The following is a 72,089-nucleotide window of genomic DNA, read 5'->3' on the forward strand; positions in this document are numbered from 1 at the left end:
TACGATAGAACATATCTTACTTAATCGGTCCTGGATATGACCTTAAACTATATTCAGTGATGAGGCCCCAGCTTGCGGGCTTTGGGAAGTGTGGAGCCACCCTTTAATTGCCATTGCTTCCAGGTCCACTCTGACCCGGAGTGGTAGTACCTGTTAGGGTCCCAACTATGGGTTAAATAGAAACCGATTTGAAAACAACAAATATATTCTATTAAATTTTTTTTCTTCCAAATCCTTGGATTCGGCATTAAATAACCTGAAAAGGGTTGATATGCCGTAAAACAAAAACAACCAACTTACTTATTCTCTTCATGGATCAGGTTTTTTTTACCTTGGCATTAAAGCCAACAGAATTTAGGCCATTGTTTAAAAAGGTTTTTCCCTGTTGGTTCATCTATGTCTCTGGTCAAGTGCAGTTCTAGAAGCGCTAACTTCCCAGCTGTTGGCCAGGGGTTAGTTTATTGCTAATCGCATGAGTCGCGTTTCCCGATAAATCTTGACCGTGCTGCTCAGGAATATTTTGGGGGCCAGAATGCTATTTTACTAGGGTGTTAGTTGATTTAAATCACACTTTTTGATCCTTGTGTCATATTTTGCCGACGTTAAAGAGAGAGAACTTCACAGCTTTGTCTTACTTTATTTAAATATTGTAAATATTGTTTTAATATAGTACTTGTTTAAAGGAAACATTTAAACAGAAAAACCACTAAAATAAAAAAAGAAACAACGACCTATCGTAACAATTTCTGTAAAGGTTACTTTACATAAGTTATAAAAATAAATACAAAAATACAAAACAAAAATACGTGCAAAGTACATAAAATAGTGATTTTTAAAACTTTTTTAAATATGAAAAAAAAACGTATTTGTTTATTTTTTTTAATTCAAAATTTGTTACAATAATAAAAAAAAACCGTCTTTGTTTCTTTTTTATTCTCGTTATATTTTTATCTGGTGATTTTATTCTATTTAAATGTTATCTTCAGTATTTCCCTTGCATAGCATTGTTACGATTTGATAATCGGCGACGCTTGGCGACGCTTGGCGGCGCTCGGCGAAAGCCAGCGGTTGAAGTCATGTTTTGAGCAAAGCCAAGCGGTCGGTTAATTACGTCTGGTTCAAATTCTGCACAAATACCCCTAATATTTATAATAGTTACCCGCCATTAAAACATCATCTTAAATATGTACACACAAAAATATACAGCGATATTTACATTTAAGTTTTTTTTCTACATTTAGTTTTTGAAATAGTTTTAAAATTATAATCTTACTCAAGATTATAATTTAAAACTATTTTTATCATTTGCTTTAAAATGTGTTGTTAATGTTTAACAGATTATGATTAAACAAATATATGAATAAAGTTTAATATGGTTCAATAAGTTATTCGATTGGGTTTTTTGTTTGGTTAATAAATGTATTTTAAAACTTTTCCCAGATCGTTTAATAATAACTAACTGAACATGCAATTACGATGGTCGTTTCGGAAATAAGTTGTTTTTCTAAAGTCAAAAGCTAAAAGCGTTGAAAAACCACGAAGATGGGAATGTTACAATTAAATGATCGAAATTTTGTCCTCCAGAATTTATTTTTTCACATAGTCACCACCATTCTCAATGCAGTAATTAAAATGATGATTAGGGCTGTGACAATAGATTATTCTTTTCATTCTTTTGACTCGCAAGTATATATCCGACACAGTAAGATACCGTCAATCAACCGAGGACCACATCAGCCTATATAAAAACATATAAGATATTAAGGATATATACTCAAGAGCCAAAATAATGGAAAGAATATGCTGTTGTCACAGCCTGCATGATAACACATGTAACGCTGAGGAATAATGCAGTTGTGACAAGAAAAATTAAAAATGAGCAGTAAATAAAAGTATTACAGATATACACAAAAATAATGTATTATGAAACGCAGGCAAAAAGATACTGGAGTCTTAGGAAATAGAAAAAAGACAATAGCAACTAAGAGCCGTATTTAGGACAAGAAAATAGGAACTTTGTTAAACTATTTTCTTTTCAAAGTACTTATTAGTTGGAAGATGAAAAAAAGAAAATGTTTGGGGAATTATTTGGTGATTTTATTGTTATTGCATTTGTCTTGTTTTTTCTTCTTATGATTACATGTCAATATTTGACATATTTCACCTTTTAATCTGCATTATCTACGAATTTTAGTCCGTTGGTAGCCATTCCTGACTTCACAGATTTTCATTTATGGTCGTCATTTGTGAGATGAACAATTAATTACTCACAATTCAAATGTTCTATTGGGAATATAGTCGAATTATAAACGTTACACCAAAAGATTAATTTAAACGTCTTCTGTGCCGCATTATATTTCCCATCATACAAAACCGCATGTGTAATTTACACACCAGAATTTATTTTTCCACTTAAAGCTGAGACGTAATTTTATGTTTTTGGATAGTTTGAAAATACTTGGTTCTAGTGCCTTATAACATTAGTAAGGATTAACGTGGTATTGTAGCACAATTTATGGAATGCTATAAAATATGATAATTTCTATGAGGAATAAAATATGATGATAATTTCTATAACAAATAAAATATGATAAATGCTATAAAATATGATAATTTCTATGATAAATAAAATATGATAAATGCTATAAAATATGATAATTTCTATGAGGATTAACTATGATGATAATTTCTATAACAAATAAAATATGATAAAGGCTATAAAATATGATAATTTCTATGAGGAATAAAATATGATGATAATTTCTATAACAAATAAAATATGATAAATGCTATAAAATATGATAATGTCTATGAGGAATAAAATATGATGATAATTTCTATAACAAATAAAATATGATAAAGGCTATAAAATATGATAATTTCTATGAGGAATAAAATATGATGATAATTTCTATAACAAATAAAATATGATAAATGCTATAAAATATGATAATTTCTATAACAAATAAAATATGATAAATGCTATAAAATATGATAATTTCTATGAGGATTAAATATGATGATAATTTCTATAACAAATAAAATATGATAAAGGCTATAAAATAGGATAATTTCTATGAGGAATAAAATATGATGATAATTTCTATAACAAATAAAATATGAAAAATGCTATAAAATATGATAATTTCTATAACAAATAAAATATGATAAATGCTATAAAATATGATAATTTCTATGAGGATTAACTATGATGATAATTTCTATAACAAATAAAATATGATAAAGGCTATAAAATATGATAATTTCTATGAGGAATAAAATATGATGATAATTTCTATAACAAATAAAATATGATAAATGCTATAAAATATGATAATGTCTATGAGGAATAAAATATGATGATAATTTCTATAACAAATAAAATATGATAAAGGCTATAAAATATGATAATTTCTATGAGGAATAAAATATGATGATAATCTCTATAACAAATAAAATATGATAAATGCTATAAAATATGATAATTTCTATGAGGAATAAAATATGATAAATGCTATAAAATATGATAATTTCTATGAGGAATAAAATATGATGATAATTTCAATAACAAATAAAATATGATAAATGCTATAAAATATGATAATTTCTATGAGGAATAAAATATGATGATAATTTCTATAACAAATAAAATATGATAAATGCTATAAAATATGATAATTTCTATGAGGAATAAAATATGATGATAATTTCTATAACAAATAAAATATGATAAATGCTATAAAATATGATAATTTCTATGAGGAATAAAATATGATGATAATTTCTATAACAAATAAAATATGATAAATGCTATAAAATATGATAATTTCTATGAGGAATAAAATATGATGATTATTTCTATAACAAATAAAATATGATAAAGGCTATAAAATATGATAATTTCTATGAGGAATAAAATATGATGATAATTTCTATAACAAATAAAATATGATAAATGCTATAAAATATGATAATTTCTATGAGGAATAAAATATGATGATAATTTCTATAACAAATAAAATATGATAAATGCTATAAAATATGATAATTTCTATGAGGAATAAAATATGATGATTATTTCTATAACAAATAAAATATGATAAAGGCTATAAAATATGATAATTTCTATGAGGAATAAAATATGATGATAATTTCTATAACAAATAAAATATGATAAATGCGTTAAAATATGATAATTTCTATGAGGAATAAAATATGATGATAATTTCTATAACAAATAAAATATGATAAATGCTATAAAATATGATAATTTCTATGAGGAATGAAATATGATGATTATTTCTATAACAAATAAAATATGATAAAGGCTATAAAATATGATAATTTCTATGAGGAATAAAATATGATGATAATTTCTATAACAAATAAAATATGATAAATGCTATAAAATATGATAATTTCTATGAGGAATAAAATATGATGATAATTTCTATAACAAATAAAATATGATAAAGGCTATAAAATATGATAATTTCTATGAGGAATAAAATATGATGATAATTTCTATAACAAATAAAATATGATAAAGGCTACAAAATATGATCATTTTTATGAGGAATAAAATATGATGATAATTTCTATAACAAATAAAATATGATAAATGCTATAAAATATGATAATTTCTATGAGGAATAAAATATGATGATAATTTCTATAACAAATAAAATATGATAAATGCTATAAAATATGAGAATGTCTATGAGGAATAAAATATGATGATAATTTCTATAATAAATAAATTGTGATACATGCTATAAAATATGATAATTTCTATGATAAATAAAATATGATAAAGGCTATAAAATATGATAATTTCTATGAGGAATAAAATATGATAATAATTTGTATTAGAAATATACTACGACAAAGACTATAAATATGATAATTTTTAGTAAAGAATCTATATTATGTCTCTCTTAGTTTGAATCTTTGACTGTTTGTCCTTTCTACTATTCATCACAAACTTATGATAAGTTATGGTAAGCTGAAGCGACCTAAATATTATGGTCTTTGAGGCAAGGTTAGGGATTAGTCACCACAATACCACCTTTACTTTAGATTTATCGAAAACAACTGCGTCGATCAGGCTTAAATTTTGTATGATCATTTATTATCCTATATATATATTACCATAAGGCGCAGCAGGTATTATTGTCTTCGTGATGCACGTTTAGGGATTAATAAGAATTGATATGTAATGCAAACATTGGAACACATTTAATTATATTAAATTTATAATTATATTTAACCACTAATTTAGCATAAATCATTCATTCTAAGTTAACAAGTTATAATGTCCAGTTACAGAAATATTTCCCAACTATTTTGTACTCAATTTGATATTTAAAGACGAATCATCTACAAAAACAAGATACACTCAAATGATTTATTATTATTATTATTTTGCTTTTTCTGTCTGTGTATATGTTTGGCGTGGTGCATATGAAATCACCAACTAACAACATTAAATGAGCTGCAAAGACTTGATGTGCCGTTAAACAGACAAACTAAACAAACTGAAACGTCGCCATGAAGAAAAATCACCGAAAATGATCTGAGTAAGTCTCGGCAAACTTCATACGTCTATTCTTCATCTTCCTTCTAAAAAGAAGAATATTCCTTTTTATATAATCCTAACACGTTTCTTTATATATTTGGATAATTGAAATAATTTCGTCTGACACAAATATAAACACTTGTCGCATCTTATTATTCCATCTTTATCTAATTCATAATTCTTATCTCTTTAAGGTTCATTTGCGTTCACTCATTTGGCGCTTAAGAATAGATAAAATATATCACGTACATTATAAGTTGAAAAAATAGGTTTATTATAGTATATGAATGAATAATGTGACGTAATTCAACATATTTAAGAGAAATTTTATTTTTTTATTAAAAATGTATCCAATATTCAGTTTTATCTGTCGCTAATGATGACAAAATCAATGCAAATCAATGACGGTGTAAATAGCAAAGATGCGTTTCCTGAATCATCTAACATATTTATTACTAACTAGCAGGACTCGTTAACCGGCGCTGCCCGGTGGAAGGCTGTCCTCCTCGCAAAAAAATTAAACTATGGTTGTTGTAGGTGGCAATTGGCGTCCCTGAACAATTGCGGACACTGGTGGCCATGGCCGAAATTAAATAATCTGGCTTTCACTGTATTTCGATTAATGCTGGTTTAGGGTGAGACCATGCAGATACTGTTTGAAAATTAAAAAAAACAGCAATTAATGGACTGCGTACATCAGCATGAATTAATAAAATTACGAAAAATTGTATATTAGAATAATAATGGAAAATAAAAATAGAAGTTTTTAAAAGTTAGGGATTCTCACTGTATACGAACTGTTTAGAGTAATCGAAATAAGTGTTAGCAGTCTTAACTGTTTCCGTTTGGTGTACAAGTCTTCCTCTTTTTTTCAACTCTCCTACCAACAGTATCAAATAAAATTCCAGTTTTGTGTCGTCATGTTAAGAACGGTGTTTGGAATAGACATCCCAAACTCCGCATGTAAAAACGGCATTCAGAATAGACACCAACAACTGCCCCATCTTAAGAACAGCGTTCGAAATAGGCACCCCTAACATCATGTAACACAATGTAAAGAATGGCTTTCGGAGTAGACAATTCCTTTTTAGAGGGGGATGGAAAAATAATTTCCTCAAATTTAACCGTGAAATCGTTGTCAGCAGGCCCACCTGCAAATGCTAAAAACATATTGGGACTGGCAGTGTCGATAGAAGAGAAGTAAATTTGCTTATTGCACGTGCGTACAAACCTGGCAGCAAAGGAATTCCAATGACAAAATACAGGTCAGTATTGTCTCCGAAAAATTAGAATGAGATTTTCTTAATCATCATTGTCGAAAACTTAGAAAATTCTTCACTCTAAAGAAAATTGTGGAGGTAAACCTCATGTACAAATTTACCCCCCCCCAAAAAAAAAGTTAACGTGTGCGGAATCTCGAGAATTAGTCCGGAAAAGAAAATTAAATAAACTACACGACAGAATTCAAAATTGGTGAAAACACACGTATATAACACATAATTGTTTCCTTATGTAATGAAGTTTACGTTCAAACTAGAGCGTAGGTAATCGGTGTCAAAAATCTGTAATTGTAGATAAAAAAAACCCTAATTTTCAAAAACGACGGCAAGTCTGTCAACTTAGGTATGGAAGCACACAATGGATCCAATACTTCAGCTATTCTTCCAGACTGCTTACTTATATATTTGGGTAAAATATTAAAAAAACATTTTTTTAATATATTTTTTCAAACATATTTACGATTTTTGTTGTTGTTTTCAGATATAGTTACATTTTTTTAAATGAATTTTATTTAAATATACTTTATTAAATCCTGCGAAATCTATTACGAGCGGCGCCGATTCAAAAGTAAATGTTTCAGCAAAATCATCTACAGGATTCGGCTTATTATATTGTTTGAATTTTATAGTTTTTAATATATATGTGAACATTTAACATTTAAAAAATGTAAAACTGTTTTCGGTTGTACATTAATTTTTGGGAAACTGCTAAAAACTGTAAAAGATGAGAAACATTCATCGTTTTTTGCTCATGTGTCTGTAAATAAATATATATTTTAAAATATCTAAACAGTTTAACAAGATATGTAACATATTATCTTAAATAAACATAGTTCTTTGACTAGATATGCGATTAAAAAATAAAAAAAATCAATTGATAAAAATGTTTACATAATTTTATATATTTTAATCTAAGGGAGGTGAATAAATAAACTTAAAATATAGTTAACTATGAAAATCGTTTAACAGTTGTAAAATGTGAATATTTTACATATGTTAAAAACAGTATATACAAAAAACAATAATTAAGAATCCAGTAGATGATATTGCCAAAACATTTATTTTTAAATCGCAGACCATCGTAATAGATTGCGTAGATTTAAATGAAGTATATTTAAATAAAGCATATTAAAAAAAGTGACTATGTTTGAAAATTATATATTAACAAAAATATCCTTATATTTTTCCCAAATATATAAGTAAGCAGTTTTTAAGAATAGCGGAAGTATTGTATCTATTTTGTGCTTCCATACCTCAATTACAGACCTTCCGGTATGTTTGAAAGTAAGAGTATGGTTTTATACAAGATTACCAAAAAATCTAATCGTCAACCGGAATAGTACACCCCAGAAAAAAGCAAAGGAACACTTTTTTTTCAGGTTAGGTTTTTATTTGTCGGTATTTTACACATCTATACATTCCCAAACCATTGCCGTGCTTACATTTTTTAGTGCCCCGGACGTGTAAGCAAAGACGTAGGAGAAGAATGTATGGATATAAAGATTTGTACTTGTGCACTTCGTTCCAGTAAGTAAGGTGATTCGTATTTAATTGTCTGTTTATAGGCGGTTAATATGTTTGTGTTTTTTTTAGATTCAGAAATCTGAAAGAATGTGTAATGTTTATTTATGTCAGCCAGTTACGGAGGGTCTAATCACGCTATAGTTGAAAAATGTAGAATTTTACCCGATGACAACAGGTAGCGGTGAGAGCACTTAATATTTAGAAAGAAAATGGGAGTTTCTTCCTCTGTCGATGTGGTGATAGTGATGATATTGCTCATTTGATGTATCACAAGTGAATGTGGTAGAAATCTTTGTACATACATAATGACTATCATGGAAGGTGTATTGTGTTTGTATGTGGCATCTTCTATAACAAACCTACGATACTTCGGTCTAGAAGAAAATTTCTGCGATCAAAATATTATATATGGATATATATATATATATATATATATATATATATATATATATATATATATATATATATATAAATTCTGCGGGACTGACAAGAACAAGACGGAACGTCGGACAAAGTTGAAAATTTAATTTATCTCAATTGTTTAATTTTCATCAATTTTTATTGTTTTTTTTTTTACAAAAAGCGGAGAACCGCTCGACCTACTAAAATTATAATAAGAATTATAATTTTACATTTTCTCCATAATTTGTTTGCCAAATAAAACAAGCTTCATTATTTTAGCCAATAAATGATATTTACGTAGGAAAAAAAGGTGAAACACGTGTTTATTGATACGAAGTAAAAATACTAATCACAATTATATATATAAGCAAACATTGTTAAAATACCACGAATCCTCTACTTAATCATATCATTTTTACTCTGTAATGATATTAGATGTTAAATATTCGCAAAAAATAAAAGGTAAAATTAAGTAAGACTTTTCTGTTATTTTAAACAATGTTTGCTCAAATTACAAAACTCTGCTTCAATGCAATATATATATATATATATATATACATTTATATATAAACGAATATATATATGTATGTGTGTGTATATATACATGTGTATAAACTGATAAAGAGCGCACAACTAATAAATGCCAGTATATGTACACACAAATAATTACCACACTACAGACACATATATTTGAGATCAGGCTATACGCACATAACATTGTAGCTGGATGAGCACATACTTTGGAAATATTAGGCTATGCCCAAAAAAGCAACTTCAGGGGAAGATCCTTAAATTTATTACCACGCTGTTCACTCATAAATGTAATACCAGCGTATGCACACAGATATATAATACCATGCTATCCATACATTAGTATAATACCGGATATGGTCATATAAATTAGTTACCAGTATTCTCATGGACTAAATACTAAGATATGCACAGTACTTTTTTAATCTCCAATTCAGTACCAAGCTATGCACGCGTTACTTTATATCTAGATATTCAAATATTATTGTGTTATCAGGCTATGCAAAACTACGCTTATGACATTTCCACACTAATTACGCAATAATTTTTCAACACTAGAATTTAATACCATGCTATACATGCATTAATTTGTTTCTAGCGTATGAATTCACATATTTTATATCAGAGTATATACACGTCAAATTTATACCAGACTATGAACGTTTAAACTTCCTACTAAGATATTCACGCCCTATTTTAATGCACATCTATTCACAAGCTGATTTATATTCTAGTATATTTATTCACTATTTTAATGCGGAACTATTCTCACGCTTATTGCATAACAGTATATTTACAACACAAGTTTATTCCAAGTTATTTATGTTCTAATTTCATACCAAAGTAATGACATGCTAAATTAATATTAGACTATTTTCACGGTTATTTCATACCAGGTAATACACCCACTAATTTAATATCTGCCTATTCACACATCTATGCGCTATTTTATATCAAGCCATTCACGCATTAAATACGGCGATATACGCAAGTTAACATGACATAATTCTATTTGTATCATAATTTATAGCACTATTGTTTTCATGTTAAGTGTGACTTTTACAACGTTTCGGTTGATATAATCTCCGACCTTCTTCAGATGTATCTTGTCGAACTAGGGAATGTTTCTGCCGAAATCGGGAATTTGGACGGAATTTCGAGCAGAACCCTTTACTTCACGAAGGTAGTGTGCTCTTGTTCCGTCAGCCATGACTGGATAGAGGTCCTGAGTAATTCGGAAATGTATTTTTTCGGTCGCCCACTCAAGATGAGAACAGTAGTCCGATGAGTTAATAATACAAATAACCAATCCTCATCTCCAAAATTCAGAAACGTAACGTCATTCTAATAATGCTAATTTCGTGTAAGCCAATATAGCATAGGATGTTACTAGCAAATGCAAATACTTATTAAATATCAGTCTAAGAGCACACTATCTAAATACCAGATCGTGTACATTCTAGTCAAATACCATTGAAACTAATGAGAGCCTCAGCTACAGAAAAACATATGTTTGATTAAGGAAACAATTCTATGATTGAAAAACACTTATTTATGCCATAGTTTGTTCGTGGGAATATAAAAGGACTTTAAGTTTATACTAGAAAACTAATACAGGGTGTTTGCTCGATGTATAACAAATAAGATTCTATGTCTTTATTTCTTTAGAATGTTTAGTGTCGTGGATGAAGAATATCAGGTCAAAGTTCGGATGTCGATTTACTGATGTGAGTTTGAAGCTAAATGTATTGTAAAGAACATAGGCTCTCTGACCAGTTTCTTATTTCTGATTATACTCATGTGACCTTGTGCAGCATTTGTGTTTGTATTCCAAGAAAACGTCGCATTCTCCCTTCATTTTTTACAACAGTTTTTATCATTATAGTTTCTATAATAGTTTCATAGTTTTCTAATTGTATATTTAAGTTTAGTGAGCAATAGCACATGGAAAAACTCAAACAGCAGCCTATTTTTAATGTGGATAGAAAATCAAAACAGTTTTTCATTTTTTTCATTAGGTTTATGTTTTAATCAGTTCTTGGATTGTCGTATTAGCAGGACAGTTTGGAAAACCATCGCTGACAATTGAGTTATAATATCCAAGCCAATTTACTTCATTATCCAACTAATGTCTACTATAGAAAGGCTTTTTTTCAGAATGCATAGATAAAAAAGGTATAATTTCCTTTATGCATAATCTTCTAAAGGAACATAAATGGTTTTATTAAATAATTGATTAATTATTTTATTGACATGTGGTCAAATAAAGACTTAACTATATTTGAATGTGAAAAGAAAATATTTTTTCACTCGTATTCATAATCTCTATTTACATAGAAGTCAGCACTTATCAAGGTTCGGAGCCCACTCGAGGATAAGGGTTATAGAGTGTACAGTAGTCAGTGGGATAATATTGTAGTAATTGTTAGTAATGTAAATTTGGTAAATTGGATTACTTAAGGGGGCGGTTCATTAGGAATTTGTTGATATTGGACTTGAAGACAACCAAGTTGTAGTTAGCTGAAAAGCAGGCAAATGGAAGAGAGTTCCACGGACGTGCAGTTCTAAGGAAGAAGCTTTGTTCATGGAGTCTACGTTTTGATTTAGACACAGATAGAGTGGAGAAAATTATTGACAGTAGTTTCTGCTATACGGGTGTTTTTCGTGAAAAAATGGCGAGGGAGGACCAGAGATTGCGGCCCAGACGAGCACTTGCTATGGAAATGACGATAAAACAAAGACAGGCTCGCAACGTCTCTTCTGTGGAAAAAGGTTGCAGGGAAGAGAAAAGGGTATCGCCCCCCCACTAAGCTACGAAGTCTATTATGAACTCTGCCAAAGAGATGCTATCATCTAGCAGCTCCTGCCCAGATGTGGCAACAGTACTCAATCCTTGGACGTACTTGGCTTTTATATAGATAGAGAATTGCATCAGCAGTGAGATAAAACTTGACAATACAAATTAATACTTAACTAATAACATTTTATTCAGTAAATTAATGAGCTTAAAATCTCTTAAAATATTATTCATCCTTTCATAGACAATCGGTGCATCGGATTTATCATATACCTTGAGTGGTTTCTTATCTTAATAATGAAGATACAATAGTTTTAGTATAACATGCTACTAATAGTTGTTAACGAATGATATTATGAAATTGATTTTGAAAAGGTATTTCAAGCAATAAATATTATAACAAAGATATTCGCATGCGAGATCTCAGGATATTTCTAAATAACAATAAAACTTGCGATATTTTGATAGGAGCACATTTTTAAAGGAATTACGCATGTGAATGCGACAGAGGAGAAAGATATGGAGAGAAAATATTTTTGTTGGAGACAATTACCTGTAAGCTATCTCATTTACCATAAGAAAATAATATTTCTTGAACCTCATAAATAAACTACGGACAGAATGATCAGAACGCAGGTGAATTTCACAGCTTCATAAAACAGTCTATTCTTATAAGTGTATAAAAGTGACAGAAGCGTCATTATTTGAATATATCTGAATGGCACCATTAGAGTTATCCTCATCGACAGCACCTGTAACATCACTACTCCTACTACTACTGCTACTACTACTACTACTACTACTTTAACGCGGCTCCTGCTATCACCATTAATAATATTGTTACACAACGACAATTTATTACGTTTTATATAAAGTCGCATGGTTATCATAAAATTACACAAAAATATCGCAATTTCTTGACAAAATTATATGGAGTGGCAACTCTTAAAAAGTGTTTAATCTATAGAAAATCCTTTTTAAACATAGTATTATATCAACTTAATAAAATACTATATATATATATATATATATGTGTGTGTGTGTGTGTGTGTGTGCGTGTGTGTGCGTGTTGTTATAGGAGTGAGCTCATTAATACTTCATTTATTTGCCTATACATTACATGCGATAAAATTGAATTTGGCGAATGTAGTAGAACATCTTCCTTAGAAACTAAATTTAAAAAATAATTGGTTAAGTGAGTGAAATACGGTGCACTTCTTTACTATATAGCCAATAAGATCAGACCCCCGGGACTTATCCATCGACGGATATATTGCTTACCGAAAGTATGCCGACCTGTTCCATAAATCCCAAAACCTCAACATGAATTATGTCCAGAAAAAAAAACTCGAATAAACCTAGAACCCCATCTTCCAACGTAGACCCCTACTACCAGGTCTCCTTCTCCAACATCAGGGGTCTACGTTCCAACCTTCCAGAGGTTGAAACCCAATTACAGGAGCCGAAACCGGACATATTCTTTCTAAGTGAAACTGGAATAGGGCCGACCACTTCCCTAGATGAGTTCATAATTAATGGATACTCTAACTTAACAGGTAAATCTGACCTCAAGATCGCCATGGGCATGGAATATGTGCCTGCATTAAGGATGGCTTCCCAAGTGGCAGAGATATCTCTAGAGAAGGTCCTAATTTACCTTATATGTGCTTCCGGGTTGCACTTGCTTACACCACTGCATTTATATTTGCACTCTATCGGCCCCATAACAGCGGAGTTACTATCTTTAAGAGTATATCTGAGAAAATAGACCACATCCTGTCTGCACATCCCTGTGCTAACTCCACATCTGTGGTGACTTCAACGTCCATAACATGAAATGGCTGACCCATTCAAATAAGACAGACGATAAGGGGAGGTTTTGTCATGATTTTGCTATTGCTTATGACCTCACTCAGATTGTTTGCGAATCCACCCGTGTGCCCGATACACCCGGTCAATATGCAAGCCTCTTAGACCTTTTTCTCTCAACTTCCCCTGAGCTATGTTCATGTTCCGTTCATTCTCCTCTAGGATCCTCCGACCACTCCGTCGTATCAGTTAAGATAAAAATGAAATATAATAAGTCCCCAGACGTGACGTACCCCTCCACCGTACTGTATACCGATACTCTATGGCTAACTGGGACAGCTTCCGTACATTCATATCTGATTTACTTCTGCATCCCATGTATAAAAAGGACGTCCTCTATAGTATCAGATCTGACCGAATGGTTAATTGTAGACATAGACCAATTCATGCCATCTAAAAAATTCCAACAAAAACCTAACAGCCAGCCATGGTTCTCCCCAGAATGTGCTGCTGCTTTCACGCACAGAAATCACTTTTTCCATAGCTACCAACGTAATAGATGCTCTGAGACTAAAGCTGCTTTCAGGAACGCCAGCAACCACTGTAAAAGAGTAATAAAAGAATGCAAGAGAGCTATTTGCCCAGTCTGTTAAATCCAAAGTAGCTGATCAGCGGCTTGGATACCACCAGTTTTGGCAAATAACAAATAGGATCCTGAACAGAGTGTACGTTCTATCCCACCATTATCAATGGACCAGAGGTCATCTCGTCACCATCAGACAAGGCCAAACTATTGGCCAAGAACTTTGCAGCTAATTCTACCCTATGCGACGAAGGCCATCAACTCCCCATATTTCCTCCTATAACACAGAAGACGCTAGGTAACATAAAAATATCTGTGCATGAGGTCGCCAAGCTAATCAAGAACTTTGATTCCAGTAAAACAACTGGCCCTGATAGCATCCCAATTATAGTGTTAAAAAAAGCTTCAACCAGAACTTGCTTCCATACTTACGAAACTGTTTAAGCGTTGCCTTAAGGAGAAGTGCTTTCCGACTCCCTGGAAAACCTCATCATTATGCCCTGTATTTAAGAATTCTGGTGATAAGACCTCTCCCTCTCAGTACAGACCAATAAGTCTCCTATGTGTTATGAGTAAGTTGCTGGTATCCATATTAAATAGAGAAATAGTAAACCACCTCAGCAGAAACAATCTTCTTAGTGACACACAATATGGTTTCCGTTCTGCAAGATCTACCGCAGATGTGCTAACGGTTATATCTCACAGGATTAGTGAATCTCTTGACAAAGGCTTCCTTTCTAGGACAATTGCTCTTGACATATCAAAGGCCTTCGACAAGGTATGGCATAAGGGTCTACTTCACAAGATTTCCAGCTACGATATAACTGGAAATGTTTTCTCAATCATAAAATCATTTCTCTCTTATAGGCTCATAAGAGTAGTGGTCGATGGACAAAAATCAGAGGCCTGCAGTATTAATGCTGGAGTCCCTCAGGGGTCAATTCTGGGCCCAACTCTCTTCCTGATCTACATCAATGACCTCCCTAAACACATACTTAAATCATTCGTTGACATCTATGCTGATGACACGACCATCTACGGCAACACATCAAAGGCTGTAAATGACAAAGTTCTCTCTGATTCTCTCTCCTTTGATCTCGAGCGCGTGCTTCAGTGGGGGAAGTCGTGGCTGGTTACCTTTAATGCATCTAAAACCAAACTTCTATCTTTACATCATCAACACTCTGATCCCCATCTGGCATCAGTTGAAATGGATGGTTCTCGTCTGGGAGAAGCCCCGTGTTTTGACAAGCTTCTTGTCTGATCTCCTGATCTGAAATGGAACACGTACATCAAGTCTGTTGCCAAGGTCGCTGGAAAGATGGTGGGATCCTTCTACCGCCCCAGAAGATATCTCACTACTGATGCAATTCTCTATCTATATAAAAGCCAAGTACGTCCAAGGATGGAATACTGCTGCCATATCTTGGAAGGAGCTGCTAAAAACAGCCTATCCTGCCTTGACAGAGTACAAAATAGACTTCGTGGCTTGGTGGGGGATGCCCTGTTCTCTACACTGCAACCTCTCTCTCACAGAAGAGACGTTGCGAGCCTATCCTTGTTTTATCGTTATTTCCATGGCAGGTGCTTGTCTGAACTCCAATCTCTGGTCCCCCTTCGCCAATCTCTCACGAAAAACACCCGTCTAGCTGAATCCACTGTGAAAGATTTCCCCCACTCTTTATCCGTGCCTAAATCAAAACGTGGATTCCATGAACAAAGCTTCTTTCTTAGAACTGCACGCCTGTGGAACTCTGTTCCGTCTGCCTGCTTCCCACCGGAGTACAACTTGGATGTCTTCAAGTCCAATGTTAACAAATTCCTAATGAACCGCCCCTTAAGTAAACACTTCATCAAATCTCCTCACTAATGTACTGTACTTGCAATAACCCTTATCTCTGAGTGGCTTCTGGGCCTTGATAAGTGGTGACCACCGTGTAAAAAAACAAACAAAAAGAAACGCAATAATATCCCATTAAAGCCCATTAACTTTGTGATGAAGTCATTATCACACACGGTTGCAAAATGCATTAATAATATCTTACAGCCAATATTAGACAATTGTACTAAAGTATTGATTTCATTTTGTTAATTCTGTTAAAAAATTTAAGGTTAATAAACTTATGTGTTCCTACGATATCAGTGACCGATTTATTTGTTTCCCTATTCTGAAAACACTATATATCTGGGCCGTATATTTTACGAAATAATGATCACATATTTTATAACAATGAATGATGAATGGGTGATTTGTAAATGTAAATGTCTTATTGTTGTGGTCCTGTTTAGAGTGTCACAATATTAAGGTGAAAGAGTCCTGCTATTTACTGCGAGCGGGTAAACTACGCGTGTGTTCTCTGCCCAACAGCAGAAATGTTTGGTTTACATAGTGCCAGAAGAACCCATGCTATCATAGATATAAGGGTGTTAACTACCCTAGAACACCCCCTCAGAAGCTTTATTTATTTGGGTTGACCTTCTAGGTGTTCGTCAGTTTCCTGTTCCTGTCGGAATGACGTATTTCGGAACTAGTTTGAGAGGGGTTCCAGGTCAAATACAGCATACAGTAGATCTAATGTCTCCTCCTCTGGCGGAGTTTCACTTAACTCGTTCGAAAAGCATTTTTGTATCTGGTTCAAGTGTTTCTTATGAGTGGAATGTCGTCCTTCCACCATGTAGACCATACGGCCGATTCTGTTCTTGGTTTTTCAAGGATTTACAATCAATCCTGAATACGTTACCAAATCTAAAAAAAATAGACTTCAAAAGTCCATTTCTCTTCAGGACGATTGTAAAATGTTTTTAATGCTGACCAGATCGCGGTTTGGGAAAATATGCTTGCCTGATTCGTTGCTGTTTTTGTTCGTTATTACTTTAATTATAATTTCAATTTTTTCTTTGTCTGTGTCTTCATTTCAAGCATTTTTTTACTGAATTGCTTTCTTTCTTCTTTTAATTTTCTTTTTTCGCTTCTTTTTCTGCTTCTCTTTCTCTTTTTGCTTCTCTTTCTCTTTTTGCTTCTTTTCTTTCTCTTTCTTTTCTTTCTTCTTCTTCTCGTAGTTTCTGTAATTCAGATGTCTGACTCTGCTATAAACATATCATTTTAACTAGTTGACTTGAAAGCTTTTAAATTTTCAAAAATAAATAGACTCAAGATAAATTTGGATCTAAGAAATGATAAACAGAAAAACCACGACTTTATGGAGAAGATATTCCAAATTAACATTCACGAAGGAAAAATGTCACGTACACGAGGTTTTAACAGAAAAAAATCTTCAATTTTTCACAGAGAATAAAAGGCAATTGAGAATTCATTGGAACTCTCTCGGGGAGAAAAAAATACGAAGAATTTTGAGTCCAGATCAATTTGGAATAATAAAAATGAATTAAAATCCCTTTTCGTAGCAAAAATCCAGTCGGGTATTTAACGTTGTTGAATTCTCGTAATCGAGTGAATGCGGTTTCAATCCTTCCTAGAGTTTATATACTTTTTACTCAACGATGGAAAAGGATTTATCCATGGAAATGCAAAACCTTTTATACCGAAAACCTTACTTTCCTGTGAGAAAGTATTGAAATATTGTTAAGGGTTGATCGAGTTAGGAAACCATTAGAAGTACCGTACTCGGGTCCTTATAAAGTTTTGACTCGATCAGATAAACACTTTCAGATCGATATGAACAATAGTACTCATGCACATCTAACAATCGATAGGTTAAAACCGTTTACAGAGCCAAATAACATTAATAGAACTAGAGTGACCGAGAAAGCACAGATAGGTACTACTAATGATAAGGATGTCAAAACAGATGATATCTATAAAGTAGAAAGTAAAATTTCTGGTGGAATGTATAAATCTAGATCAGGAAGAAAAGTGACATGGAAAAAGAAAAATGAATAGTTTTATTTTTAAATAGAAATAGGCATAATAATAATTCTAAGGATATTAACTAACTCCGTTACTGGATGGGGACTCGTGTACTTCTCCATTACATTTCTCTTTCTCTCTACTTTTCCCTTTCCCTTCCTTCCTTCTTTTCTCTCTATGTGATCAGAGATTGTAGCCAATTAGGACAGAGAACAGTTCTGGTGGGAATGAAGGAGATACAAAAAGTTTTGGAAGCAAAAAGACGGAGAGACGAGTTGTTCCAGCGTCAGGGCACAAATGAAAATACCGAACTTTCTATGACCCGATACAACTTGTACGCTGAAATGTATATAAAACCGTTTCGTTTTGAAATGCCTTTTTTCTTGATTATTATTCCCAGGTCGGTTTCTAGACCGTTCCAATACCCCCGTCTTCTTATTAATTTTGACGACTCCTCAAAAGGGGGACCCGCCGAAATGGTGACCTACCCAACAAGAATTACATTATGGTAACAGCCATAGATGCTGTCTTCCAAAAGGTCTGGTGTTTCTTGTTAGCGGAGAATACGACTTTATCTTTTCTCCAAGAAAATTATCTAACGATGTAAAATCGCACAAACAAGTTAGCAAGTTAACAAATCCATTTAGTGAAATTATTCCTTCATCAAATGTTTCTCTCAGTAAATTGATCGTAGCATCGTGGCGTGTGGCTCTGTCCTGCTGAAACCACATGATGCATTGTCATACCTAACCGAACCTAAAATAACTAATAGTTGCCTTATTTGCATCTAATGAAAATAGAGTTGTAAATTTAAATCCCACTGCTTCTAAAAATAACTCTATATTAGAAGTTGCGTACGAAAATTTGAGTAAAAGAATCACGCAAATAGGTAATAATGTAAATAGCAAACAATACTACATACATAAAATAATGCGCACTTCACCAGTGTTTACAGAACAAGTCAATGACTGTCTAACTTTATTGGAAACAAAAGCAATTTAATTTTATAACGTTATTAATTAGAGATTTTTTTATAGTTGTAAAATTTGTAGACTACTGAAATATTTCAACGTTTTTTTTTTATTTTGCGAACTTTGTCATTGATTTATGTACAATAAGAAATATTTCAAATTCACATTTTTATGATAACTTATTACTAATTCAATCATTGAAGCTATCGAGATCAGAACGACTCATAATATATACAGAAATGAATGTTAGAAACAAATTTTTATAATAAGTTAATATATGTATATCGATTCAGTAAGCAGTGTGCTCATTGTTTTATGCATTATTAACAATTGTAGGAGAAGCCGTATAGAATCTTAATGTATGTGTCTTAATTAGATATAAATTTATAAGGTTTGTGAAGCTTTCTAAGTTTTAATTGTGGTAATTATTAAAACCTTCAGCATTTGCTTAATAAGCCTTCAGAATTTCGAGTAATTACTGGCAATTTAAAATTATATTTAATTAACTTCGAATAAACACATGCAGCATGATCTCTTTATGAATCAAGCAATTTACAAAGTAGCCGTATGTGTGTTTTTATCACATTTAATTAGCCTTGATATTGCACATTGATTTATTTCATTTTCACTAAAATCAAGTTGTTTAGCACATTAAATAGTTTAATATTATTATAAACTCGATAACTACGTTTCACACTATATATCTTAACATAAATTTTCATTTTACTAACTGTTGGAAGATGAGTACGGATCAATTCATTTTCCATTACATCCGGGTGCATCTACACTTGAATGTTTGTATTACATAGACTACATCAAAATGCGTTACGTCAATCAAAAATTCATCTTCATAAGTAACATTTAATTGGCATAAAAGAATGCCGATTTAATGTTACCTAGACGTGTAAAGTGATGAAATAGAATGGAGTGTAAAGAGGTGTCCTCTAACGAAACAATCAACCGCGGTTTAAGTCGTTATCCATAACTGTATTCACATAGGATAAGCCTCATCATAAGAGCAGAACGTAAATCAACTCAGAATTTTCAATAAAGAAAGTCGTAATACATATATATATATATATGTATATATATATATATATGTATATATATATATATATATATATATATATATATATATATATATACAGTGCGGTGTATTGAATATTAATCAGGCTATAACGTAAGCCAATTTGGAATGGAATTACGTAAATAATAAAAAGCACTAACATTAAGATTTAAATTTAAAAACGTCCTACAATCTAAATTACGCAGTTTTCTGTTTTAACGGATTTATGCTTAATTTATGAAGTTAATAACCTCATCTTTCTTGCTTGATTCCCTGCAAGCACATAGTCAATGAACTGTAGAATGCTCAATATGTCAGAAGTGACATGTGTGAGAATAAAGAAACGGTACATGACGCGATGAATAAATATAATTGCAATTATTTGTCAACTCTAACATGGAAGGGCAATAGGAAGATTCCGCTAGAAATATGGCAGTAGATAATAATATGTATTCATCCTCCCTTCTTGTGAACTATACTAGCTCCTTCGAGTGACTACTTCATTCCAGATGCATGTATTGTGGTTCTACTTTTACATCTTCTTATTGGTCATGTCGGATTCTAATGTTAGCCAAGCAACAGTTACACGCAACTGTTGAATACAGGTATGTGGTTTGCCTGAGATTTATCGTGTAACACTGTAAAGCGTCTGAGGTAAATGATTGGAAAGTGCGGAACGAGAAATCGAACTATCTTACTGATACTAATTGGTAAAATAAATAAGAGAGTTAAACAGAAAAAAAGAGAAAATGTTAAATTTTGTAAACAGAAAATCATCGCTAAAAATAGATCGGAGAAAACAATAGAAAAGTTGAACGGGTCGACATTTGATAGGTATGGTATGGTATTGAATGTCGGGCGAGGGACCCTATAATTGACCTGTTGAAACACTTGATACGTATGAATGGAAGATTAACATCTAACTCAATGCGACGGGCTGGCCAAAGATATATAAAACACGGGTTTTCTGGGCAAGGAAGTCAAGGGAGAGTCAGCCAGAGAGAGAAAGAGAGAGAGAGAGACGTGCCGATCGAGTAGGCCGCCCCACAGCTGCAGCGCTGCATCTACCCCCGCATCTACCACCACCACCACCACCACGATCACAAACACGGATCGCACTAAAACGACTTTGATGTAACAAGGAATTGGTGTTTTATTTCATCTTTTTTGTTATATACTTAGACTTATTATTTATAATAAGTCGTCTGTTTTGTTTTTCCCTTATATATTTATAATAAGTCGTCTGTTTTGTTTTTCCCCTTCGTTTCCTCTCCCTCGTCCTGTGACGTCATACTCGGGGCCCGTAACTTAAGATAGACCTGTCATGAAACCATCCTAATTGAATGCGTCTAAATCTGAGATAAACATCGCACCTCTCAAATTCAAGAGTCTGTTTAAGACTGACTCTGGCGTCTTACGTAGAGCTCGACCGGAGTTTTTACATTGAAACAGTCAGTGTCCCCGGAAATACATTTACTTTTCTTCGGTTGTTTTCATTTTTTTCTATCAGAATCTAGATACATCTTTCAGAACTATCTCTATTTACCCTACACAGAAGACTGTTAGCAGTTAACTGCTTATGGCGGAACTTCGTTGGCCTATCTCCATGGATCCATAGCTTTTCAATATATATATATATATATATATATATATATACTGTTATTCATTTACAAGCTAATGGCTACCAGTGTTCACGGTTGTGGAAGTGTAGAGCAAACCATACTATCACTTTTTCCTGCTTGAGTGATCTTTGAATCAGTAATTAAAGAACTAGTCGTCTGTGCACATTTACTGTCATCAAAGTCGATGTAATCAAATGAACAGCCTTAAAAGAATTCACCTCAAATTCCGCGTAGAACAGAAAGAACGGTCGGAACAAGATGGTTATCTCTCATATTATATTAATTTTCATCTTATATGTTCTTCCACAAGTAAAAACTTCATCACTGACATATGCAACAGGTGGACAAAACCAACTTGGAAAGATACCTAGTTTAATAGTGTCTACAAAATATTTTGTTACTGTCTCTAGATATATTTCCCGTGTTCAGGCTTTGTAGAAATGTTATTTTCGATCCCCACACTATAATAAGACCTCGTATCTGTTATTCAATCTGAATGGATCAGAGTGAATTGCAAATTACATTGCTATGATGACTTACGCATTCATCACATGAAGGTTTCATACCTTTGTTGCAGATATTGGCGATGCCAGATTTATGGAATCAACGTCTGCCATGGACGTGCATCAAAAACAGAGATGTCTCATTGAATTCTTCAATGTAGAAAAAATTAACAACATTCACTGGATCCTGTTGAACAGTTAGAAAGCCGATGCAATTAGTGTCAGCATGCTTAAAGATTAATTCATGATTTCAGAGTGGCAACAGAGATGAGTGACAAGCGCCCAAGATTTTTACAATCGAGACGTCAAAGCTCTTGTTCATCACCGGCAAACGTGCATTAAGAATGATGGTGGCTATGTAGAACAATAATTTCTAGAGCAAAAAAGATCGTGCTTTGATCGTACCACTCCTGTTTTAATAACTATTTAACGTTTTAGTTTTTAAATTGAAAAATAGGACACATAATATTTAGAACGACTTTCGTACATGCTAGGCAGACAGAATAACATATTGAAATATTTTACATTTTCTTTTATACGATTGTCTAAGTTTTTCATTTGGCATGACTGAAAGCTAGTTTGTACAGAGACAGCACTGAATATCCATAACAGTAGTTTATTTTAACTTTCAAAATAATCAAACTACGAACGAGTAGTTACACACACACACGCATACACACACACACACACACACACACACACATATATATATATATATATATATATATATATATATATATAAAGTAAGGTACGTACATATAATTATACAGTTGAATGTAGATGATACTGTCCTAAACAAATAAACGAAATATTATGAATTTTGAAACACATCTGCTGGGCGTAATGGATCAAACTCTATTTGGGGCATTTTAAGTGTTTTAAGGTAGTCAGTAGAACCATAGGATACGGAGGCTCTAGGATACAGTGTTTTTTTTTCAGGTTAGGGTGTGGAACACAATTTTTTTTTCGGTCCTTTGTTACGGTATTTTCCTGCCTTACGGTGTTATAATGTTATTTTATTATCTACATATGCATTATATACTGTTCTGTATTTTGTTACTAATCTTTAATTCCGTATGCTGGAGTCTACTGTATAATATTGACACGACCTCCTATTTAAAAAAGTGAAATATTTCAGATTGCAATAGAATTTGATTCATAATCATTATATGTCGATTAAACAAGTTTCCTTAATCTTCAGTTTCTCATTAAGCTTAAACCTTACATTTCGACATGTGATGTTTTTTGCTTAAAATTTCAACAAGATTTCTACAGTTGAATCTTATTAAGTGAACATAAAAATGGTGCTAAGAAGTGCTGTTCGATAAAATAATTTATTCTTCTGGTTTCCATATACAGTCTTATCAAATCATCACTAATATCATCTCTCTAGCCATCGTTGAGAATAAAAATCTCGGATGGACTTTTGAATAAAAACCAATGCTGAACACAAACTAACTAGCAAACTGTTGACGATTTTTTATATTATCTCTCTTTCCCTCTTCTCTCTCTGCTAACAAATAATTCCATTCGAATAATCAAAATATTTGGTATGTGTGTGTCCCAACTTTTATTATCTAATATGCAATGTCAAATCTTTTTGCAAAGCGCAATGTTATTTTCATTTTATTGTCGCATAGGAAAAACAAAAGCCAATGTCTGACATTTAGTATTTTTATCTTCAACATTGGATCAGAACGACTTTTTTGGATTATGTGATATTTATTATGGTCATTCATCTTGATTAAATGTCAACTATTCTATTTTTTGTTGTTGTTGTTGTTGTAAAATTTCCGCGTAGTCTGTTACCATTTTCCAGTAATTAGTTGAGACTGATTCGTATATTTTATTTCCGCTTTTAGCATTCTGCTTAGATTCCCTTGATAAATATCTGGACATTTGTTCTATTTGCAGGACATTTAATTTATGGCTTTCCTCTACTTTTTTTTACGTTTTTCATCTGCTTGTATTTTTATAAAAAAATATTGTTTTTTGCATATCCACCCTAGACAAAGCCCAGTACCACATTCATATAGGGGGCTACATCAGGGGCATAAATTGCAGGGATACTAGGCAAGGAATTAAACAGTAAGATGTCTGTTTACATTACACCTTAACTTCTGCATGTCAGTACATGTGGGGAAGCAGGCACCCAGAAAGGAATTCTAAAGTCTAGCAGTTCTGGAGGGAAAAACTATTAGAGTAGAAGGGTGTCTGACATTTTGGGATCTCTACTCTGTAAGGGCGGGACTTTGCTGCTTTTTAGGTTTGTCAGGGGTATTTACATCAATGGGGTAAACGGGCTTGTAGTTAGTCGAATCATTTACCATAAAATACTTGTAAAACCGGCGGAGGGAATCAACATTTTGTCGATAAGACAGAGGTTAAAGCTTAGCTTACAGTTCGAAACTTATTACGGTTTGCGACTCACTTTTGAACCCTGTGCAGAAGTGATAGACTCGTAGCAGATGCACCAGCCCAAATGTGACAACAATACCTCTATACATGGCAAATGGTAGCTTTGTAGACGCACAGGATACTTTAGCACGGTAGAGAAGACCCACCTTCCTCGCAGAAGCCTTGGCAATCCCCTCAATATATTTGTTCCAACTCATGTTTACTGTGAACATTAAGCCGAGGAGTTGGAACGAAGTACTTTCAGGTAATGTATCATTAGACATAGCTATTACTAGTTGAGAAGGTTTCTTGTAATTATTAAAAAGGACGAATTTAGTTTTGGCAGCATTGAACATTACCATCCAGTTTTCTCCCCATTCCACTAAAGACTGGAAATCTTCCTCTAAGTTCCCGCCATTGCTTTGGATATGTGTTCATTTGTTTTCTCTCATGCCTGTTACAGAGCATGGTGTTGTCAGTAAATATGCCCATCTCAGAGACAATTTTATTAGGGAGGTCATTTATCAATATCAGGAATATTAAAGGACCAAGGATCGAGCCATGAGGTACACCTGCAATTATATCGTATTGCTTTGACGTACGACACTCGAGGACAACCTGGGTTCTACTCTTATTTAAGAAAGATTTTTATTATTTTAAGTATTCGTTCCGTAATACCATATTATCTAATTTTCATGAGAAGACTATTGTGCCATACGCTGCTAAAAGCTATGGATATATTTAGGTCTACTTCCCTTCCCTTCTCTGACTTATCCAGTTCATGGTATATACATTCAGAGATTACAATTAGGATATCGGCAGTAGCATGGGTTTGCTTAAATCCATATTGTTGGTTGAACAGAAGTTTAGCAACTGTAAGGTAGTGGACTAGACCTTCATTAATTATGGACTCAAATATTTTGGCGAAAGGGGGGGGAGAAGACTTATGGAGCGATAATTAATTGGGTCAGTTTTTCGCCAGAATTCTTGTAAACTGGTACAACAGAAGCAGTTTTCCAGCAGTCAAGAAAGGAAGATTCGTTAAGGCATTTGTTGAAAAGTTTAGAGAGAACTAGAGCAACCTCATCAGAGCATTTCTTAATGGTATATCCTAGATGAGATAAGGTCCACATGCTTTTGAGGTGTCTAGATTTTTTTTATGATATCATGTACATGAGGAGGGGTGATTTTCAGATCTTCTAGTGTGGTTTCTGTTGGCACAGGAAATTAAGAGAATTTTTTAAAATTACATATTCACCCTAAACAAGGCAAATTGCCACTTTGGTGTAGTTGCCTACAATCAGGGGCAACAACTACTGGGGTACTATATAGGGATTTAAGCAGCATGATGTCGGTTCACGTTACACTTGAACTTCTGCACGTCAGTACAGTTGGGGAAGCAGGGACCTAGAATGGAATTCCAAAGTCTAGCGGTTCTGGGGAAGAAACTACTGGAGTAGAAGGCTCTCTTACATCTAGGGATTTCTACTGTGTGGGGATGAGATTTAGCTGCCTGTCGGATTTGTCGTGAGGGCACAAGTGCTTGCAGTGCGTCAGAGCATTCACCATTAAAATACTTGTAGAACAGGCCGAGGGATGCAACATTTCGTCGATGGGACAGAGGCTGAAGCTTAGATGCCAGTTCAGCGCCTATTTGATTGGCGACTCTTTTGAACCTTGTCTAGGAGCGAGAGACTAGTAGCAGATGCACCAGCCCAAATATGACAGCAATACTCCATACATGGGCGAATGGTGGCGTTATAGAGGTACAGGATACTTTCGGGTGTTAGTAGTTTTTTTTATCTAGCACGGTAGAAAGAGACTACCTTCTTCGCAGCGGCCCTGGTAATGTTTTCCATGTAGTTGTTCCAACTCATGTTTCCTGTGAACCTTCGGCCCAGGAGGGAATGAGTTGTTTGCTGAATCCAAAGTACAGTTTGAAGCAAACTGACAGGAAAGCATGTTAGCTTTCTCTGTTGCCATGCAAACAAACTCGTAATTGTATATAATGAAAAAAATTGTTGTTCTTTGGATGTTAGTTAAGTTTGACACAAGATGATGTGGAAAATTAATTCGAATTATCATTAACCACATCAACCTATAACTTCAATTTAAAGGGTGATTACTATTTATGTGCAAGTGTGCATTATTTGAGAGTCTTGCTTGGTTTCATGGCATCTTTTTCATTATTGATGCTACAAACAGATTTTTGTGCCTCTTTTGAGCAGTGGAACATATCGAGAAAATATATTCAAAGAATCTAGTAGAACAAAATATTGTAACGTGTACACATTGCGTTGCATTAGTTATCGAATATATCCGGTAGACCAAGTACAATAGTAATACAAGCAATTACACTTAAAGTAACGGTTAGAATTTTATGAAGAGCTCTTATTTTGGGTGACTGAAATTGTGGGTGAATGTCTGGCATGAAAAACAAAATGATAAATGAACAAAGTAAAAGAAATAAAAGACCGTTGATTTGACTTTTCGACTGAAGTAAAACAAAACGAAAATAGATAGAGAGAATTTAGCTGCGCAAATAGCAAATGCCACTTTCTAGAAGAGTTTTTCAGGACAAACTGAGATGAACATATTTTCAACTTCAAGTAAACTCGATAAATTATTACACATGACGTAGTACTGTATGTCCAAATGAGATCCATCGGTAAATCTAACCCACCCTGGATTATATGAGGAACAGTACTACTTTTCAAAAGAATGTTACATCTAGTAACAACACGATACGGGATACTCAACCAGACTAGATGAATTCTATTCCTATAACTCAGTAAGATTAAGAGATAAATAAAAAGATATTCTAACACAATTAATTGACCAATTAGATAGAGGAATATTAATGTTCTCATCTTCTTTTCTAACTGGGCAAACCTTAATAGAATATCAAAATATCTCTGCATCTAATATCGGGAATATATATCCAAAGAATGAAGAATATATATCATATAGAAATCAAGTATTAACCACAGGAAAAGGCATTTTCTTCTAAGAACATTGACAGAAGTAAAACGAAACACCCATAATATTAATGCTGTCCCCCTCCTTTCTGTCTCTAGAAATCTTTCCTTTTTCCAAAAACCTTTTGGATATTACAAGATATAATATAACAGAAAAATCGAATTATTATATTAGGATCGTGCAAAAATAATGTTGCTTTTTGACGTTCACCTATACAGGGTGGGCCATATGTCGCGCACCAAAGGATTTGAAATAATTCTAATAGTAATAAACGTTATTTATTAAAACCAAACTTAACCAATAAATTGAAATAATAAACACCAGTTCAACTCGTTCGCCATTTGTTAATTGCCTGAAATTAAAATAAAAAATTTAAAAGGCAAAACATAACGAAAAAACTTTGATTGGAATTAAATTTGACAGTTATAACAACTGATAAATACAAAAAAAGGTTTATTACTTTATAAAAGAAGACTTATCTTATACCCAAAGAAAATATATTTTGCCCCGCAGATTTTACAGTTTCACGTCACTTAATTATTTGGTGCGTGACGTATGGTCCACCCTGTATATATATAAACGACATTATTTTTGCACTAGCCTAATATAATTTTCATGTAAAGTACAAAATTATAAATTTATAATATTCTCCCTAGTTTGAGTCGATAGCAATGTTTCTTGAATAATAGATGTGTATAGAAATTTTGTATCTTATAAAATGTAATATTGTTCGAACTGAATATAGGAATCAGTAAAATTGATTAGAAGTAAACTTTCATTTATCTGAAGCACATAACGTGAGTTTAGATTGTTTTATCAAAACATGTAATTTCTATTTTGTAAGAATAAGAACATCAATGGCAAATGTATACTGGCATTATTTTCCTATACATAGAAAGCATGGATATAGAGTTAAGCAAAATAATATCATACACATGTAAGTTTAATGATACCTCTTATTTTTATGCATGAAATATATTGCGTTCTTCTTGAACGTGCAAATGCGTCAGAGATTATTGTATCGTTCAGATCATGAATGGATAAGGTCAGTCATTATAACCATGGCGTTGTCAATACATTTGGGTGAAATAAAAAATAAGATGAATTACTTATAAAACACCTCTTGTATTAATTTGCTTCCAAAAACTTGCAAATCCTATAATTTAAAAAATTAATAAATGTATAATAACATATCAAGATTGTAAAGTTGGATACAGGTGTTACATGATAAGGGCTGTCCCCTTTTCATGTAAGTATAAAAATAGAGAGATTTAGTTAAAATGAAAATGAAATAGCATAGGCGAAATTCGAACCTCGTAATTTAGGTTTAGAAATTGATTACGTGTGAGAATTAGAAAAAGGAATGTAAAACAAACAATTGTTTAGAATAGAGATAAAATAATTCAAGAAAAGAATGTGCACTGTCAATTTTGTTATGAAAATTCAATTGAAAGAATGCAGCTACAAGATAATTTAATAAACATGTTTTTAACATATTGGAAATATAGGTTACTGAGTATAGGTTAAAATTCCTTTTGTAAAAAAAGGAAAAGTTTTGGACACGTATGTCCAGAACACCTGTGTATGACGTCATGGAAAATAGAAAGTTCTAGAGATAGTTAGGAAAACTTTAGATAAAAGAAAGGAGAAACAGGGAGAAAGTCAGAGAGAGTCTGAGGATTCGAACGTCTAGAAGCGAGACGGTCACTTTGAAACTTAATATGTGAAGCTTTGAATTCTTGATGATGAAAACCACGGCCGGTCGTGAAGAAATAAACCCATCATGTGTTTTTATAAAATGGCGTCTTGCGTTGTGATTCTACAAAAAGGTAAATTGAATTGTTATTATATGTCTATATGTCTGTGTTATAAAATGTCTTAACATACACATCTTACATACACGTCTCGACATCTCATATCGACAATGTGAACTCTACATCTCATATCAACACTGAGACTGTCTGAACACTATCTCGTCACTCCAAGAGCTTCCTTCCATCAACACATCTAAGAATGAACATTTTAATATATATGAATCTTCATAACAGAAACAACGACATTCTCATAACACGAACAAAATCTCTAAAACAACATCCCTCTTAATAAAAGACTCTCTCTCCAAGACACAACAACAAACTCTCTCGAAGACTCACTCTAATAAGACTCTAAGACTCTCACTATTAATAACAACAAGAACAATAAGAATAATGAAACCCTTATATATAACACAGGTATGTAAACACGTATTTATATCTTATACATGTTCATATTAAATAAAATCATATGTTGAATGAAAGCAATTGCGTAAATAATTTACAATCAATATTGCATATACAACAAAAATAAAATAATTTCCTATTATTGAACAAATAATCAACACTTATATATATATATATATATATATATATATATATATATATATATATATATATATATAAGAAGTAGCAATAGAATAAAAATTGTAAAATATAAAAAGTATCCATAAGTGAATGAATGTCAATCACCAATACACAAGCGCAATAATAGCTCTGACTTTTACAGTTGCAAAATATGTAAGTTAGAAGCCATTCTATCGGATTATAACTGCAAGTTGATTCGGAATTCGGCTTTAAAATCTCAGTATGAAAACACTTACAACGTCAAACGATAGCTTCATCATGAAATAGCAACATACCTCTGTGTGTATTGCTATTTTTATGCTCACTAATGTGGTTTCGGATTTCTAGTAGTGGAAATAACGTTTCCGCTTAGCGTAACGTATTACAGTTTTATATAACGTTAAATTGAATGCGAAAAAAAAGGAAAGAAGTGCTATAATCAGAACTATTCGGAGAGGGAGTTGTTAGCGAAAAGGTAAAGTGAATACTAGTTAAAAATGAAACGAACTTGTTCAAAAATTGAAAAGCAATGACAAAAGTATAAATATTTAACTGCCTGACGATGATTAATATCTATGAAATCAATAGTCTCCTTCAAGTTATGTATTAATTATTGGGTTAGATTAGACTCCCAAGTCTTCCTCTTTAATCTATTCTACGAAAAGCGTCGTCTATAATAATATGAGCAGTTCCCTGCTTATCATGTTTTTATTTTTAGTAAAGATAAGGTTCTCATTGCGATTGGATTCAAAGATTAAGAACATATACGGTTACGAATTGTGCGAACCTTGCTTACAATATACAGAAAAACAGACACTCTTACAATAGGTATCCATTGTCTCTCATGATGGAAATGATTACTTGCACCTGAACTGCGTAATAATTATTTGATTACAGTCTATTGCATTGTGGATATCTTGGAAAAGGCAAAAGTTAAGGGAGTACACCCTTTAAAAAATCCGGTTTGGGGTTCCGATAGACGAATGGTGAAGCTCTGCAACATATTTCCGGCAGCTACTGCAGCCGCGCTGTTACCGACTGTATTGGCTGCCTTTCCGTTGGAATCTGCCTGCAACGCCAAGAGGGGAGTCCTGATTAATGGGCAAACCAACGTCCTCTTATTACATGCCAAGGCCTGCACCTGGTTTACCACACCAGACGCTGTAGTAAACCAAACTAGATGCAGAATACCATTGCCACAAGGGACAGAAGGTTGCCATCACATACAGTCTCCGATAAATACAATTTCTTAAAGAATCTAGTCAAATAATATACTTTTTTCTTCATTACATGTAATTGTTTTAATATTCTGTATAAAAGAAACGCGTATCTTTTCAGATATGATATTTTCATGGATTGGAATGTAAAGGTTGTCGTTTCTTTGGTGCAGGGAGATCTGATATAACAACTCATGGGTCGTTACCACGTAAAAAATAAATGTCACATCTAACTGAACGTGAACAACATTCGCGAGTATATCTTTATTTATATGTGAGAATTATCTAATGAAGAGTAGTTTCCTATTTGACACCAATATTTTTTGCAAACCCATTTATGAAAGAGAATCTGTAAGCAAAACAAAAGTAAATAAACATTACTCGAACGGAATTACTGTTCAGAAAAGTACAGAACTCGCTGTCAAATCAAAATATTTATCAACAAATTTGAATCGGCTCGGTGGATCCAACGAAAGTTAACAAAACGGCCGGGTCTTGCGAAACATAATATTGCAATTTTTGTTTCTTCTGTTAAACTATTCGCTTGAGTTGCAACGTATCATATTGGAAATTCAAAACGTTTAGGCTCTACAAGTATATAACTCTAACATTTCGCCTTTTTTTAAAAATAGAAAATAGAGTTAATATTTTTCATTGTCGAGCTGGGATTCTATTTGCTTCTACACTGGTTTACGTAGTTTTTTTGTGTGTTGACCATTTTGATGTGACAAAATAGGAGCTTGATTACTAATTTCATCTGTTAGTATCGGTTGATGATATATAACTTAAAGCAAGGACGTAGCTATCGGAAAAAACCAGGTTTTGATCATAAATTAGAGTTCTTGTATTCCAGATATTTGCTGATAAACTATTTAACTTGTAAGTAAATTTGTTGAGAATAGTACAGAAATAATGGTTATGCAAAAATCTTTAGTCGAATGTTAGAGTAGTAGATTTGTTCACATGATCTAGCATGAAATGATTGTACCCAACTGATGATGATGAAGGTACCCGCGTAACCATGTAGGTCCAAAGTTAGTGCTCCGTGATTGGTAGAAATATTGAAAAAAAAAAACATGCTTACGTCTTATATATTAGGAATACTATATATATATATATATATATATATATATATATATATATATATATATATATTCACACACATCTGATTGAACAGGGCGGAGTTATTCTTTTTTCCGATCTTAATGAATAATTTTTCAATCTGCCGGGTGGTCTTTTTAATTTCAGTAGGTAACTTATACAGAAGAACGCATACAGATTGTTTTTCAGCCATATTCTTCTTGAGCGCTTTCTATCGGTGCATCCAATTATTTTCAGGAGCGATTGTTGTTGTTTTCGTTTTCTGTTTCTGTGAGGCTTTGTGCAATTATATTTTTATTTAATTCGCTATAAAGGTGGGTGTAAGAGCGTTGGGGCGAATTATTTTTATTTTATTTTTAATTTCAATTTTCTCATAGCATAGTTTATTTATTTAGTTTCTAGTTAGTTATTTATTTAGTTTCTAATTAGTTAAATTATTATTTTATTGAGACAATAGAATTCTGCACCTAGTTTGGTTTACTACAGCGTCTGATGTAGTAAATCAGGTGCAGGCCTTGGCAAGTAATAAGAAAACTTTGGTTTGCCCATTTATCAGAACAACCCTCTAGGCGTTGCAGGCAGATTCCAACGGAAAGGCAACCAATAGAGTCGGTAACAGCGCGGCTGCAGTAGCTGCCGGAAATATGTTGCAGAGCTTCACCATTCGTCTATCGGAACCCCAATCCGGATTTTTTGTAAAGGTGTACTCCCTTAACTTTTGCCTTTTCCAAGACATCCACAATGCAATAGACTGTAATCAAATAATTATTACGTAGTTCAGGTACAAATAATCATTTCCATCATGAGAGACAATGGATTCCTATTGTAAGTATGTTCGTCTCGGTATTAAATGAGATCCGGTTAAAAAAAGAATGTCGTTTTTTTATAATTATGGCTTCTAGAAATTTTAGTCGTCGTGTGCAGTTGTTAAGGTAGCTGATTTTAGTATTGTTAGTAAAGATATTTCTAATGTCAGACGTTTGGTACTTTTTTGCGAATTGGTGTGTGACTTCTTAATGCCTTTTAGACAAATATGTTTTTTTGTTTCCTTTTCTTTTTTTCAACCCATCGTTATTGAAAATGTTATTTTTAGCTTGTATCCTTTACTAGCTATGCCTAAGTATGATTTTCTTGCCCAAAAAATCCTTCTACCTTTTCATAATCTAATACATTTTAGACAATTTTCCATTTTTTTTAAATCATTTTTATTTTGAAATAATCTGCTGCACGAAAAATCATTTTTATTTGTAAATAGTGGCTGCACGAAAAACTGTGCACCGTCTTAATAGATCGTTCAATTTTATCTGCTATTGCACGAACCACAAACTCTTGTCTCTAAATGCCAAAATCTTCCCACACTCCATTAATTTCCGTTAATTTCTTGCCTTTACACATTAAGAATACTGAGTTTCACAGTTTTTAGCGTGATAATATAATTTTCCAAAAGATTGTAAAACGTTTTGCAGTTATTGTTAACAAAAAACAGTTTTGTTTCTAAAGTTTGGACGAAATAGAATTTTTGTTGTTGTAAGTAGATAAAAAAAAACTTATTTAATTTACTATTCGTATTAATGACTCCAATATGAATTCTATTAATAGGCAAATACGAAATTATTTGGATAAAATAAGTTTTAGAATTTGCAAAGATTATTTATAAAGTCTTCTCGTGCAGAGTGTTTCCAAAATTATTTCCAACACTATATATATATATATATATATATATATATATATATATATATATATATATATATAATTGAAATTGGTATATTTAGGCAGCATTTTTTCATTTAAGCAAATATTATTAAATGCAACGGACGCACTTTGCTTTATGATTATTTTTTTTAATTTTTCGATTTTCCGGATAATCTTTTTTGTATCAAAATCAAAAATATTAATTAAAAGTTCCATAGTTGTTGCTGTCACGAGCGCTTTCGATTCGTCTACAAATCATCATCAGGTGTTGAAATAAAAATGCGAAGGAGCAAAAATGAGCATTAAGACTGAAACATAAAATATACAGTAAACGGCGATAAGTTGAAATATAAAGAGGCGATGAAAAGTCGATTAAAAATATAGGTCGGTTGAAAATTCGGGTATTAAAATCATCAAGTTAGTGGACACTGTTAACAAAGTCCGTCCGCTACGAACCACGCAAGATATTTTAGAACGTTACTGCTTTTCTCGACTGCAATATCACTTATAATGGCTTGACGGGTTCTAATATATGACGCTTCAAGAATTTTTAAGCTTTTAATATTATTTTTATGTTGTATAATTTTTATGTTGTCATAAAAGGATCTTTCTAAGATAAGAGGGAGGCAGTTATGTTCTTTTATCAAATGTTTATATATAGCCACTATAACTGATATTACATTCGAGAAAAGCAGTAACATACTAAAATGTATTGCGTAGTTCATATTGGTCGGACTTTGTTAACGGTGTCCACGAATTGCTGATTTCAATACTCGAATTTTTAATCGACCTATATTTTTGATCGACATTTCATCGACTCATTTCGCTCCTTCACACTTTTAATTCAACACCTGATTATAGTTCGTGGACGAATCGAAAGCGCTCGTGACAACAACAATTATGGAACTTTTATTAATATTTTAGATTTTGATACAAAAGATTATACGGAAATTCGAAAAATTAAAAAAACAAAAATAATAATAATAAAAGGGTCTCCGTTGCATTTAATAAAATTTGATTGAATATATATATATATATATATATATATAGTCTGTTTATTATACAAACAGTATTCGTTACACATGTGCATACCTATTTCAGTGGAATCCAAATTCAAGGATACAAATTCATCAGGTCAAAAATTCTTTTTTGGTTTGATTAAGTATTATCTTCGAATTGGGGTTCCACTTAAACATATATGCACATGTGTAACCAATAATGTTTGTATTAGAAACAGACAATAAACCAGCTATGTCAAGCATTGAGTTCTCCTTGATAATCACGCGAGTATCATTGGATTTACATCTAGAAAACCAATCGATACAACCATTATATATATATATATATATATATATATATATATATATATGTTTTTTCAACCTCGGGGAACAATTATCTGATGAGATGGACAAGATATTTTATTGTCCTGTTAATCGAAACAATTTGTAAGGATTTAAGTAAAAGTCCCCAAGGTTTAAAAATAATAACATATTTAGCTGTACTCACGTATTGAGCACTTTCCTCGCTGAATTTTACGAAAAAAACTTCTTTATATATATATATATATATATATATATATATATATATATATATATATATAATGGTTGTATCGATTAGTTTCCTAGATGTAAATCAAATAAAGCTCGCATGATTATCAACGAAAACTCAATGCTTGACAAAGCTGGTTCATTGTCTGTTTATAATACATATATTATTGGTTACATATGTGCATAAATGTTTCAGTAGAATCCCAATTCGAAGATAATACTTAATCAAACCAAAAATAAAACGTTGGGCTGATGAATTGTAATCCTTGAATTGGGATTCCACTGAAACATGCATGCACCTGGGCCAGGGGTTCTTCAGGCCAGACGAGTGTCACCGCTATTATTCTAACATACATCTGGCCTTTCAAAAAACAAAATATATATCTGATTTTGACAATATCCAAATATATATCAATATCTTTCAATTCAAGTCTTTTTGATATCCACTGTCGTCCGGGATTAATTTAACAAATTTAGCATATTTACCCGGTCTTTCTTAGGTTCCAGGGAAGACTCAACCTCCCCAATTAGGGGCAAATCGCTCCCTCAGGTCGATCACATTACACTGGTACAATTTAAAAAATGATGAAGAAGACTACCAAAACTAACAAATTTTGTAGAGTTGAGGATCTTTACAGCCGCATATGTCCTCAATCATCAGAGAGAATTCTAATGCTTGTATTTTATGTTAAAATGTTTGACTTTGTTGTATTTCAAATATGAATGCACTACAAATAAGTTTTGCTAAAGCCAATTATTGTATCTTCTTTTGAGAAATTGGAAATCTTAAGAAAATAATCATTTCATATTAAATCCAAATGGGCGTTGACATACGCGATATAATGTCAATTTCATATTAAACAAGTCAGCAAAAAGCCGATTTTTTTAAAAATAAAATGAATCGAAATATATTAATATGTTGCAAAACATGTGATGTGAGGCAATAAACTAAACCTAAAATATTGTAATGTAGGTCTTGCATAGAAATTGCGAATGATTTCATTTTATATGTCACATTATATTAAAAATCTGCATATTAATTTATTTATACAATATATTTTTATTTTTCCAAATATTACGTTTCTCTACAAACATTAAAATCAGAAACATAATCTAAAATATTAAGAGCTTGCTACGGTACTTAATTTATTTCTTGAATAAATATGCGAAAGACCGCCGAATATTTTGTCTCTTCCTAAATTAAATGAAATATATATGTAAAACATATTATTTAATTGGAATTCATTATTGAGATGAGCATTATTATTAATTTTATTTATTGCGGACTATTATCATCATGTTTTTCTTAGTTGTTTCACGACGTTTCGGCCAACTATTCTTTCGTCAGGTGGATAGGAACTCTGACTCTCCTGACTATATCCATTGCAATTGCTGCCTTCCGTAGTTGTTGTCGTCTCACCGCAATAAATAAATTTAATATATGTATACGTTTTAGATATTGTACGCATCAACATAAACTGTAATGCAGGAAACAAACTTATCAAATGAGCAGTTACTTACGGGACAAAGCCCCAGTTGACCTCCGGTTCACCCGTTCCTTTGTGTTTGTTGTTTTGGCGGGGAGCGTAGTGTCCTGACCAATTTCAAAACTAAATTCAAAAATGAAAAAAAAAACACAGAATGAAAATAAACTCTAGCAAACAAATACTGGGAATTCAAAGAAAGTGGGCGTTCGCCGGTAGTCGAATGGATATTAGTAAGAAAAACAAACATATCTAGAGACCTAGACGATCCATTTAGATTATGCCTTTTATTGAGATTGTCGGACTGACTTCCTCATCTTGGTTGTTATAGTCACAAGGTTTCGGCCGTTTTGCCCTCCAGCCTTCATCAGGTGTTTTGTATCGAACTGGGGAACCGTTTGTTAGGAGTTTCGAACCCAAACCTTTATTATTATTACGAGGGTACCTTGTTCGGACTCCAGCTAGGCTCTGGGACATAGTTGCTGATTCTCTGTTTTGAATGTTACTTTTCACTTCCTTCCTTCAGGATTGAACTCAGCACCTTAGGGTAACTGTAAATTTTGATACAACGTCTAGGAATAGTAACATATGGCCGAGTGGTCATTGTGACTATAACAACCAAGATGAGGAAGTCAGTCCGACAATTTCAATAAATGAAAACACCTCATCTAAAAAATACAGACAATTAATATAGATTATGCCTTTATGAAAATTTGCTATCCTATACTTTAAAGAACCCCAACAAGTATTAAACGAGAGAAATAACGAACAACTGTGTTCACAAGATAAATTACTCAAGGATAGCGATACAAAATAATTTTAAAACTAATAATAACAATAAGAAACAAACAAATAAAATAGACATACATATACATAAATTATCATATATATATGTATATATATATATGTATATATATATATATATATATATACATATATATAAATTAACATAAAAAACACACTTAACCTAGATTTAAAATAGGTCAGGACACTAGATACCCACGCCCTGCCAAAACAGCACAAACAAAGGAACGGGTGAACCGGAAGTCAACTGGGTCTTTGTCTTGTAAGTGCCTGCTCATTGACTGATTAGGAAGGGTGCGGTGGAAACTAGAAAGCTGATTGGCTAACTGAAAACTCAAGAGACGGTGCGTATATAAAAACGCCAGACAACCAGAAAATCCTCGCATAAGCTTGATAGAATCCTAGCGTGGATGATGAGCGGAATATTCTGTCTAGCTTAATTGCCATATATATTTTATAACTTACTGTATATATATATATACATATATATTGATATATATATATATATATATATATATATATATATATATATATATATATATATATATACTCGTAGCCAAATTGAATATTAGAATGCTCATATTTTTACTTCTTTGGAACGACACTACATCAAAATTTGCAGGCTCTTTTAAGATTATAATACTAGTCGATGGTTAAAATTTTTGACAATTACTAAAAAATATATTTTCAAAGCAATAAAATATGCAAAAATTTAGTAACATTCATATATATATATAATGTCCTTTCATGCCAGCTCAAGTTTTGCTGCTTTGTGATGAATTTTGTTAGGGTTTAGTTTGCTTTATTGTCTCCCCTGTGGCTTTGCCAGTCTACTTATATATATATATATATATATATATATATATATATATATATATATACATTCCACAGACAAACAACGTCGCAGCCCACAAGACCCATGGTAGTCAACGAACCGGAAGTCCAAGACTCGAGTTTCGCCCTCCTTCGGGCTCATCAGTTAGACACATCCGAACTCAGTATTCGAAACCTGAGCGTCTTGCAAGGGACACGGTCATCCAACCAAGATTGTTTGGATGACCGCGTCCCTTGTCGAGACGAAGTAGGTTAATTTCACAGTCGGATTTCGGCGCGGTTTGCTTGATCTGTGTTGGTTAATAGAAATTATTGTGTGCGGGGCGTTTGCTGAGTTGGTAGAGTGCTTGCCTCGCATGCAAGAGGGTCGGGTTTCGAATCCTGAATAAGGATGAGTCTAACTGATGAGCCCAAATGAAGGCGAAACTCGAGTCTTAGACTTCCGGTTCGTTGACTGTCATGGGTCTTGTGGGATGTGACGTTGTTTGGCTGTGGAAATTATTATATACAATCAGTCACATTCTGAAAATTATATATATATAGACACAAATTGTCTTGCTTTAGCGTTAAAACCATCCATCTATTTTAGGTTTATGACTAACGGTTTCACAAATTCTGCGCATGCATAAATAAAAAAAAATCATGAAATTCATTATTAATCGATGATTTTTTGATTCGTCTACTGTCTTATTTTATTTATTTTTTAATAGATTTATACATTTAATTATTCTACACTCCAAACAACATAAATAAAACCGAAAATAACTTTAAAAAAAAACTGGTTTCCGTTACAAATTAAAAAAAAAATCTGGAAAGATTGGAGATTGAATAACAGAACACTCTCCATCCCTATAACACAAAAAGAAACCAAATTACCTTAATCATTGTTGTGTTTCTATGCAAACAATATGCAAACAATAATATCGGTATTTCAGAAGTTAACAATTTTAAATAAGCAGAACTTCTTTTCATAAATGAACAATGTAAATTAAACGTTGTTAAAAATAAACACTTTTTATTTATTTTAAACAATATATACAGTATGACGCTTGTGTATGCACCCGAAATAATACAAAAATGGAAACAAATCGAAAATCTTTACCAAAAACTGGCAAGGATGACTAACCACTTCGCATTTCTATGCCGATACCATAATCTTAAGCTAGCATCACCAGGCTTAACATTGAAACTACCAGTCAGCTCCAAACGAACACAAAAGATTGCAAAATGAGTAGGGCATGAAATTGTCCGAGACAGAATCTACAATAGTCGGTTGAAGAAACATAAATTACAGACAGAAAATTCAGGCAACCTTACCTCATTCCTGGAGAGTATATATCAGATTGATGACAAAACCCGCATCCAAGAATACCTGAACATATTCTATAAGAAAGAATTCAAGGAGGTTAAGTCTCGTCAAATAAAGAAATTGGAAAATCTAAAAGCTACGGAGGTAACACTTCAGGTCCACAATTAACCAATATGAGCCAAAGTAAACGTTAGGTAAATCCCTCCGAGGAATCAGTGCTAAACAAAGCTCTCAACCTCGCCACAACCATAAAACGGATTCCATACTTAAGTATGATAGCCCCAATAGAGGAGGCAGCCTTGAATTAACCCAAAAGCATAAAGAGATGAACTAAGCTGGACTGTGAGACAAGCATTCGAGAATTCAAACTCTCCAAAACCGAGCCTCTCAAAGCAGGAAGTATTGGCTATCAGGTCTCTGTGCGGTGACAGTGATATCATAATACTATCAGCAGACGAAGACAATTCTACATCGGCAATAGATAGAGCAGAATATTCCAAGAAATTGACAGTTTATATAATTTGGTGGCTATTGTAAAGTGAAAATGAATCTGATTCTGAAAATAGAGAGGAAGCTGTCACAGATCCTCAGTAAAAAAAGGACCGAGTACAACATTATAGCAAGCTACCACACCTATACGGCTTTCCTAACATTCACAAGGACGGTATTCCATTAAGACCCATTGTTAGTGCCAGAAGTTTAGCATGCCATCCATTGAGCCCATTCCTGGTAGATGTAATCAACCCAATCATCGGCAAATCTTCATCATACGTCAATAACTAAGTTCACTTCGTGAAAATAATAAATAATACTCCCATTCTAACCAGATGGTGTATCTAGATATAGTGGGTCTGCTCCCGAAAGTACCCACCGATGAGACTCTAACAGTGGTACGGGATAAGCTGACATCGAATGCCCCACTGAAAGAACGCGCTTGCATCCCAATTTACAATATAATGGAATTGTTGACATTCTGTGTAGAAACAACATACTTCGTGATGGAACCTATATATATCGGCAGGAAGAAGCTCTGTCGATGGGATCACCATTGTCCCTGGTACTGGCCAATACACACATGGAATACTTTGAGGAAATAGCATTAGGATCAACACCACTAAAGCCAATAATGTGGTTATGATATGTAGATGACACATTGATGCTCTGGCCCCATCAGGAAGATGTTCAAATGTTACAAGACCATGTGGACTCGATCCGTTCAACTATACAGTTCACGATGGAAAAAGAACATAACAATAAAGTATCATTCCTAGATGTGTTGATACCTCGCACAGGTCCAAATTTTATGTCATCTGTATAACGAAAGCCAACTTTCACTGCACAGTACCTAAACTTTAAGTCTCAACATCCATATAATATAAAGAAAGGAATCTTCCATTGCCTCCAACACCGAGCAAAAGCAATATGTAGTAACATCAGTGAATATAAAAAGGAGATAAACAGTTTAAGAGAGACACTCAACCGAAACAACTATCCAGAGAGTAGGACATCAGCTCCAAGAAATCTGGACAAAACACAAAAGGACACCAGCCAGAAACTAATCACAGTTTGTATACCATATATAAAAGGCTTGTCTGAAAAACTTCAACGAATATGTAATCCATATGACACCAGGACAGTATTCAGAAGTGATTCAACTCTCCAAAAACAGCTTGTGAGAGTCAAGCTCCCTACAGAAAAAATCATTACTAAGAACTGTGTATATGAAATTCCATGTAAATGAGGAAAACGATACAAAGGTGAAACGTATCGTCTATTTAAAGTACGGTTAGAAGAACATCTAAACGCCGTAGTAGGTAAACAGACTGAAGTCAGGCATAGCTGACCATATCTAGAAGAAAAAGGAAAACCATCTACAATCATCGGACAAAGTAAAAATTATAGACAGAAAGGAACAGTGGAGAGTAAGACGACTGAAAGAAGCAACACATATGCTGGGAATTACTAATTGCTTAGTAGACCTAGTATAGAATTCAATACAATATGAGAACCAGTAAGTATAAGCAACAGATAATATATACAAGTAATAAGTAAAAACATTAATATATACAAGTAATAAGTATAGAGATAGATATGCATTAATATATAGTAATAATCAGTAATAAATGGTGATATTTACAACTAGAGATAAAAAATAGGTTTAAGGCTCCTAAAATTCCTACAAGAATTGTCCGCAAGGACCTATGGCCCAGTGGTTAGAGTACTTGGAAAAATAAAGTATAAAACTGATATTCTACTGAAGGTTGAAAGTTCAATGATCATGGTGGGCGACCGAAAAAATACATTTGCGAATTACTTAGAACCTCTACCCAGTTATGGTTGACGAAACAAGAGCACACTACCCCCCCCCCGTGAAGTAAATAAAAGAAATTCCGTCCAAATTCCCCAGTTCGACAGAAACATTCCCGATTTCGGATGTTACATCGACCGAAACGTTGTGAAAATCACACTGAAGATAAGAACAGTAGTTTGATGAATAATAATACGTAAATATATACAGTACTTTTTAAATTTGAAACGATATAAATAGAACGTTTTATACTTTTAAACAATATAAACTTTTTTATTCTTAATTTTAAACAATATAAACAGAATTGTTTTTAAAAATAAACATTGTTCACGAATGCTTTTGATCATACAGGGGAAAGACTTCCTCGTTTTCCTTTCTTCACTACATAAATCCTATCATATGCGTTCCAAAAGTTTCTTTGCTTCCAACTTTTCTCAAGTGTTTTAACAATGGGACCATAAAACCTCTACAGTTTGTGTGTGTACCGAGGAGTCAATCGGGTCAACCAAGTTTTCTTCATGAATAATTCCGTCATGTTCATACAGACCATGATTGAAATCGTCCATACTTTCATAGGCCACCCATCCATCCGATAAAATTCGTGTCCCTGGTAAGATCCAAAAATTAATTATCGGGAATAATATGTCCCGATCCCTGCTTTCACCTCTGGCAATATTACACAGGTTCAAGTCACGTGCGACCATCCCGATAATTAATTCGTGGATCCTACCAGGGACACGAATTTCATCGGATGCATAGGCAGCCTATAAATGTCAGAGCCACCTCGACCATGGGAAGTATCAACGTATCGTACATTTTTACGCGCGTGTGCGTACGACAAAAATGCCACCATTTTTTTTATATTTGCTTTTAAAAAAAGCTATATTATATACAATGTTGGTCGGTGTACCTTAAAATTCACCTGTCGTCACTTCCGCCGAATGGCCTTGTAAAGAAAGAAGTGAGACTCTTAACGAAAACCGCCATACTCATAGAGTAATGTGGTATTGTGGTTATTTATCTGTATTAATTCCTAACTGTGCATCGAACCATACCATAATACTTAATTCCCTGCACGTTATCATAACAAAAAAAACAAAACAAAAAAAAAACAATAAGACTTTCGTCAATTAATATTTTTTCATTATATATATGAAATCGAGTGAAGATAAAAACAAACATATACTGGTGGTAAAATTTAATTTTATGTAGAAATTACTTAAATAAATCTATCTACCACTATATTTTTTCATTCTCATACGAATGATTTTGTAATGTAACAATATATATTCTATATATTCTCACTATTCCGTAGCTAGCTTTAACATATACGGGTAGTCTAGTCTTGTGTATATATATATATATATATATATATATATATATAAAATATTGAATGTATATATATTCTATATATTCTCACTACTATATAGCCAGCTATAACATATACGAGTACTCTAGTCTAGTGTGTGTGTGTGTATATATATATATATATATATATATATATATATATATATATAGATAGATAGATAGATAGATAGATAGATAGATAAAATATTGATTGTATATATATATACATTCAATATTTTATCTATCTATCTATCTATCAACCTATCTCTGTGTCTCTCTGTCTCTGTCTGTCTGTCTGTCTGTCTCTCTCTCCCTCTCTCTCTCTCTATATATATATATATATATATAGATAGATAGATAGATAGATAAAATATTGAATGTATATATATACATTCAATATTTTATCTATATATCTATCTATCTATCAACCTATCTCTGTGTCTCTCTGTCTCTGTCTGTCTGTCTGCCTGTCTGTCTGTCTCTCTCTCTCCCTCTCTCTCTCTCTCTCTCTCTCTATATATATATATATATATGTATATATATATATATATATATATATCGCCCAGCGATGTATCTATTTAATTATAACTAGTTAACTGAAAAATACTCATGAATGTGTCGCGATACCTAAATGTTTATGTAAAAATGAATATAAAGTATATTTTAGATAGATAAAATATTGAATGTATATAGGTATTTTAAGGGGATTAGAACAACAGTCCGAAGCGCAGAGTATATTTTAATGTATTAGTAAATTAGTACAATTAAAATAAAAGAAAACAGTGCTTGTTGCAATGCAGCCATATAATAAGCTCGATAGGCATATATATCCTAGTGCTATTTTAATATTGAGTAAGATGATTGATCATTTTTTATTAAAAATTAAAATTAAAAATTTAAAATCGGTTTCACAAGGAAGAACAAACAAATCAATAAATTGTACGATCGTTTCGGAAACGATGTTTTTATTGAGATAGACAATAAGTCTTGGACAATAATTTTATCATATAGTTTTTTGAAACAAAGTCTCCTCATCAGCAATATATTTTGGATGGGGATTTTTAAAGACACCAAAAATAAAAATAGCATATTTTTAGGTAAGGCAGATGTATCTGAAAAATATTTAAAATATGAAGGAAAATAGTTATTTTTGATGTTGATAAACAAAGTAAGATAAAATGAAAATAAAATGGAAATTAAAAATAAAATAAAATAGGGGTTCAAGGGTAAGGTTAATAGATGATATGTTTTAAAGATTTTTAACAAATATATATATATACATATATAGACATATATACATATATATACGACTTTTTTAGAAGGCGAACCATTGAAAGGTATATATATATATATATATATATATATATAAACGAAAGTTTGGTGTATGTCAGAAATGGTTAGCAACACCTAAATATCTACCATACGTGTATTGATTTATCGCTTCATTATTGACGGGGAATAAGAATGCTATTTATTACAAATCGAACAACACTACTCATTCATAGCACTGCACATATTTCTCTGAATGCACTGATTAACATTTATAATTATTATCCTCACTTTCGTTCTACAAAGAAAGAAAGAAAGAAAATTTAGGCATCAGAGAATACACATATATTTCTCATTTTTTACATTCGCATGAGAACGATCAGATGAAAAGATATCCACGAGTACGCCCCCGCACGTGCTTCAAAATAGCAGAGGTCGATAAAGAAAATATTACGTTAAGATCTTCTCGGATCTCGTGCAGGAACGTCATTTATTTCTCTTTGTTTTCTTTTTGTATGTGGGATGGAAAAACGAAAATGGTTTCATTTTGTATCTGAAGAATTACCAAAAAATGAATTGGACAAAGAGAAAGTTTATTTTCATAAATCAATGAGCCATATACAAATGACTTCCATACCTGAAATGCTCATCGTAATTTTACCTTTTTTTGTATATAGTTCAATACATTTCTACAGTTTTCTTAAATGTCTATTCTTGCGCTGCCATTTTGTTCGACATTTTCTCAGCAATTATAATAAATGGGAACCTCATATTAATTTGTTACGTTCTTAGTGTTTTAATCTTGATTACGGTATTACCTTTCTTATGTATTGCAAAAACAACAAATTTAAGCTCACTCCAGTAACAGGCTGGGATAGAAGAAACAGAAGTCTAGGATGGGGCAGCATTTATTGGGTAGAAGTAGGTGAAATTATAAAAAGTGTTTCTTTTACGAGTACTTTAATAAAATGTGCTCTTATAAATTTAAAGCACGTGTTGCCCTTCGACGTACACTTTCCTGAATAATCCGACAAACATAAAAGTACAACTCCTTTTCTGTTGAAGCCCCCAGATCGTGGAAAGTTTTCTAATCTAATAGTTCCTTTCCTATGATTAATAGACTTTAGAATCACCTACATGTTTCGTGCTAATGTGAGAAAACATATCACTTCTCAACTCAAATAAGCAATACGTCTTGTTTGGAATGGAAAGGCGTACAATTAAAGTCGTTGGAAATTTTAGAAAAAAAAACAGATATGGAAATCTCAAAATGAAGTAAGTTATTAGCTTTTAAGCGAAGAGAACGATGTTAAAAGAAAAAAAAACATAAAGAAAATGAAAGGAAAACACGAGGACAATATCTTGCATACATAAAACCAAGCACATATTTTGTAAAAAGGATTTTATTTTTCTAAAATCTACTCATTTCCTGAATTAGAACATTGCGTCTTCTCGCATTACATTTTTTGATAATCGTATTTAGATGTTTCGACACAATCTATCGCTATAAATCTTTAATAATTCAAACTTAGTAAATTCATAGCTTTCAAATTGATTGTTTGTCTTATTTTCCTACAGACAGATTTTAGGGAAAACTAAATCTGAGTAATAAGACTATGATAAATGTGCAAATTATCGATCTAATTGAGTTTATTGTAATGCATATAAAATAACATATTCAAATAACTGTACTATTAATTAGTGATGGAACGATTCCAATGTTTTCCCAGATTCCGATACAATTATTGATTCTGATTTATTTAAAATCTCTAAATATATTACTATAAAGTTTTGTCGTTTTTAAATGAAAAACAAAAATCCCATGTAACACATGCATATCTTTTCGTAAACGTAAACGTACATTTATGATTCTCATTTCATTAATATTTTTTAATCAATAAAGATTTATCATTTCTTCATTACTATCAGCAATCAAGAATTAAATTTTAAATTAAAAAAAAACAAATAAAAAAGAAATCAATTAAAAGAATCGTTTCTGGCATCGGGGAATAGGTACATATTTCCCGATTCCGATACCCCCAAAGTTCCAATTTTTACGATTCCTGATTTCGATTCTGACTAATTGTCCTTACACTACTATTAATGCACACTAAAAGACAAGTTATAACTTTAAGATTCTCTGTTCCTGCCATATTTTATGGTGTGCTGTTTTATTACTATATTTACAAGTTGTACCTGTCCATTGTTTCACGATTATATTTTCAATTTCCTTGTTTATATTTCGTATAAATCTGCCGAAATCTATGTATAGTTCTATAAACTCTAACAGATTTACATAAGAAACAGAAGATGCCAAATATCTGATCAAATATAAACAATCTTCTATGTGTTAAAAATTGTAGAATTTCCCATCGATGTGATTCCTCTATCTCAAAACATCTATTCCCTCGCCAGAGCAAAGCAACAATTACTAATATTACAAATCTTCTTGCTCCTTAACGGTATAATCCTTGGTAAATCGCTCAAACTGCTGCTATGTATAATTTTGATTACTAGAAGGATGTTTTCTAAACGTGCTTATAATATTTAAAATAAAACAATAATTATGATTACGCATGAAAAGTATGTATCCGGTTAAAAATCAATTTAATCTGCTACTAAGTGACGAGTAATAAAATATTCGTAAAATACAACGATTATGATAATATATGTGATACAAAAATAAAGCGTTTAATACAATCATAAAGTTGTATTTGTTTATCCCTTGATAGTGGGTACTGACGGTTAGGAAATTGCGAAGGATGTTAATTTATGAATTGACTAGCATGGATACCCGACGTGACCTGTGCTTGAATGAGGGTCAAAGAATGTTCCGTACTTTCAATACTTTTATTGTCATCGAAATAAGTGAAAGCGCTCGTTTGTAAATCAAATCCAGTGATTTCCTGCTTTAGTCGGGAACCCCTCTCTGGGTACTGGGAGAAAGCTGACATACCCCCTGCAGTTACTTAAGCCACAATATATTGTAGTCTACATTGCACTGTAGTGAACCTACTGTTGATTTTATAAAATTATTAGCTAATTTGCTCGAAGGAAAGATTAAAATGCAAAAATCAAATATTATCGTTCCATCATACTCTAAACAGAAACATTTATTTTTAACTAAAATAACTTAATACTGATTTTATACGCCAGGTCATTCTGCTTGTGCGATGATAACATTTCTCAAGTGCACTTTTAATGTTATACTGTATAAAAGTCTTATCTTCATTTAAAGTCCGACTGTTTGTCCTTTATGTTATTTTTTCGATTATCGATTTTCGATACTTATCGAAGGTATTCCGATACCTATCCAAGAACAATCTCAGTGCCATAAAGTGTTTCATTATTTCTTCCATAAATAGGGGTACATATTAAAATATGACGGGGACATATATAATGATGATGAGGGAGACGTTTATACAGTTCTTATATTTCTTGGGGACTTTGTATTAACAGTTCTTATGACACGGATAAAATGATAATGACATTTATATCTGACAAGGGATTGTTCTTCTTAACGCATATTGAGTAGAGGGTGATATGATGCACAGTTCTTAAGACAGAGGAGGTGAAATACATAATCTTCGAAAGGTTACACAAAGTTCATTATAAGATGATAAAGACAATTACCTTTTCGTTCGTGATGGAGGATGACACACGACAACAGTTACAACATAATGATGACTTCATTATTCATCTGATCGACCGGTTGATGACGTCAGGAATTCAAATTTGGAACTACATAGCCTAAATGTTCTCCCTTCGCTTCCAAGGGATCATCTGACCAACTTACCGGCTCTCTTTCTCTCCGACTCTAAACTCTCAACTCAACTGCCTGACTAGCTATCTTCTCTGCCTAAAATCCGAACCCATAATAGGGAGAAATGTCCTTTGTCTATGACGTCAGAAGTGTGTTTTTCAAACGTGACCAATTTTACGTGGCTTTACATAGGTTTGTCCAACACACTTTTGACAAACAAGCGAATCCTCAATTCTAATCTAACCTATTGTAAACAATATGATTTAATTTGCACTGTTCATTCTTTTACTGACATATTTCATATTCAGATTTCTAAAAGAATTAACAATAGACTTAATATCTAACATTCCATTTCTTAACTTTGCCTACAGGGTTCGATTCTAGGCTAATCTCATTTTTACTTATTTAACATTCTTCTTATTTACATGGAAAGGGGGCAGCCCTTTTCTATGCAACATCAGTATATTTGCGTGAAATTTTAAAAAAAATCGGCCTAGCCGTTTCGGAATTCATATCGAACAGATTCACACATTAATAAAAAGGCAATGAGCTTTTTATATATAAGTAGAGATATTTAATACATAGTGATTATATGGATTTTTTCAATTATTTTGCGAAGTTCTGATTAATAGCTTGAGTTTCCACATGGCTAGTAAATTAGTTTATCGAATCTTTTGTTAGTTGAACAGTTCAGTGTGAATTGAAATAAATTTGTAATGAATCGAATTGGCACAAGGAAAATCTTCTATGGTTTTACAATGATGGACTATACACATTTTGCTTATTGTTATGAAATGAGTATTGTTGGCATTCGTTTCACCGTTATTTTTTTACAAAGGAATCACCACTTATCAAGGCCAGAAAGCCACTCGTGGATAAAGGTTAAACAGTGTACAGTAGCCAAAGGGAAACTATCATAGTAATCGTTAGACGTGTATATTTGGAAAATTGGATTACTAAAGGGGAAAAGCTCACCAAGAACTTGTTTACGTTGGACTTTAAGACGACCATATTATAGTCAGTTGGAAAGCAGACAAACAGAAGAGAATCCCACAGATGTGCAGTACTAAGAAAGAAGCTTTATTCATGGAATCGATGTTAAGGTTTAGGCATAGATAAAGAGTGGAGCAAATTTTTTTATAGTATTTTCAGCCAGAAGAGTGTTTCCCGTGAATGCTTGCGAGGGGGTCTACAGATTAGAGCTCAGAGGATCACTTGCTATGAAAATAACGATTAAAAAGAGACAGGCTCGCAACGTATCTTCTGTGAGAAAGAGATTGCAGGGAAAAGAAAAGCGCATCCCCCAACTAGGCTACGAATCTATTTTGAACTTTGTCAAGGCAGGATAAGATTATTTGTCTAGCTAGAATTCTTTCTAGAAACCAGGTACTTTCCAAGGAGACAACATGAAGATTGCCAACATCACAAAGTGAAATTGTTTCTGTGGAAAGCAATGCATTTTAACAGGGCACCTCAAGTTATCGATTCATGCCGTTGATCACTGGGCCACCGTCACCTCCTTATGTAGTTGAGATGAAGACACTCTTTTTGTTTTTCTATTTTTCTCCATGTATGCGTTTAAGAAAGTTTAAATGTTTCAAATCTTTAAATTAAAGAAGAAATAGCTACAACAGATGAATTCATAGTGGTGTCTGATTATAGTAGATGTATTTATCTGCTAATCCACAATTCGAGATAAACAACGATACATTGAACAATAGGAAGATAAAATGTTACCAATGATGTTTGCTATTGAAAAATAAAAAAGATTATCTGTTTAGAAAGCATATAAGACGTCTTCCCGTAATATATGAAAAATCATTATCTGTATTTACTGCACTAAAGGAGAAAAACATTATTTATTGCACTAAAACACATACTTAAATCATTCGTTGACATCTATGCTGATGACACGACCATCTACGGCAACACATCAAAGGCTGTAAATGACAAAGTTCTCTCTGATTCTCTCTCCTCTGATCTCGAGCGCGTGGTTCAGTGTGGGAAGATGTGGCTGGTTACCTTTAATGCATCCAAAACCAAACTCCTATCCTTACATCATCAACGCTCTGATCCCCATCTGGCATCAATTGTGATGGATGGCTCTCGTCTGGGTGAGGCCCCGTGTTTTTACAAGCTTCTGGGTTTGACCTTTACTCCTGATCTGAACTGGAACACGTACATCAAGTCTGTTGCCAAGGTCGCTGGAAAGATGGTAGGATCCTTCTACCGCTCCAGAAGATATCTCACTACTGATGCAATTCTCTATCTATATAAAAGCCAAGTACGTCCAAAGATGGAATACTGTTGCCATATCTGGGCAGGAGCTGCTAAAAACAGCCTATCCTGCCTTGACAGAGTACAAATAGACTTCGTGGCTTAGTGGGGGATGCCCTTTTCTCTACCCTGCAACCTCTCTCCTACAGAAGAGACGTTGCGAGCCTGTCCTTGTTTTATCGTTATTTCCATGGCAGATGCTCGTCTAAACTCCAATCTCTGCCCCCCCCTCGCCAATCTTTCACGGAAAACACCCGTCTAGCTGAATCCACTGTGAAAAATTTCCCCCACTCTATATCTGTGCCTAAATCAAAACGCGGATTCCATGAACAAAGCTTCTTTCTTAGAACTGCACGCCTGTGGAACTCTATTCCGTCTGCCTGCTTCCCTCCGGACTACAACTTGGATGTCTTCAAGTCCAATGTTAACAAATTCCTAATGAACCGCCCCCTTAAGTAAACACTTCAGCAAATCTCCACACTAAGTAATGTACTTGCAATAACCCTTATCCCTGAGTGGCTTCCGGGCCTTGATAAGTGGTGATCACTGTGTAAAAAAAATGGACAAAAACATATTTTGATATCCTCTGTATAAAATGTTAAAATAAAGTATTCTTAATAGAAAGTTATTACAAAAAGCAGATATCAATATATAATTACCCGCTTTCATGGACTTCTAATTCTATCGTTGTAGTTCTGTACATTAGAACAATTAGAACAATAAATAATTATTTTCAAGATAAAATGGCCAGAACATTCAAACATTCAATACAGAATGATTCGTGAAATACTCGCTCACTTGGATGCATATTATCAGAGTCGTTACAGATATATGACCGAACATTGCATCGTAGAATATGCTTGATAGTGAAGGACATTTATTTTAAAACGACGTTCTCTTTTTTGTGTGTAACTGAAATACGTGATATTTAAAAATAAAAGTAATAATTCGTTTGTCAATAATCAATATACACAAAGGTTTTATCACTCAATGAGGAACCCCTCCCTGGATTTTAGCCATCTAACTATCCCGAGCTCTTCGCTGCCACATGGGACCCAAGTGCTGTATCAGGTCATCCCTACATCTCGTTCTTGGTCTTCCCTTTGGCCTTTCATGTTCACGAGGTGTCCATTCCGTTGACCTGATAGACCATCTGCAGTCATGTTGTCTTGCTATGTGCCCTGCCCATCTGTGTTTTGATGTTTTGATAGCAGTATTAATGCCAATAACTCTTGTTTGTTGGCGGATCCAGATGTCAAGAATACGGATAATAAAATATTTTATTCGTATAATGTTGAGGTGTCTATTTCTCAGATAGCAGAATTACATATTTCTTACTAATCATCCTGGATTTTAATTAAAGTTAACACATATAATGGAGCATTATTATTATTTATAAAGATGTGAGTATTTTTGTTTTCAAATATCTGGGATATTAACACTTGGATTTGAATGGATTTATAGTAAATATACGTGATAAAATAGATATTTTTTATTAAATAACGACGTCGTAATTATCATATAATTACTATATAATTATCATATAATTATCATATAATTACCATATAATTATCATATAATGGGTATATTTGGTTTAATATCCGTTTTACATGTTCCATGTGTTAGACGACTTCAAGTAATAAACTTCTAAGTTAATTTTTCTCTAGTAAGATCTTTGTTTATACCTCTTTCTATCTAGTCAATTGTTCTAATTTTCTCCCATATGGTCCTTGGTGTTCCCCTGGGAACTTACGTTGCGACCTAAGATGTTCTACATCTACTAACCAGAGAAACCTTATCCATTCTTTCTACGTGCTTATAACGAAAAAGTTGACTCTTTTGCACGCATCTATCTCTAATATCAAGCTTTAATCTTCTGGGTTCATCACATAAGGACAGGTTATGAAAGACACAAAGAAAGGAATAGAATGGGTAGATTCATAGTTAAATGTTGATTATTTTTATGCAGGTATTGAGCATTTCCACATACTGGTATATAATCGATCCCGAGTTACGCCCGCATGTTGAAAACTGTGAGTTTGCTGAGCAGGTTGCTTAGTGCAAAAAGAGTTCAAAGGGTTAAGTGGTGATGTATGCAAAACGCTGAAGTTACGGTCAGCGATAGTACCTGAAATAGATAGCTAGCTAAATAGATAGATAGATAGATAGAGAGAGAGAGAGAGAGAGAGAGAGAGAGAGAGAGAGAGAGAGAGAGAGAGAGAGCATGAAAAAAATATATCTTCGCTTGCGTGCAAGTGTAGTCTAGCTTCCGATTTTGGGCGAAACAGACGTGTCGATTTGGACGTAAAAATGAGTCGCGGAAAAAAAAAAACGCCAAAAAATTTGAGTCAACTATGTGATGGCTTCCCCCAGTTCACTTGTAGACGAAATAAAGTGATCTATGCCAGAAAATCGACCTCATGTTTGCATCTGATGGTGTTCCAAGCAGCTTATCGACCAGCGACGAGAAGTGTCGATCCCAAAGAAGACCCAGATAGCAGAAAAAGGTATGGCGATCTTTATCGCATATATATATATATATATATATATATATATATATATATATATATATATATATATATATATATATGCACACACACTGGATGTATCACGAGCAGATGCATAGATACGTATTAATAATAAAATATGCAGACAATGACAAAATCCCCCCCACGGAATGTTACAATATAATTCACTTTAATTTGTAATATGAGAACTAATGAATAAAAAAGGGGAAAGCACGAGTTACAGAGTTACGTCATTAAACCTAGAGTGATCTTTCTACTTTCTTTTGTTAATTTTTATAATGTGTAGCCATGTCCTCCTATCACCGCTTGACCAACCTCACTGTGCTTCATAACTTACTATTTCTTCATGGTTTGCTGTCGCTCTCATTTTGACCGTGTCGTAATCGTCCACCATGCGGAGTGCTGAGGGTGGGAATACTAATTCACAAATATAAAAATGAACAACGCAAGAGGGACAAAAGAAACACATACTCTGGCACATTCTGTAAATTCAACGTGTACTGTTTGTTTGTTTGTGTGTGTGTGTGTGTGTGTATGCGTGTGTGTGTGTGTGTGTGTGTGATACCAATCACAGAAAACAACCCTTTAAACGCTAGAGTCCGCATCTTAATTTTCTATCGTGGTTGCTCTTCATTTCCGCGTCGAACCGCAAAATCTCATCAACTCAAATCCGCTTGTTCAACTAACCCCTACTTCTAAATTTATGGGCTCAAAATCAGAAATTCCTTCAAGTCCATGGTCTTACTCACTGTCACACTTGATTGTCTATCCTATTTCCAAGTTCGTTTCTGTACCGGTGAATCAATTCTTTCCATTGACTTTCTGTTAACCTCACTTCATATTCTTTGTTCTTCTAATCAATTATTTCATTTAATTATGAATCACTTTCTAACTCGCTTGGGTGCAACCATATTATCATAATAAAGCGGCAATATAGATCTTTTTCCCCGAGTTTTGTATATTTATTTTAATATTTTCATTAGTCTGCTTTGAAAACACATTTGTATATTTTTCTTTGCGTCTATTTGAAAAATCGAACTTTGATTCAATGAAAAGATTTGTTTCTTCAGGAAAACTGATTTTTCCAACGTCATTTATGGCATCTGTTTACGTGTTGCTTGAGACTTAATCCGATTTCCGTATGGAAAACTTATAAAAATAGATGTTCTCCAAAGGTTGACTAGTCATTATCGGAAAGCGTTGTGCTTTTAAGAATGATTCAACGACGGCGTACCTCATATCTCACGTATTATCCTTCTAATCGCGCTGAATGTGTTGCAAAGTTATTTAAAAAAAATTTTAAACCGGGAAATAATTACGAAATATGTATTTAATAATTTTAATATAGTAAAATATATTCAGCATATTTTAACTTATAATGTACAAATTATATACTCTTATAAATTTATATATTCTTTATATTCATATATTCTTATTATCTTGTGCATTGATGCTTGAGTTATATACAAAGTCGTGTTAGCAAATTAGATGAGGATGTTCAATAGAGATGTATTCTTTCTATAAATAATCAAACATATTAGGAAATCAAATCGGGTGTTTGAATCAACAAATAGATAAATAGAAATACAGAAATAGAAAAAAGAGCGATGAGTAATTTGTTCAGATTAATATAAATTACAACTAATAAGAATAATGCAAACATGGTTCACTATCCGAGATCAAGGTAAAATGTAGTACAAAGAAGTAAAACCTTAAAGAAACTAAGGTTTACTAGATTTTATTTATTCAGATAACTAGTTTTGGTATATTTTACTTGAAAATTATTGGAATAATCATGTTATTTTATTTCATATTTTTATAAGGTGTTGCTATATGAAATTAGATAAACCTTGTAATTGAATTCAGAATTGCATTATTGGAAGCGGAATAGTTTACACATAGATGCAAGAATTAAAAATTCAAGTCATTATATTGCAACTGTCTTTTTAAAGTTTGAATCCTTTTTATCTGTCGTCTCTCGTCTAATTTCGATAATATTAATATTTATTTTTTCTTGCCGCGTATATTGATCTTACTTATTCTACTAATTCGTTTATGCATAAGTATTTATGGATTTCACCGAAATGAATTAGTTAGCTGCTGTTCTTCATTATTTGCTCTTATAAGCAATATGTGAAGTATGTGAATACGTGTCACATTACTTCCTCTTAGAGGATGAGTTTTAATTATTTCACAAGTCACAACCGACTCAAATTAATGGGTTCATATATATATATTGTGATTTAATTCCGATAACAAACAAAAGTTCATAGTCATCCAACCTTTTGTAATCTGTCATAAGAGCACTAAGAAAAGAAGTCATACTTAATTTGAAGAAAATACATATTATTGAAATGTTTGCGTGAATTTTCTTTCGCCGAAGCCCGATGGTCATCCCGAGCGATGGATATTTCACTTTTTCGTTTATCGTATGTTTTACTCATCTCTAATCGTCTCCTCCTGATACCCTTTTCTTTTCTCTACAATCCCGTTCCCACAGAAGAGAGGTTCCGCGCTTTTCTCTGCTCTATCGTTATTTTCATGACAATTGTTCGACTGAGCTCCAATTTAGAGTTCCTCCTCACAAAAAATACTTATCTAGCCAAAATCACTATAAAAATTTTCACACACTCTCTATCGGTGTCCAAACCTAAACGTAGATTCAATTGACAAAGCTTCTTTCTTAGACCTGGTCGTCAATGGAACGCTGTCCCGCTGGTCTGCTTTGCAGCTGACTACAATATTGTGTCCAACGTAAAAAATTCTTATTGAACCGTCTTTTTAAATAATCTAATTATACAAATTTTCCATTACTAACGATTACTACGCTATTGTCCCAATAACTATCGTACACACATTTACCCTTATCCTCCAGTGGCCCCCGGCCCTTGATACGTGGTGACTCTTTTGTTAAAAAAGGACTTCTAATCGACTAGTCACTCCCCACTTTTGTCCCCATCGTTCAGCCATGAGACTTGCCGTCCGCTTCTGGTATATTGGAGGTCGTTACATATAAGTACAGTAGCGGACCCCAGTATAAACCATATTTCCTGCTTTCTTGAACTAAGAAAAATTACACTCGCCAAATATTTAACATAGGCTTATATATGTTTGTCTAAAGTTCTTTTCAGAAAATACTTAATTGATCGTTATGAAATATAGAAGATAGCGGAATAACGTAGACAATATTTAATTTAACTTCTATCCAAACGAAACAAAGTGTAAATAAACTGTCAGTGAAACTTCATGTTTGTTTTCCGAATTTTATAAAAAAATTAATCGTTTTTATCAGACATAAATTAATGAATAATAAACATCATTTAAGTTTGAAGTAGTTTAAAGCATTTTACGGATGTCAATTGTATACAACGTCTCATTTGAACATTAAAATATTTCTAATTTGCATAACGTAATTAGTTAGCAATTAGGAGAGGTTTCCCGCGTTTCAATTTCTTCTTACGAATTCGTACATTTTTTAGTTGAGTAAAAAGCATTAAATTAATGATGCTCAAAATTATTATTAGTATTTCGAACATAAAGTTTAGTGCATATATCCTCATGAGGAGATATAAAAGAGGAATTTGTGTACTATTTATAAAATTACATAGAAGCGCATCCGTCCTGAGATAGGTATTCAACGTGCTCTGAATAGACATTGGTTATTATTAAAGCACCTGTAAGGTTTGTAACCCACATAAACTATTTTAATAGTCTCTATGTTTCGTTATTTAGTAACCAGAACGTGATGATATGCCGTAGAACAAGAGATAGTGTTTTATTACAGCTCGTAAAACTTGTAAAATTTATTTAATCTTAGTAAAGCTTGATAATGAATACTACACATGAGCGTAATAAGTTAGGTCATAGGAATTTTAAATAGTAAACGTATGTTAGTCCAGAATGTAAACTACAATTTATAATAGAGAGCAAAGATCAAAAACAATTTCCTTTAGTCAAAGAAATTTCACCTAAAAAGATCAAAATATACTGATAAATATTTACTGTTGATTTTAAAAAAAACTATTACTTACTTTACTTATATAATATAAACTGTTTCATGTTAGTAATGTCCTCAGTTACTGATTAGCCACTCATAAAGTCTGAAGACAACTTTAGAAAAAAGGTAAACAAGTCGGATTTTTTGTTGCATTTATGATATCATAAAAAGATTGACAACAAGTAATGTGTATTTCTTATGGGAATGGGATATGACAAGTATTTGTTTACATTGGATTTGAATTTGCCTATGTTCTAGTCTACATGAAAGCATTCATGATGCAATGTGTTCGACTGGCGAGATAATTTTGGAAAGGCATTATGTTTATTGGGATCCTAAAAGGAAACTTTTAGGAAATTGAACATCGAACTGAAATCGACATGAATGAGGAGACCTGCAAGACGCCCATCAGTTAAATGGGAAAATATAAAGTTTCAGGCTAGAACGGAACACGCGCAATTCTGAGTTAAAAAGTCTACGATATTGAGTTGAACGCTAACGTAAACACCGACAAGATATACGAGGGGCGTGCAATAAGTAATGCCCCTGACCCACTTCATATCAGAGTAGAGCAACGAAACTTGGCACAGTTAATAGTCTTTCTCTACATAGGAATCACACAGAGTTATGCATTTCTCCCACCGTTTGACGCAGCTCTGGACACCGCTTTTTGTAGAACACCCCAGGTTGATCCTCCAACCACGACGTGACTTCAGAAATCAAGGCTGCATCATCTGGGGAACGCTTTCCTTTCAAAAACAACTTCATGGCTGGAAAGAGGTGAAAGTCAGAGGGTGCAACGTCAGGAGAGTAGGGAGGATGGGGAAGGATTTCATAACCACACGCCCGTGCTTCTGATCTGGTGACATGCGAGTTGTGGCCCGGAGCGTTGTCCTACAGGAGGAGGGTAACTTTGCTGATCTTGCCCCGTCTCTTGATTGTGATAGCTTCCCTTAATTTTCTCAGAAGTGAAGCATAATAGGATCCTGTAATTGTTGTACCCTTTGTCCAGGAAATCTGTCATCACTACTCCGTCTTGGTCCAGAAGACTGTGAGCATGACATTGACAGCGGAGGGCTGCACCCTTGCCTTCTTTGGAGGTAGTGAGTCCAAGTGTTTCCTCTGCATTGACTGGGCTTTGGTCTCTGAATCATAGTGATGGACCCAGATTTCATCCTGTGTAATCAGTCTTTTGAAAAACTTGGACTCATCTTCTTGGCACATCTCCAAATTCATCCTCGAGCACTCGATGCGTTCTCGCTTCTGGAAATGTGTGAGCAACCTAGGAATCCATCTGGCAGACACCTTATGCATATGCAAATAGTCATGAATGATAGTTTCCACAGAACCCGTACTACTCTTGACATCTTGCGCTATTTGGCGAATAGTAATGCGCCGATCTTCCAAAATGGCAGCTCCAATTTGACCGACAGACGCCTCATCAATGACAGAAAGAGGGGGGCGACCAAGTCTGGGAGCTATTTCCACAGATTTCCGTCCATGTTTGAATTCACGATGCCAGCGTTTTACAAGGTCATATGATGGGGCATTGTTACCGTAAGTCCATAAGTGTCTTTCATTTCATCAAAAGCCTCCTGCGGTGTACGTCCTTTCAAATACAAAAACGGGATCACTGCTTGACATTCAAGAGGCTCTATTTCACACCTGACTCAGTTCAAACACCTGTAAAACAAAAACCAGAATTAGTGCAGAGCTGTAATTTGCTACATAACCCGAAGAGATATAAATCATTGCACATGCAAAATCTCAGCTAGATCAGACAACTGGAAGTTGGTCAGGGACATAACTTATTGCACGACCCTCGTATACACGAAACAAATACCAGAATTGATACTTAAGAATAAGCAGGCTCATGTAAAAATACACCGAGGAAGTATAAACTCAAAGAAAAAAAAAAGATATAAGTTGATCTCTAATTACATGAAAAGTTTTAGCGACGCAACTGTTGGAATCAGTATAGTTCTTTTTATTAACTAGCATTTCAAACCAGCGGTGCCCGGGTGTTTGGATGTGTCTGTTGAGCAAAACAAAAAAGTGGTAGTAGGAAGGCAGGCTCGAACCCGTACCGCGAAGGAGGAAAAGAACGGGGAACCAGAGGTGACTCATGTTTAAATTAAGGCTAGACAATCGAAAAGAGAGGATAACTTTCCAAAATATCGGCGAAAAAGTCCCCTATAGAAAAGTGTCCAGTTGAAGGTGAATATGTTAATGTTTTAAGACAATTTTTCGATATTTGTCGTCTGAAAGGTCGAACTTCAAAACGGTACTGATCTTGGTAAAATCCGTCGCCTCTGTCGAAAGTTTTAGGCAGACCTGCAAACATACATGCATACTTACATTTATATATTGGAAACTTCAATTTTTCGACCCAAACCGATTAAAAAGCTTGCCTTATCTCTGAATACCCTTTATGTAAAATTTCAAATGTTTACACTAGAAACTGTCTGAGTAATTTGGTAGAGACCGCAGAGGTCAATTTTTTTTAACTTTGACCCCTATTTATGACCCCTTAAAATTGATTGTTTTTGACTAAAATCAAATTATTTAGATCCATGTCCAAGGAACCTATATCTAAAATTTTAAGTGTTTAGACCCCAAAATTGTCAGAGAAGTTCGGTAGAGTTCTCAAAGGTCAAATCGTTGGACTCTCACCACTTACCAGCCAAATTTCTGGCTGAAAATTGATCACGTAGATTTTCCCAAATCTCAGTACCCTGTATATCAAATTTCGAGTCTGTAGACTAAAAATTGACAGAGTTATTGCGTAGGGAAATGTACACAGACACACACACAGACACATACACAGACACACATATACACAGCCACGTTCACTTCTATAGATATATAGATTGCTGGCGACTAGTTTCAGATGAACGAAAACAATGAAAAAAAAACAGCCCCGACAAAGTGGTTACCGGGAATAAGACTCCGAAGCTGATAAAATGCATAAAAACAGAGCCATGCCATAACTACCGGAAATACAACGACAGTATTAATCAAGCATAAATGAATTGATTAAGCAAGCAATCAATTTCCGACAAAATTATTTTTCTAATACAAATTGTGTAAGGAAACATGAATTTCAGAACTACGGCAAGAATAGAACATATGGCTAAGATAAGCATACAGAAACACATTTTCCATATAAAATATCTATCAACATTATGGTTTATCGTAGTGATGATGCCATTGAACTAAATATTTATGAAGTGCAACGTTAAGATACCAGTTTCCAGACATGAAAATTAATAAAGTACCGTACTTATCTTTACATTGTAAATGGTATTTACAGAATCAAGGAACTTAAAAACTGTAATATAAAAGAAAAATCCTCAACTAAATAATTTTAATGGGATACGGAATGCAAAAATGTATACTACCAGAACTCGAGATGACAGACAGCATTGAACAACTCAACCAAGATGATAATTAGTCACAACAATAAATATATGTGGATTCTGGAAACAGGCACCAGCAGATCAATAAACGTGAAAAAAGATTACAAAACAATTTATGAGAAAGACCAAAAGAAACATTTAGGAAATAAATTCTATATTACAAACCTGACAAAAGAAAATAATACATGGGCAGTATCTCTAGTGAAGCATACTTCATAGGTACAATTCTGGTAGCTTCCCCAAAAGACGTCGAAAACTAATGATTTAATATGTTAAAAAGAGAGTATTAGACGAATCTAAATAAAGGAATAGACGGAAAGAATTGATGAATATATAGGAATCCGTAGATGCTAGGAAAAATGAACAATGTGCATAATCTAAAAAAAATTATCGTCGCTACAAAATTTCCCGGTATATATATCAATACAGTAAACAGCACAACAAGAAAGTGACGCAATGAAGTAACTAGATGAGCGATATATAAGACTAGGCGGAGATGGGGCATTATAACACATGTTGAAACTTCTACAAAACGAACACTTCAGATCACTCTTACATATGCAATATTATTATAAAATTAAAATCAAAGAGAGGATTGAAACCATACAAGCCATAGCACTTTCGACACAAAAGAAAATTGCTATAGCAATTATAGATTCTGGAAAATACACACACACACACACACACACACACACACACACACACACACACACACACACACACACACATATATATATATATATATATATATATATAACTTGCATCTGTAAATGTGGCGGGTACTTTATTTTCGACGAAAAATGATGTAAAAAATGGATTGGCTGCACTAAAAGTTTCTGTGGAAAGTCTGATAAGGTGAAAAACCTTTCAAGAAAAAGTACCATCGAGGCATCAACTTTACTGAATCGTTCTATAACATTACATAAATGTATTTCTACTCACACTACAAACAGAAAGTTACTACCCGTTATCAATAACAACTACACATTTCACAGCTGATATGACAATATAAAATAATTGCAATGGTGTTCAGAAAAAGAGCAAAATACTGGAAATCTCAAAGATAAAGCGTAATTGGTTGTTATTTTTTCGATGAGTTATCATAGGTAATATGCGTGCAAATGTATGGTAAAACATTGTGTAAAAATAGGTTTCTGCTGATCCGGCCTACGGTAGAAACTGTTGTAAAATCTAACGATAAACACATTTTATAAATATTTTTGATAAACTAAGTTTTAAAACACACGATCTAAAGTGCGTATAGAACGCCGTGTGTGTGGAAAATGTGCTGTCTTGATTCGTTCCTTTCCGGATTCAAAGAAATTGTAGTTTTCATTTTATATACACAAGGAGGTAAAATTTTAATTATCCACATATCCTCATATGTGTATGTATGTAAATAACCTTGACACGTCGGTTTTCCTGATATCACCGAAGTTAAGCAACGCTGAACCTGACTAGTACCAGATGGGTGATCATTTGAGAATTCTAGGCGCTGGCTGTACTTTCTGCTTATCTTAGAATTGTTTCTAGTTGTCCTGGACTTCAACTTGCCACTGGTATTTAACAAGGCCGACTCGGGAGAGGTGTGGTTGGATATTGCGCAACATTTGTCATAATAATTCCACGCACAGGCATCATTACAGTGAATACCTATAGTCTAGCAATACTGAAGGAAGCTATAATGTATGTATATATGTATGTGTGTATGTATATGTATAAGGGTACCCAGAGAAAATGAGTGATCTTGTTTTTTTTTTCATATCCATATTTATTTATTTATGCTTAAATGAAAACGGAGCGTATATTTTAAATAACGTTTTTATCCGTGTAGATTTATTCAATGATGAACAAATCTTGTAAATTGCAGTGACGGAAATATACGTTATGGGCAATACGAAAATATTAAGTATATGAAAGCATCCATCAAAAGGCTGGTTTTAAACTAATGCTTATAAAAGAAATCTCAGAGAATAAATAGTGACGGGTTTTGAAGCACTTCGAATAAAAAAAAAGCAATAATGATGACCACCTGTTGATTTATAAGAAAACCGCTTTGCTTATTAAAATGTAAATAATTGTTTCTTTTCGAGAACACAATGCTGTAATACAATAAATGCATGAAAAGAAAACTGAGTTGAAAATACAAGAGACGTCCCAAATGTAATACTCTCTATAGTTTTATTCCGCCCGAATAGATAAGGGGGGATTTAAATAGATATAATTACTAAACTCATTCAGTGTTGACCTGAAAGTTTCACTTCTCTGGTGAAGATATTGTTTTATTAGCTTTTCACCATGTCAGTGGTTTTTAACTTACAATTGTCATGATCACAGAGGCTCGGTTTTACCATCCGATCTTAGTATCTAGCTCCTTAGTTCGATTAGTTTACATTTGAACTAAGAGCACAACCCCATTCAATAATTACTATTACTTATCGTTTCCTGATTTTTATCAGCTCATAAAACCAATCTCAACCCGCTTTACTTCCGTTGTTGAACGTTACTTCTACTGTCCAATTTGATAACATGATTCGCCACCTCAATTTCTATGTGATAAAGTATTTCGTCGCAGATGGCCATAAGACGACATTAATCCGGCTCTCATTTTATCTGTACGCGTAATCCCTACCTCCATCTTCAGCGATTGAAAAATCATTAATCTCTTATTTTCAGATTTGGCAATTATGAGAGATCTGGTTTAGCTTACTTTCCACGAACGAAAAACTATACATGAATTCCTTATCTATTTTTTTTTAAGTGAATGACGCCCAAATCGGTTATCTCTAACTTTACATTTAGAGAAAATCTGTAGCCGATCAATATTTTAGTGTTTAACTGAATCTTCCACAGTTCTCTATTTGTATTTAAAATAATACGTCAGAATTTTAGAGTGTCATTCACCAGGACAATATATCTGCTACATAATGTGCAATATAATCATATGGTTGATAACAAGTTACCAAACTTCAACAGAACAGTCTATTCTGATAATTTCAGTCTTCGACACACATCCAAATGTTAATGTGTCTTATATCGACATGCGACATAAACGTAGAACTTATAAATATATATATATATATATATATATATATATATATATATATATATATATATATCCACATTTTGTAGTTTTAACTTCATGAGTTAAGAAATACAATATTTTATGCATACATTTTGAGCCTTTATTTCATAAATGCTCAGTACGTGAGTAATGCAAGATAGTAAGTTATGAAATCGGAGAAGAGATAGGGATCGGCAGGAAAAATTCAATTTTAGCCTGGTGATTCCCTATGCGAATGAAACGCGGACATTTTGAGTAGTTTAATTGCCAAATATTAACATAACTTACTCTATATATACATCATCATCGCTCTGATACCCATCTGGCATCAATTGAAATGAATGGCTCTCATCTTGGGGAGGCCTCATATTTTGACAAGCTTCTGGGCTTGACCTCTACTCCTGATCTTCAAAGCGGCCTTGGCAACGGATTTAATGTATTAGAATTACTTTGTATTTATTATTATTATTATTATTATTATTATTATTATTATTATTATTATTATTATTATTATAATGATTATTATTATTTTGTCATCTTTATTATCATCATGACTTTCGGCAGCTAAGATTCCGCCACACTTAAAACTTTATAATCCTCACTTCACCAACTTTTTAATAATGGCATCTAACTTAACACTTTATAGATAGATCTGTTTCGTTCTATCTGGAAATTTCCGGTCAGAGTAATACGAGCTTTCACAGACTGATTTTTTCCGCTTAGCCTGATCTTAATGTCTTTAAAATTTAATCTGAAATCACTTCTAATTAAGCTGATGATTAAGGTTCCCATACTGGTTTTCTCTCCTTTTATTGCTCGGTCCCATTTGACTGAAGACCGACTTCTCTTAGAGCTACTGCACTATCCGGGAAAAAAAACAATTTGCGTTATTTCAGCGATTTTGAAGGCTTTCCAATCAGATTATATGCATATATAACTACAATAAATTGCGGTTTCACTTAATGCCTTAACTTACAAATTCTAGCATTGGTACAAATATAATTTGCTGATTTCTTTATGTTCTCTAATGAGAAGGATAACAAGAATAGCATTATTTAAAACACTGTGGAATAAGGACTTTGTAAATTGAGTTTTCGAGTATTCAGTCGAACAATAAATTTGATTGTAAAGTTCAACTTACCGGTTTAATTTTCCTTCTCATATATATATATATATATATATATATATATATATATATATATGTGTGTGTATGTATATACATATATATATATTTATATATATATAATTATTTATATATATATATATATATATATATATGTTTTATTTGTAGTTAAACCACTTACGGTAATAATAACATAAAAATAAGTACCACAAGATTTTACATTTAGATAGCTTGACAGTGCTATACTAGAATTATAAATCTTTCTTCAAGTTCCACTTTACAAGCGACGGACACTTAAAGAGTTACTCATTTTCAAAAACATTGGTATTTTATTTACAACCACTTGCGTACAATTGTGTCGGCCCCATGTTGACATATAATTATATAATAGTTCATTAATTATAGTTTCGCACAACGGGGCATCTTATTTAGCGCAAAGCAACAACCAATTATTACAAAAGTTTCGCATCATACAAGCCGTATTCAGTTATTAATACGGTCAATATTAATTTTTATTATTAACGCATATAAATAAAGAGTCAAGCATACATTTTAAAAATGTTATCGTAAAGGGCCCTGGCGTTTTGCATACTCCTTTGGCAACTGTAAAAAACTTTATATATATACTAGCATTTAAGCGCGGCGTTGCCCGGGCGTTTGGGGGTGTATTTTGAGCAAAAAAAAAAAACGGACAATTTTTTTAAACTGTGACCCCTATCATGACCCCTTAACATTTATTTTTTTTTGGCTCAATTCAAATTATTCAGTTGGATCCATGTCCAAGGAACCTGTATCTTAAATTTCAATTGTTTATACCCAAAATTGTGGGAGGAGTTTGGTAGAGTTCTCAAAAGTCAAATCGTTGAACCTTGACCCCTTAAAAGCCAAATTTTCGTCCGAAATCCAATTACAAAGATTTTCCAAAATCTCAGTACCCTGTATATCAAATTTCGGGTCTTTAGACCGAACATTGACAGAGTTCTTGCGTAGCGAAATGTAAACACACAGACACACACACAGACACGTTCACACACACACACATATATATATGTATATATATATACATATATATATATATATATAAAACAAATATTTATTATACACATACGTGGTTTATTCAAAACATTAATATCTGGCATTTATTACTTGAACACAGTTTTGTGCATATGGCCATTGTACCCCGTGCGTATATGGTGTAATCTTGACTTCCAATTTTCACAAAGTATATTAAGTACGACTGTATGTCGGCATTAACGTATCGAATGCTGTCTTCCAATCATTGATGTATATCAGGAAGAGAGTTGGGCCCAGGATGGACCCCTGGCGGACTCCAGCATTAATACTATGGGCCTCTGATTGCTGCCCATCAACAACTACTCTTATGAACCTATCAGAGAGAAACGAACTAATTATTGAGAAACCATTTTTAATTATACCATAGCTTGAAATCTTGTGAAGAAAGCCCTTATGCCAAACCTTATCGAGGGCCTTTGATATGTCAAGAGCAATTGCCCTGGAAAGGAAGCCTTTATCGAGAGATTCACTAATCCTATGGGATATAACTGAGAGCTCATCAGCTGTAGATCTAGCAGAACGGAAACCATATTTCATGTCACCAAGGAGTTTATTTCTGCTGAGATGGTTGACTACTTCTTTATTTAATATGGATTCCAGTGACTTACTCATGGCACACAAGAGACATTGGTCTGTACTGAGAGGGAGATGGCTTATCACCTGAGTTCTTAAATACAGGGCATACTGACGAGGTTTTCCAGGGTGTTGGAAAGCATTTCTCCTTAAGGCAACGCTTAAACAGTTTTGTAAGTATGGAGGCAAGTTCTGGTCGAATCTTTTTCAACACTATAATTGGAATGTCGTCTGGACATGTTGCTTTACTGGAATCAGAGTTCTTGATTAGTTTGGCGACCTCGTGCACAAATATGTGTATGTTGTCTGTTGTAGGAGGAAATACGGGGAGTTAATGACCTTCGTCGCAGAGGGTAGATTTAGCTGCAAAGTTCTTGGCAAATAATTTGGTCTTGTCTGATGCTGATGAGATGACCTCTGGTCCATTGATGATGATTGGGATAGAACGCACGCATATGTTCAGAATCCTGTTTGCTATTTGCCAAAACTGGTGGGAACCAAGCCACTGTCAGCTACTTTGGATTTGACGGACTGAGCATATAGCTCTCTTGCATTTTTTATTACTCTTTTACAGTGGTTGCTGGCAGTCCTGAAGGCAGTTTTAGTCTCAGTACATCTATTACGTTGGTAGCTATGGAAAACGTGGTTTCTGTGCGCAATGGAAGCAGCAAATTCTGGGGAGAACCATGGCTGGCTGTTAGGTTTTTGTTGGAATTTTTTGGATGGTATGAATCGGTCTATGCCTACAATTAACCATTCGGTCAGGTCTTATACTATAGAGGATACATCCTTTTTAAACATGGAATGCAGAGCTAGATGAGATATGAATGTACGGAAGCTGTCCCAGTTAGCCATAGAGTATCGATATACAGTACGGTAGAGAGGTACATCTGAAGACTTATTGTATTTAATTTTTATCTTAACTGATACAACTGTGTGATCGGAGGATCCCAGGAAAGATAGAACAGACCATGAACATAGCTTAGGGGAAGTTGAGAGCAACAGGTCTAAAAAGCTTGCATACTGACCTGTAGTATCCGACACACGGGTGGGTTCGTGAACAATCTGAGTGAGGTGATAGGCAATGGAAAAATCATTACAGAACCTGCCCTAATCACCTGTCTTATTTAAGTGGGTCAGCCATTCCACATTATGGACATTGAAGTCACCGCAAATGTGAATGTTAGCCGAAGGATGAGCAGACAGGATGAGGTCAATTTTCTCTTAAGGACAGTAACCCAGCTGTTGTGGGGCGATAGAGGGCAAATATGAATGCGGTGGTGTAAACAACTGCAACCTGGAAGCACATGTAAGTATCATTTTATTATGAACTCATCTAGAGAAGTGGTCGGCCCTATGCCAGTTTCGCTTAGAAAGAGTAAGTCCGGTTTCGTCTCCTGTAATTAGGTTTCAACCTCTGGAAGGTTGGAACGTAGACCCCTGATGCTGGAGAAGGAGACATGGTAGTAGGGGTCTCCGTTGGAGGATAGAGTTCTAGGTTTATTCGTGTTTTTTGGGGGGTATTTCATGTTGAGTTTTTGGGGTTTGTGGAACAGGTCGACAGACTTGGTTAGAGTAGGACAGAGAGGGAAAGTAAGAGAGATGAAGAGAGGATTTTTTGTAGCATATGGTAAGGTAAAGCCGTAACAGTTACCCACAAGTATGGCATTGAGAGGCCCCACCAGAAACTACTGCATGATCCAGAATCCATTCACAAAATGGCAATACAGCAGCCCCAGTACTTTACACCTACTGATAGGACAGCCTCCTTAGTGGTTAATCAAGGTTCGGATACCTGACTATCAGGCGTGTCACGTCAGCCCAGATGAAACGTTTACCTCCAGCACCCTTACTAGTGACGTGGCCACAAGGATAGACATGGAAACAGAAAAAATTCCGACATCTCAGGCTATTGTTCACGAAGTATTTCCGACCCGAAAAGCAGCTTTTTCTTCACCCTTTGTCAGAAAAATCACTCATTGGAAATGAGGACTGAGGGACAAAAAGAGAAGCGAGAGTAACTGGAGCTGCCGATAATACAACCACAGTGTATTATCTACTCTCCATTTAAAAAAAATGTAAGGTGTAAGGACGTATGAATATTTACTTAATATAAGTCCGTTACTCCGTTCCCAGTTTAGGAGAATATTTGAAAATGGTCCTGCCTCCCTATAATTATGCGTGAATATTATATTTTGGGCTTTATCTCGATAGAGAATGATTTGAGCATTCAAGCTTTACCTTATAAGATGCTGTAATGGAACTTTCAATTTGTGAGGTCGGGTTTTTTGTGTTAATTTAGTTTGGAAGAACCCGTTTAAAAGCTGGTTAAGAGTAGAACAATTTGGCTTAGGTACTAAGTTTAGACTGGTTAAGAAATAATGCGTACTTCTGAGAAAAAGCATTTGTCAGTGTTTAGTTAATAGTGCAGATATAATTTGGAGAAAAAAAAACAAGAGAAAAAAAGAGCAAAAGAAAGATAAGTTCAGTTGAAATGTTCAGAAATTTACTCAAACCTAGAAAAAAATGAATAGAAAATAATGTCTGCAATACATACAGTTTTGCGGTATCAGGACAGGTGGATTTCAAAATTATAGATAGAAAATGGCCAAACTAAGCTTTTGGAAGAGTTTAACCGTGCGGTCTCGAGTTCATATCGATGAAGAGGGAAGAACTAGTCCTAAAAGAAAATTGAATTTTTTGATGTGAGCTGAATACGTGTAAATAATGCGCAATCTTTAAAAGAGGTGACTATTAAAATAAGCATGGGTATTTTTTCAAATTCCTCTATTCTATCTGTGCGTTTTACGTTGAAATTTTGTTTCAGATATACGCGTAACATGCCGCATTGAAAGTTGATAATCGATCAACCAAGCAAGAGAAAGAAGCAGGATGTAGATGTGAGGACACAAAATCAGACACCTTTTTAAGCGCTTCAACGTACCTATAGCGTTTCTTTGGACACGGAAATTAAGATCTGTACACCTGTCATGAACAGTATTAGATAGAGTCAGTTCGTCATCGAAACGCGATTAAAATGGTAGCCCTGAAATTAAAAGATACCATACAACATAATTCCTCAAATACGGATAGATGAACGCACAAATGTGTTTACACTAGCGGACAGAATCGTTAAATTTACTTAGAGAGCGATGGAGACATGGAGAATTGAACAGAGCCGGGGATCATTATCTAACAGAAAATACAATACCGATAAGTATTTTCAAGCGAAAGTTCCTTTTACAATATCTTCTATTATAACCTATGATGTTATCCATCTATCTATCTATCTATCTATACTTCAATAAATTCGTTTTTCTTTTGTGTGTGTTGATATTCATATTAAAAACAATATTTTCTATTTATTTAAAAAGAAAATACAATTTTCTTATATATAGGTGATAGAATTGCATTCACTAGCAAAGGATCTAGCTAATTTGCATATTCTTTTAAACATTCATTTTAATTAATTCCCTATTAGTCTTTTCGGTTTTCTTATGGGATGATCATCTTTAGTTAACTATTACGTGTTATTATATTCATGCAGATATTCTACATGATTTATATTTGCATAATATTTGCGTAAAACGTTTACAGTAAACAAAACATCTTTTCCATATATATTTATGTATACGTATATATTTTTGTTTAATCTATAAAAGTGAACGTGTCTGTGTGTCTGTGTGTGTACATTTTCCTACGCAATAACTCTGTCAATGTTCAGTTTACAGACTCGAAATTTGATATACAGGGTACTGAGATTTGGGAAAATCTTTGTAATCCGTGTTCGGTCAGAAATTTGGTTGTTAAGGTATCAAAGTTCAACGCTTTTACCTTTAAAAACTCTACCAAACTCCTCCGCAAATTTCGGATCTAAACATTTGAAATTTTAGATATAGGTTCCTTGGACATGGATCAAACTTAATAACTTAGTTTGAGCTCAAAACAAAATATATATATATTATTGTTGCTGTTTTGTATAAGGTGTGAGTAGTTGACATAACACATAACTTCACTTACTATGATGTGTACTACGCTAATACCATTGTATAGATTTAAGCATTGATTAACAAAATAATTTTATTTCAATTAAAAAATCGCTTAAGATTAAATGAATATATAATTTAAATTACAATGATTCTAAGGACTACGGTTGTCATTTTGATTGCCATTTTCTCAATGTTTCGGTCGAGTGTAACCTCCGACCTTCTACACGTGTATCTTGTCAAACTCGGTAATGTTTCTGTTGAACTCTGGAATCAGGACATAATTTCGAACGGAACATGTTATTTACTTCACATGTTTCCGTTCCATCAGCCATGACTAGATTGAGGTCATAAGTAATTTGCACTTGTTTTTTTTTCGGTTGCTCACACTGAGAATTGAACCTTCCTCCTTCAGAAGAATATCACTTTTACCCCCGTGAAGTTATAAAGAGTTCGGTTTGAAATTTCGTATAGATTCCAGAGTCCGGCAAATACATTCCTGGGTTCGACAAGATTCACTTGAAGAAATGTTGCGAGTTTGTCTCTGCTTTATCGTTATTTTAATGGCAAGTGCTCTGCTAAGCTCCAATCTATGGTCTCCCCTCGCTCAATTTTCACAAAAAACACCCGTCTAGCAGAAAACATTATCAATAATTTCCCCCACTCTTTATCTGTACCTAAACCTAAACGTAGATTCCATGAGTAAAGCTTCTTTGTTAGAACTGCACGCCTATAGAATTGTCTTCCGTTTTCCTGCTTTCCAGCTGATTACAATATGGATGTCTTCAAGTCTAATGTAAACAAGTTTTTGATGAGCCGTTCCATATGAGTTAACAAATTTACCAAATTTTTATAACTAACGATTACTATATTGCCCAATTTCTACTGTAAACTATTTAACCCTTATCCTCGAGTGCCTCCAAGGCCTTGATAAATGATGATGCCTCTGGTAAAAAAAGAAGGTCGGAGGTAACATGTACCAACTTGTTGTGAAAATGACACTAAAGATGAGATCAATAGTCCGAAGAATCCAAATAATACGAATAAACGATTCTCTATTTATTTGTTGACTGTAATCCTAATCT

This window comes from Euprymna scolopes, chromosome 16 (assembly GCF_053919585.1).
Source record: "Euprymna scolopes isolate OS-2025 chromosome 16, ASM5391958v1, whole genome shotgun sequence".
NCBI lineage: Eukaryota > Metazoa > Mollusca > Cephalopoda > Sepiida > Sepiolidae > Euprymna > Euprymna scolopes.